Below are 72,089 nucleotides of genomic sequence, written 5' to 3'. Positions count from 1 at the left end.
AATGAGCATCTGTTTCCAAAATGTAGCACTGCCCTGTCATAAATACCTTAATATTTCTGGTCTAAAGAAATATATAATAAATCCCTAAATATTTCTGGTCTAAAGAAGTATATCTCCTTGGCTTTTGCCAGGTTTTCCAGTTATTGTTCCCTCCATATCCACTGATTCCATTCTCCTGAGGGCTATTTGTAACACTTTCTTGGCTCTGCACTAAGGCTCTATTGAAACATTTTTAATGGTGTTGGGGGTTATCTGAGGGGTGCTGTGTTTTGTAATGCAAAAATGCTATTTCACTGATGCAATGAGGCACTGAAGCACTGTTACTGTATTTTTTTAAAAAAAGAGGATAATACTTTTTGTTCTATTTGTGCTTTTAAGTTTTATATGTTTACTGCAATTTTATATTGTTTTAGCAAGATGTTTGCTGGTTTTACATTATTATTATAAAGTTTTAAACTAATTCTATCTGTGAGCCACCTTCAGGAGAAAAGCAGCATATAAATTAATAAATTTGTTAATAGTCCAGCACAACAAAAGCATTGGCTGAAAGCCTCCATCAAACATGTAGCCACGATGTTGTAGCTATGCTTCAGTATCCCATCCAACTCCTGAAACCTACTTTAAAAGCAAGCTGGCCATTCAGAGCAGTCCACTCAGCAGCAGATAGATCTCTGTCACTCCAGATGGTGGACTGGCTTTTGAGGTCCGTTTCAGTGTCACTTGCAGCCATAGCAATAGTGCCACAAACACCAATAAAAATATGAAGCAGTTACAATGTCCCATCTGATTTATAACTTCATAACAAATACCAGACATTTTTGAATGGAACCCCCCCCCCCCAAAAAAAAAAAAAAAAAAACCCTAAGAACTACAGTAACAAGTTTATCACAAGGGGGAAATCCCATGCAGAAACAGGGATTTAAATCGGAACAAAACCGCAAAAGCAATGTATTCCATTTTATTTAATTCAGGCTCATTTAAACTATAACCATTTGTTTGTTTGTTTTGTTGGTGCAATTATGACATAAATAAACCTTTATGCTTTGAAAGAAGAAAACCTACTTGTGTGGTTTTACTTACTACACTGCTATATTTTGAGTGAGATGGGAAGAAAACTCTTCTGTGTAATATTTCAGTCTAAAGAAAGCCTCTGAATGATAGGGCCTTATCACATGAGGGGTTTTGCAGCTCAGATCCAGAGTCACTGTGGGTCCAACCATGCGTATTCACGTTATAACGTGATGTATTATCAGACATGATTGCTTTCTATGGGGGGGGGGTTGTTCCGAGGCAGATCCACAGTCAGTTCGGAGTGACTCCTCATTTTTGTGAATTCGGTAACAAGCGAATTTACAAAAATGGTTTCCAAGCTCACTTTGATTTCACTTCGAATTGGTCTGGTGTGGAAGATCACCTAATCTCGCCCCCAGTGACCCCCTGTGACCTCTCCCACCATCCCCTGCGTGCTCTTTCAGCCTGACCTCGCCCCCAGTGACCCCCTGCAACCTGTCCCATCATCCCCTGCATCCTCCTTCACCCCGATGAAGGATGAGAACTAAGGAGGGTGCAGGGAAGGATGACAGCATCCAGAGCCGCACTGAGCATGCACAAGGGTGCCAATTTGAATCGTTGAATCCCTCTGGTGTGGTAATACAATGTGCACTCACTCCGCTTTGCCCAAGTAGAGACCACAATTTCGTTCCTCAGGTATGATAATACATCACGTGAATTGCCTTGAATCCGAAGTGACTCTGCTCCCCCCTTGTTTCGAATTGGAGCTCCTGTTTCACGTGTGATAAGACCCAACGTGAATATTGGCATGGAAGTAAGATAAGAAGGAGATTTTTCTTGTTAATATATAGCAACTTGCAATTTCAATTCACCTAGGAGACCAGAAGCTAAAAAGGATATGACGGAAGAGACTATAAGGGAGAATACCGCTTCCCTGCTTTGATACACACTGTTGAAATTTCAAGGATACTTAACTGGTATTATTGCTTGCCTATTTCAGGAGGCAGTGTTAAGCAGCATATGTTATCTGCAATCTCTCAGAAATCTGCAGACTCTCTGATTTCTAGGCACTTTGTAAAGGTAAATCAATTTAAAATGACCATTATTTAGCACATCATCTGTGACTCTGACAAGAATATATTGGAAATACTCTGATATAGGAATATCTGGTTGTTTGGCAGTCTACATGCAAAACTCTTTTCTGAAATCTAAACTTCTCTGAAGTCTAGAGGTATCTGCTTCAGACTGGTGCTGGTCCCAAAGCATTTGCTTTAGCGTCACATGATCAACCAAGATCCAGATTTGGATTTGAGACACACGCAGCAGATTTATCTAAACAGTTATTGGCATACAGCACTGACATGATGCTGAAATGTTTCTTATTTTCATTCCCCAGTACTAAGCGCTAATGCTTCAAAAACTTTGCAACAAGAGCTTCAGACTGTTAGTGTGCCAGCTACAGCCTGGAACTGCTATAGGTTAACAAAACATGAGTCTGATAATCCTCACACTGAATTTCAGCAGTGAAGTATGCCATGTCATAATTCCCAGTGCACATGAATAAGCCCCTTCTGGAAAGGTTAACACAAATAACAGTCTTTCCAGTGGTGTGGGTTCCATTTGCAGTCCTCCGGGAACATAATGGACCAGATAAAACAAAGAGAGGTACAGGAGGGCTGGGACTTGAAAGCTTCACTAATGAATTCTAGAAGCTCAAAAGGTAAATGAAGAATGGGGCATTTCATTTTCATGTGAAATATCTGTATGGCAGATAGTCTGCTAGGTACTTTTTAAGATTAGGAAGGACTGGCTCTTCCTTTGGTTTATGCTCCATCCTGTTTAAGGAGTAAAAACATATTATCCTGTTGTTTGAGAATAACGTGTTCTAAATTAGTTTTAAAATTGTCAAGCTTTTTATTCACATAAAAATAAAGCTGGTACCACATCTAGAGTTAAATAAAGGTAGGGATCAGCATTTACTGTATATCAGCCATTATTCATTTTAAACTCAAGAGGGAACTAAAGGTAAAACTGTTACACTTTTTCTTGGACTCCGGGAACTAAAATCAAAGAATGTAAATTAAATGTTTAGTTCTGATACATTTTCAAAAGATGGTGGATAGCTGAATAATTAGTTCAAAGATTAGATTTGATTTTAGATCCTGGAATCCAAGAGAAAATGTGACAATTTTACTAGAAAACTGGAAGAATGAAATATTGTTTTTGAACCTTTCTTCTGAAGTGTGACCAATAGGGCTGATAAACTGAGGAAGGTAGTGAGTTGTAATTCCAGAAACCATTCCACTTGTCCTAAGACACTGCAAATACCCACAGCAGTCCCTTGAGAATATGTTTATCCTGGGTGGGGCTCCCAAAGCAACTGCAGAGAAATTAATTATGGCACTTCCTTAGAAGGGATGAAAGGTTCACATCCATGCCAACAAATTCAGCTCTGTCATAGAGACATCAATCAAAATGACTTGTGGATTGCTGGGCTTGTAAAAGTTTTATTGCAAAGTGCTGTCCATAAAGTCTCATCTCACTTTTTTAAATGTTGATTTAAGAAATGGAATATCTTTAGATATGTGAGAACAAGTTAGGCTTTCTAGAGGAATACCGATAATCCCCATTACGTGTGGCAGGCTGGTTGTTTTTTCCATCACCCTTTTTAATTATTCATCTTGCTGAGCCCATAATAAGAGGGTACAAATCAGGCAAAGCATTTTTATAGGATTATTGTATTTGCAGGGGGTTGAAAGTACTTGGCCTTCAGCCCTATGTCTTATAACATGTCCAAGGCCTAACATAACAGTCCAGAAATACATTATCCATTGAGTAACTGTTTCATTAGAGTCATAGTTCATCTGTCTGCTTTCCAAAAATCTTTCAAATGGCTGCTTGCTGAATGGCAAAACCACAAAAAACACAGGTGTTGCTGAGCTGTAAAACAGTCAGAGTAAAAACAGTTTGAGGATGCCTGCAAGTGAAGAGTTTTTCCAAAAACCATAAGCACAACATTAGTAACAACAGTAATAGCAGTAATTATTTTTCCTCTAAGTGATTGAACAAGCAGAATCCCCTGGACTAAAATGTATACCGAGTATGTATAAAATGGGCATGGGCAACTGTTAGGACTAAAGGGGCCACAGTGAGCCTCTGCAGGGGTTTCAAAGCCCCCACTTAAAAAAAATCAAAATGGGGCTGGGGACTTCAAACGACCCATGAGGTGCACTTTGCCCAATAGCGAAAAGAAGTTATGATACTTAATAAAGAAAATCATGTTTAATATTTCACTTTGCTGCTTCATAAGCTGCTTCATACGCAGAAGAACTGAGGCATTATTTTACAGTTCACTATTAATTAATTTTAATAGAAAATGCTGCCCTAGACCCAGATTCTAAGTGATGGTTCTGGTGATGAATCACCTTCATTCAATGGAACAGATAAGCTTTTGGGAAATTTCCTGCCTACTGCAGTCCCTCCACCCTCACAGAAAACAGCTTGGAGGGATCCAGTTTTTGAGTGGCACAGAGGACTATAGCTGGACAGGGAGGGGAAGAAAGTTCTATTACAATGGAAGTTAAGCTAACAAAATGAAATTCAACACAGAGAAATGCAAGGTACTGCACTTAGGGCGAAAAATGAAATGCACAGATATAGGATGGGTGACACCTGGCTGAACAAGACTACATGTGAAAGGGATCTAGTCCAAGTAGACCACAAATTGAACATGAGTCAACAGTGCGATGCGGCAGCTAACAAGGCCAATGTGATTTTAGGCTGCATCAAGGAAAGTATAGTGTCTAGATCAAGGGAAGTAATAGTGCCACTCCATTCTGCTCTGGTCAGGCCCCACCTGGAATATTGTGTCCAGTTCTGGGCACCACAATTTAAAAAGGATGTTGAGAAACTGGAATGTGTCCAAAGGAGGGTGACTAAAATGGTGAAGGTTCTGGAAACCATGTCCTATGAAGAATGACTTAGGGAGCTGGGGAGGTTTAGCCTGGAGAAGAGAAGGTTAAGAGGTTATATGATAGCCCTGTTTAAATACTTGAAGGGATGTCATAATGAGGAGGGAGCAAGCTTTTTTTATGCTGCTCCAGAGACTAGGACCCGGAGCAATGGATGCAAGCTCCAGGAAAAGAGATTCCACCTCAACATTAGGAGGAACTTCCTGACAGTAAGGGCTGTTCGACAGTGGAACAAACTCCCTCTGAGTGTAGTGGCGTCTTCTTCCTTAGAGGTCTTTAAACAGAGGCTGGATGGCCTTCTGTCAGGGATGCTTTGATTTAGATTTCCTGCATGGCAGAGGGTTGGACTGGATGGCCCTTGCAGTCTCTTCCAACTCTATAATTCTATGATTCTAAGCACTAGCAATGTGATCGTTTTAGGCCCTAGTGAAAATATGAAAATATTCGTGTCTTAAAGGATCTTATTTATAGCCCCTCCAAATAATTAGTATAGACATGTATTATTGTACAGTATTATAAGAACAATGAGTCTACTGTTGGTTTCCCCTCAATATCTCCGCTTTACATCATCCAGTTACATGCCTCATTCTGTAATTTACAAATCATGAATATGGAAAGTGCTACCTCTTAATTTTCATGATAGAGACTCCATAGTTTGTTTATCTGATACAAACCTTTGTACATTCTTTCTTTAAAATCAAGGATGTGTTTTTAGATGTGGAGACAATATTATATTGTCTTGTCACATTGTAATGTGAATCCCATGAAATCCTAAGAAATCCAAGTCTATAAGTGGCATCTTTGGCAGAAAACAACGTAATGTATCACAGAAAGCATGTTTCCAATTCCTGATGTTTCCACTGGGCCATTTTTTTCCAGAAAGGCCAGTCTTTTGTTCATTTTTTATTGATGTGGCCATCATCATGCTACTTTCTCAATTTCTCTAGAATGAACAAAATCCAGTTTTGCAACCAAGAGTCTTCATTTAGCAGCTTTTAACACCACAGGTTGTAGAGATCCACTCCTTGTTTTAGAAACAGGTGTAGCCTTTCCGTTGAATGAGGCAAGTGCAACAAGTAAAGCCCCATGTGTCCACCAGCAATACTTGTTCCACTCTTTCATGATCCCTTCTGCTTTTCCCAGCCAATGTTTTCCATCCCCTGGTGCCACATGACTTGGACCAAAAATGGGAACAAATTGCAAAGCCTCAAGGTATAGTTCTCATGAACTGAATAAGCCAGCCTGAGGGGGATAAGGAAGATTTGTTCTTCTGGAGAACTGCCTTTTCAGCAGCAGGAGTAGGACAGCCCTTACAAGAGTAGTGCCATCCCTCTCACCCACTCCTCACTTTAGTACACTCCCATGGCTATACTTTAGGATGGGGCACCATGGAGCTACTGGACCTCTCCAGTCCTCTCCCTTGCTTCACAAGCTCTTAGCATCATCTTGTGGCATCTTCAGGCCCTCTCTGGTATCACGTCTCAAAGAACTTGGTTGCTTTCCCTAGCTCTCACCTCTAACATTTGCCTCTCCTTCACTCCTTCTCTAGTTACCTTCCTCCACAAAGTCTACCTCCATTTTTCTGCCTTTTACCAGACCTACTCTAGACTCATTTCCTCTAGCAAGCCCATCTTCATCTTCTGTTCTTCCAATATCTCTTGTCCTCTTGATCCACCCTCTCAGTTCTAGCTAAGCTATATCTCATGTTGGCCAGATGCAGAGATGTGATCTCATTTCCTATTTTGTTTTTGGCCAGGGGGTGGGTTAGGAAATCAGGAAGGATAGGGTTGCACAATCTTTGTATTTTCAGTAATTTGGGCCCCTTTGAGTATTTTGGGGCCAAAAAGCAGACCAAGAAAATTTTAAATGGTGTTTCTGGATGAACATCAAAGACTGCAAAATCAATGGAAATACGGGGGTCAAAAGCAACCCAAGGTCTGCCCTTCCCGAGGCTTGCTGTAAAAGAACAAATATAATGAGAGGAAACTTGTATCTACAGTGTCCAGCCCATGGGAACAGAACAGATATCGGGGCAACCAAGAAAGACTATTTGAAAAGCTGTAAAGAATCTAAGTTATCATTAATCCCTCTTGCAAGATGAACAGGAAACAAATTGATCTGTATAACAATACTTTTAATTTAAATTAACAGGGACACTTGCTGAACAGGACTTACTTATGACATAGCATTATAGGAAGATCTTATTCCTGAGTATGGGTTTTGTTTTATTTTTCATCTAGCTCTACATTAAAATGATGTATGGAGCTTCCATTTAAATATAGCATTGATATTGGAAGCAACATCTGCTGAACCTGACCAGATTTCTCCAATGATTCTCTGTATGAGTGTTCAGTTAAACATTTGTTTACACCTAATTTTGCAACATTTCCATAAGAGAGCCACTGTGATGTCAGGGAGAGGCTGAAATTCACTTGGTATCTACTGAGAGATCTCTTTGTAATCTGCAGTAGACTGGCAAGCAGTTCACATCCCCTATTATTTAACAATCCATCAACAAAAGGGGGATGTAACTACCCAATTTTAAAATATAACAATAGTTTAAAAGTTTGGGAGAAATCAGGAGTTTCTACGTAAAAAGGACTGTGAGGTCAGTTTTGATTTCTTACACCTTTTCATTTAATTCTTTTTTTATCATTTTGACCCTGAGTCCAGTGAGTGGACTTTGCAGTTCTACCAGAAATTGAAGTAGATCTGGCAAGTCAGAGATCTGTTGTCAGAGTGTTGAGCTTGGGCCAAGCAGCTAGGTAGACACTTCTGTTCAGGTATGAAGCTCATAGAATGACCTAGGGCTAGTCATATGCCCAACTTTACAAGGTTATTGTGATGATATTGGAAACCATGCCTTATGAGGTGCGACTTAGGGGGATGGGTATGCTTAGCCTGGAGAAGAGAAGGTTAAGAGGTGATATGATATCCCTGTTTAAATATTTGAAGGGGTGTCATATTGAGGATGGAGCAAGTTTGTTTTCCGCTGCTTCAGAAACTAGGACATGGAGCAATGGATGCAACCTTCAGGTTCCACGTCTACATTAGGAAGAACTTCTTGAAAGTAAAAGCTGTTCGACAGTGGAACATGCTCCCTTGGAGAGTGGTGGAGTCTTCTTCTTTGGAGGTTTTTAAACAGAGGCTGGAAGACCAACTGTTGGGGATGCTTTGATTGTGTATTCATGTGTGGTAGGGGGATGGGTTGGATGGCCTTTGTGGTCTCTTTCAACTCTGGGATTCTGTGGACCATTCCGGACGGGCATAAAGTAAGCGCTCCACGCGTACTAGGGTTAGGAAGGGGCGTCACTTCCTGACGCCCCTAGCCCTAGTACGCGCAGAACACGCACAAAATGGCGGCGCCCATTCCACACGGGGGGCGCCATGTTGACGTCGCGGATGCATAGTGTCCGGACGTTGCGTGGTGGAAGGAACATGCCTATGATAAACTGACACACTTAGGGGTAGAATCACAGAATTATATTTCCTGGAACTCTTTAGGAGAAAAGATGGTACCAACATGGTAAAATAATAACAATTTATTCTGCCCAGGCTTGTTTCTGATTCTTTTTTGTGCAAGTCAGAAGAAATAGCGAAATCTGTGCCAGTGTAAATCAGATTTATAGTGATACTAGGTAATGGCTTTAGAGAACTGCATTTCATACCCTCTATTCTTTCTTAGGCTCACTTTGCACTGGTCATACTATCCTTTGTGTTTATAACTGTTTGGCTGTTTTCCATGTTTGTGGACTGTACAATCAACTGCTGCACTTGTAATGCTTGGAGCAGCTTTTATTTATTCCGAGGGTATGATAAGTTAGGCCATCTGTCTTTTATGTCCACCCCCACCTCTCCCCTGCTGGCACGTTGTCGGCGCCGGGAGGCTGTCAGCTAAGGTCAAGGGCTCACACCAAGGTCTCCGTCTTTTTCTTTCTGTTGAGGAAAATAATGGCAGAGTCCTGAAGTTACCTCCTGAAATTTCCCTGGGTTGTTCTCATGTATCCAAAGAAGTGACAAATCACAAAAGAGCCCAGAGACTGGCCTCCGTCTGCATCTACCACAATGAAGACAACCTGATCACTACCTGTAACCAAATATTTAAATTGAAAGATTTCAAATATTTAAATTTAAAAATTTAAAACATTTAAAGAACTGCAGAGTTTTAACCTAAGAAGAACAAGGGAGGGGACAGGAGAATAGAAAGGACTAAAGTTTTATTTTGGCAATTACACAGGAGCTTAATTCAATTGTGATCTCCAAACAGCTGCAGTTTATGCTAGCTCATTTTATATGGGAACCCGCCAAAAGCATTTTGCCATTGTTTATTTTACCACACACAGGATCCACCTGTATCATCCCTAACTTTAGAACGGGAAAACTTTGAAGCTGCATATTGTTCACTTGGAGGGAGCTTCTGGTTGCCTGGAAGCTTCATGATGAAACGGATAGATTTGGGCTTGACTCATTCCCAGACCATTTGAAGCTGGAGCCATGGATTTTTTAGGCAGTCTGTGCAGTGTGTCCCAGTATTGTCAGAAGCCACTCATAGGAAAGCTTCCCCAGTGCTGCCCATTATATACTGAGCTGATCCTGGATCAGGGATTCACACATGAAAATATGTATATTTGGTGGCAGCTAAAAATCAAGAAGCATGTGTTTTTAAAAACAATTGGTTTTGTTAAATGTATAACATGTACAACAGAGTCCCCCCACCTGGGTGCATCTACACTGTGGAAATAATTTAGTTTGACACCCTTTTAAACACTGTAGCACCATCTGATGGAATCCTGGGATTTGTAGTTTTGCAAGGTCTTTACACTTCTCTGCCAAAGAGTGCTGATGCCTTGGAAAACTACAAATCCCTAAAGTGGGGTCAAACTGCATTACTTCCAGAGTGTAACTGCACACACACACACACACACCCCTTTCCTTCAAGTAAGTACACAGGACTCCAATCCAGGTCACGAAGCTTGTGCAGAGACAGGGGAGGTGTAAACCTTCCTCCTAGCAGCACATTTTCCTACTTTCCCAGCACATGTGCGGCATAAAAGAAAAAACCCCACACCCATTGAGTACTCTCTCAATGAGTAGAAAATGAGCTGTGGGCAGAAGCCGTATTAAAACTAGCACACATGGCAGATCAAATGTATATAAGAAAACAAAGTAGGTGGTGGTGCTCAAAGGTACCCTCAGAGATTCCCCTGAAAGTGTTTTTTTTCAAGGCTGCATATTACTGAATGACAAGGATTAGGCTTATTTCAGGGGATCTGTCATCATTCTAAGTGTAATTGAGTAATTTATATATATATGCCAAATATGTCACCAAAGAATATTTATATATCAAAATATATAATATAGACATGGATCTAGATCTAGATCTAGATCTAGATAGTACTTTCCCTGTCAGAAGCAGACAGAATTCTGTGTGAATTCTGCCTTTGGCAGGGAAAGTACTATATAGGTTTGAAGAGCAAAATACTGGAAATTATTACAAAACCATGGATTCAGACACCTGTACAGTTTCAACCATTGTACACAGCTGATAGCCAACTCTTTCCCTACAATTTGATGTAAGGAAGGTCCAAATTGTACTATTATTTACAAAAAGTGTTTCTATACTACCCAGTTGTAGTAATTTGATCACACAAGAGACCTGTAACAGAGAATGAGAGTTAAAGTGTATAGAATTTAGCGTCCTATAATTCTATATACATAACTATCATTCTCTGTTAGAGGTCTCTTGTCTACTCTCTTGAACTACAGCAGAAGAGCTTTCCAGCAGAGAATTCCAAGCACTTTGCCAAATGACAAGTTCCAGGATTCCATATGACAATAAAGTGTTATCAAACTATTTTAACTGTGTAATATTAAAAATGCTCTTTTATCATTTTAAAATTACAGTTCATTTTGGACTTCCTGTACATCAAATTGTAGGAAATGGATTGGCTACCAGATGTGTAATAATAGGCCCGAGAAACCTACTGGAATGGCTAAAACTGTACCTCTCTCTAATAGAAACCTCTAACTACTTCAACAAATTACAAATCCCAGGATTCACAAGAATGGAGCCATAGCAATTAAAACAGTATCAAACTGCTGTTACTGGGTAGTGTAGATACACTCAAAATGGTGATCCTGATGAGGAAGCATGGCAATAGTTCTTAATGGTAGACCAATCACAATATTATTTCTTATATACATTGATACCAGTTTTTTTAAAAGCAGACTTCTGCCAGAAGAATTGTACAAAGGCTGACAAAGAAGATGTGGATGGATGCTCTCTGTGAAAATGACCTTGAAGATACATTTTACTGTGCAGCATTAGTCAAGTTAATTTACTTTGAGAAAAACAATAATTGCTCTGAAAATAATAAACCGATGTAAGTGCACTTTGTCAATAACAAAAAAAGGAACTGTTATTGAAAATGAATAATAGTTGTCTTAGGCAAAGTACTGTAAGGGCTTGAATGAGCAAAATTTACCAATGACCAAAAGAGAGTTCAGCAAAAACATGAGTTTTGAGGACTGTACCATCTTAATCATTCTAACATTTTGTGTCATTTTCAGATTACGTTTTCTCCCTTAGAAAGTGGCAGCACATAGATAATGAAGGACAGTCGACAGAATTAGTCAAGTGTATATGTATATTCTCTATGTCTCAAACTGATGCAGTGTCTATGGATGGCATCTCTCCTCTAAATGCCTGTCTTGGAGTGGTAATGGACTGGATGAGGGAAAACCAACTCAAGCTGAATCCAGGTAAGACGGAGGTACTTGTTATAGGAAACCCAAGCCCAAGTATGGCATTATGTCAGCCAGTTCTGGATGGGGTCACACTTCCCCTGAAAGACTCTGTCCGCAGCTTGGGGGTGCTCCTTGACTCGTCGCTTCACCTGACAGCTCAGGTAGATGCAACAGTCAGGAGCACTTGTTATCAGCTTCGGCTGATACGCCAGCTGCGCCCCTTCCTGGAACCGGGAGACCCTGAAACAGTTGTACATGCGCTGGTCACCTCTCGATTGGACTTCTGTAATGCGCTCTACATGGGGCTACCCTTGTGCCAAGTTCAGAAACTTCAACTTGTACAAAATATGGAAGCCAGGTTAATTACAGGTACTAGTCGTACCGATCACATAACACCAGTTTTGAAATCCCTTCACTGGCTGCCAATTAGTTTCCGGGCAAGGTACAAGGTGTTGGTGATTACCTTCAAAGCGCTACATGGCTTGGGTCCAGAATACTTAAGAGATCGCCTACTTCCATACTGTCCGTCCCGCACTCTAAGGTCCTCGGGGAAGAATCTACTTCAGCCAATAAAATCTAGGCTAACTTCAGTCACCCAGAGGGCCTTTTCCATCGCAGCTCCAAAGCTATGGAATGACCTGCCAAAGGAGATCCGTGACATTTCTACTCTTACAGCCTTTAAGAAGGCTCTTAAGACGGATCTCTTCCAGCAGGCCTTCCCTACCTAGTTCTACTCCCCATTTACTGTGACTTATGTCACTCTGTCCACCAATTCTTCTCTTAAATTTAATGAGAAGAATTAAATTAAAATTAATTAAAATAAAATCCTTGCCTCAAGAAGAAGAGCCCTCCCTCCATGACATCATCATCAGACCTGGGAGGAAATTAAAAAGAGAGGCCCAACTTCCATCAGGCCTAACTGTGAATGTACTCACTTCGCTCTCTTTAATTTTATTGTATTTTATTTATTTATTGTATTTTATTTTATTATCTTTATTTTTACTGTTGTAACCCGCCTGGATTCCTTGTGATTCGGCGGGCTATAAATAAATTATTATTATTATTATTATTATTATTATTATTATTATTATATTTAATAATATGCAGACATTAATAGAGGAAAAGTCTATCAGGGGCCCAGATCTGTTATTAAGGTTATTAAAGGGGAGGGGGGAGGCTCAACATTGACAAGGGAGATCATTATTAGATTTGACTGCTTGCAGGTATATTTGTACAAAACAATGGAAGGACCAACTATGTTGTATTAAAACATGCATCATCACCATCATCATCTAGTTGAAGCTGGTAACAATCTGAGTGTTATTAAGTAATGCAAAAATAATGATCATTAGTGCACTTCTAGTGTAATTCCTGATTTTGATTATTATTTGGGAAGGGGGGTTCTCAGTCCTCTGAGTCTACGCCTCCCCCCCCCCCCCCCCCGTGTTCCAGGGAACTACATTATTAATCTTGTACATGCGCATATACTGGCATGCAATGCACCGTAACATGTAATGTGGCCCATTATGGAATCATGACTGGGACAAATTGCCAGGAGGTCTTTGTGGAAGTAAACAAACAAACAAAACACAAACACAAAGCAAAAACGTACAGATAGTTCTGTGCTTCCTTGTGAAGAGGACAACTCAGAGCTAATATAAATTTAGGGCAAAATTCAGGGGAATTACGAGTGACACCTGTCCCATTCTAGGAAGCAGCTATCATGATCAATGGGGTCTATTCATTGTGAGTTTTCTTCAGCATGATAGGTGGAAGCAGGACTCCTGTCACAATTCCCCCTTGTGTCTGAAATCACACACCTGGCAGCACGGGTGGGACCATTGGCCAGATGCTTTGATCAGTACTTGGGGATTGAGGGCCTTTCACAGTTTCCATGTATTCTGTAAACTAGGGGTTATGTAGGAATGAATATGAAAGAGTCACAAGTGCGTAACTCTAGGTGACACATTTATAACTACCCAAGAGGATTGTGGACAAGATTTCCTCATCTTCTCTTCTCGAGGTTATCTTTCTGTTTTATAGTCCTCTCCCCACTTCTTATTCTTTTCTTTAATTCCTCTTTTCCAAGTCTTACACTGGAGAGGTAGAATCATATACAAGCACACTTCAGTTAACAAAGCCTCTGATAGCAAAGCTCCTTTTTATGCCCAGCCAGCCCAACCTTTCCTCCTTCCTCTCTGTCTAGCTGCCTCTGAGTACCTGCCTCTGAATATTCCTTGCCTAAGAAAACCCCATGGAGTTTACGGGGTCACGATAAGTCAACAGGTGACTTGAAGGCACATACTACACTCTTTATGGCCCAGTACAGACGGTGCGAAAATGCTGTGCTGGGGCCAAAACTAGGGTTGGGGAGCGCGCAGCAACCGCACGCTTCCCAGCCCTAGTATGTATGGACGGTGCCATCTTGGCATGGCGCCATCCATACGAAACACATGACGATGGAGTCACGTGCACGCCGCATCCAAATGGACCAGCGCATCTGTGACGCCATCGTGCCACTACAGGGCGCTTAGGGCGCCCTATTTGCGGCACCGGAAGGAGCTCCGAAACGGAGCTCCTTCCTGGGGAGCACCTCGTTCCCTCAGCCACCAAACAGCTGTGGGAACAAAGCCAGGGGAAAGGGGCTGAGCAGCCCCTTTCCCTCCTGGCTGCAGCTCCCGGGCAGCTCCTGAGGTGTACTGGGGCATGAAGCCCCAAGGACACCCCTTTTCAGGACCAGGGAGGAGCAGCATTTTGCCACTCCGCCCTGGTCCCGAAAAGCACTGGATTGGGGCCTTTGGGCTGCTGCTGTGGCTGCCCTGGCCCCAATGCGTGCTTCAGTGGAGCAGCTTCAGGCCACCCCAAAGGGGCAGTGTGTATCCTGCCTATATTCTTGTTTATAAGACTCTGAGGTCTGAATCCAATTCTTAGCCATAAGTAGGGCAGACCCATTTTCTGAGTTGTAAGTCAAAGCCTAGTACAATCCATTGTTTAAATGGGTTCACTCTAATTGGAGACTAGCAACTGGGTTTAGATTGGAAAGATCTGCCAATGTCCTTTAAAAATTATTTGTGTGTTCAGGAGTGTGTTCTGCTCTGCATGAAATAACCTGTACAAGTGGGAAAGTTAGGTCACAATGCTTATTGATTACACCTAGGGATAGGGTTGGAACATGCATGGGTCTGGATCTGGGCATCAACCAACCCACCTGTGGATTGATGAGCCCAACCTACTGGCCTGATGCCAGAAACCTTGGGCTGACAAGAAAAAATCCACCTGGGCAGGTGCACCCACCTGGTTCCCCTGCCATCAGGGGTACAGGAAAGATGTCCATCCCTGAAACGGACAAGACCCATTCCACTCCACTCTCCTGAATCCCTTAAGGGGACCCCTGTACATTACGAATGACTGATACATAGTGGTATAAGATGTCTTGGACCAAGGACTTATGCCAACTGCTCCTGCAAAGTTGCAATGAAAGAATTGACGCAAACATAAATGGCAACACACTCATTTTGCTGCAATGTAAAAAACAAAACTGATAGAGGGTAGGAGAGTGGGTCAGTGCTTAGGAACAAACTGGTAACTGTGTGTGAGAGCAGGGGATAAATACCCGTTCCACCCAACCAGAGTGAAACTCCCATCTGGGTCACTCCAGCCAGTCCCACCAACCAAAGAATTCAAACCTAGGCTTAGACTCATTGGCTGGTGGTTCCTACTTCTCCTAAGGGCTGTGCCAAGGTGTGTGGGCCAGGAGCAGGGAGGAGGAAGAAGCCAGCTGGCCTCATTGCTGGAAGAGTGGTTGGCACCCCCCCTCCAAGCCTGCAAATCTTCTGCATGGTGAATCGCAGAGTGCGCTTATCATTATACTTTTTGTTTAAGTGTCTTCTCCACTAAGTACTGACAATCTATTTGTAATATGATTTCACAAACATTACAACATTTTCATCTTGTTGAGACATTGATCCTTTTCGCCGTCAGCTCTTCAGAAAGGATAACTGCCACATTAAAAGAAGGATTATTTAGCTTTGACCTTGCCTATGAGATGCTTGCAAGGCACACAAATGGCAATTTCCTGCAAATTATGGTTGGATATTTTTTGTTCTTAACCCAGTAGATTACAAGTCATGAGCTTCTGCCAATACACTGATCTGTGAGAGAGGTGGTCTTATGTACTTTCCATCGTGTTAAATGATACGACTCTGGGTAGTTTCATTTTCTGCAAGTTATTAACACCAACTGGCAAAGTATGGCTTACAAAAACAGAGCTGTGATTTCATTTTTGTTTAAATAATGGAGAAGTGGTGGATTCCTAATTACTTACAGTGTCCGATTCCTAATTACTTAACAGCATCCAAATCCTCTGAATCCCATGACAGAAATATTGCCAGGTGGTTTGTTTTAGAAAACGCACTTGTTTCTGAGAGGAAAGAGAAAGACACTTTTGCCTGCAGCTTTTAAAAAGAGTTTGCTTGCTGGTTTGTTTGTTTTTTAAAAAGAGTGTTTATCCCATTGCTCATTAATGTTCAATGGCAAAAATGTCTTAACTCTGGATGGCCAAATCATTTTACGTACTAGCTGTTTTTTTTTTCCAGGCAAGTTCACCAACTGTGAAAGATATACCTTATCTGCACTGTTTCTGCATTGCTTATGTCCAAAAGAGAGTCAGCGTAGTATATGGTTAGATTGTTGGACTAGGACTCTGGAGACCAGGGTTCAAAATACTTTTCAGCCATAGAAACCCATTGGATGATCTTGGGCAAGTCACATACAAACAGCTTCATTTATATACCACTTCATACTGAACTAACAGTGTCTAAGCGGTTTACAACTGTAAGCTAATTGCCCCCAACAATCTGGGTCCTCATTTTAGCGACCTCCTCGGAAGGATGCAAGCCTGAGTCAAGCTTGAGCCCTTTTGCTGGTATTGAACTTGCAACCTTATGGTTTTGAGTGAGTGGCTGAAGTACAGGCATTTAACCACTGTGCCACCAGAGCCCCAGAGGAAAGCAATGACAAATCCTCTCTGAACAAATCTTGCCAAGAAACCCCAAGACAGGTTCACCTTAGGGTCATCATAAGTTGGAACACCAACATTAAATAATACTGTAAATCATTTGACCAAAGTAAAAAGGAATGGGAGATGGTACTTCCAATATAGGAGAAAATCTGAGGGAACAACATACTTATTAATTTTAGCAAATAAGTTTATAAGATTGCAAACAAATCATTAAAGGTTAATTCTGTACAAAAGGTTAGTTTCGCTAGAAGAAGTGGTTAGAAAGAAAGGAAGAAGAAAGGATTTTATGCATATAGAAAAAGGGCAAGAGGAAGATAGAGAGCAATATGAAAGCATGAAGGATGGTGAATGTGTTAAGAAGGGAAAGGAAGGGGTTGAGTGGATAGAAAAAGGAGGAAAAAGAAGGAGACGGTATGTGAAGGTACTAGGAAAGCAATAGAAGGTGAGGATAAGAAATGAAAGCTATATATAAAAATGTTTAGAAGGTATGGACAAGTAAAAAGAAGGTAGAAGAAGATGTTGAAAGGATCGAGAAGCTAGGTAGGTAGGTAGATGGGAAAACATGTGAAGATGACAAGGAAGATAAAGAAGTTGAGAGGACAGGTAAAACTAGGAAGCCATAGGAAAGTGTAGAAGGTAAGAGAAAGTAAAAAGGTATGTTGTGTATGGAGAGGATGTGTAGATATGGAGAGGTATGGAGACAATAGATGAAAGTTAAGGAACAGCTAGGAAACAGTGGGGCTTGATAGACTGCTCTGAAAGGGCGGGCTGGATCCACCTGTTTTTACTCCTGACGGAGGCTGAAGCAACCAAATAGTTCTATCTCTGTCAGGAGTAAAAAGAACAGTAAAAAAGCAGGGGGTTTTTTTGCGCATGCCAGGTACCATGACTGTGCCATTGGTTCACTGGCGCATGTCAATGATGCAAGTGCGGGGCTGCAATATGCAGATGCTGCACCATGCTTGTATCATGATGGTGGCCCCGTGTGGATGGAAGGCCGTCATTATAGTGCCACTCTTACAGACTAGGGTTCGGGAGTGTGCAGACGCTGCGCGCTCCCGAAGAGTAGACTTGGCGCCAGGCCGTCACTTTTTGCCTGTTTGTATCGGGCCAGTAGTAAGTAAGAATGAGGGAAATGAAGAGGGATAAGGAACGAATAAGGATGAAGGATAGGCTATAAGAAGAGGGTAGAGAAATTAAATATAAAACAAAAAAATGAAATATGGAAAAAGAAAGTAAGAGATATTGAAATAGTTGTGAATAAGTATTTAAAAAGGTGAATCTTCACTCCTCTATTCCTTCATAATATTCTATGTCACTAAACCTTAATAGACAATACTGTGAATTCTCCCACTACTAAAAGTGAATGGCGATGTCAGAAAAGTGTGGCATACAAGCTGTGAAAGTATCAAGAGTACTATAGTACTCAAGAAAATCAGAACAGAAAGCTGTAAATTGCTTGGTTTTAATGTGATCGCTGATTTAACTGTTCTTTAAAAAAAACCTTCAAAAATTACCTATGGTTAGTTTTTATCTGAATTTTGTTTTAATTCATTTTGGTTCTGTACCTTACATTTTAAATAAAATAAAATGGGAGGCTATAAAATAAAATAAAATCTAGGCATACTTATTTGTGAAAGTCCAACTGAGCTGAATGAGGCTTACATGAAGGACTGTAGCCTTTATCACTTTACATCCCAAATATTCAGTCTTATTTCTGGAGAAGCTTGGTTGTATTACAAACAGCGTGAAGGGGCAGAAAAGAATCCTTGCAATGACTGCATTGTTGGCTTGGAATCCTAGCCTTCTGCTGTGGCGTTTCTGGCACTTTTTCTCACAACAAAAGACTTTGTAAACTGGTGGATGGTCTGAAATATTTCAGACAGCAGTAGGCGCTCAAAGTGACATTTTTTCCCTTTCCTAGAACATGAGTAGTTTTGATCTGATGCCAACTGGTACAGACTTCCAACTTGCCATAGTGCTAAACATGCACCAGAGCCGACAGATTTTAGAAAGAAGTGATCTAAATCATTCAGTGCTATATGCCACCTCTTCAGAACCATACAGCAGCTTCTGTGGTCCCAATCCAACTACTAGTTCCAATTAGTGGAGGCCCATTGAATAGAGTTGGATTTTTCTAAGTGTTGACTTGCTATTCAGCAATCAGTTCATTGGGTCTATACCAGTGGGAACTAACAACTAGATTTAGGTCTGAGTTCAACACATGGATTTTTTTTTTTTTTTTTTTTTTTTTTTGCACATAAGCTCAAAACACAAGTGAAAATCTGAATTCACAGATAAAATTGCTTATATATATATATATATATATTTGGAAATTTTGGGCCATTTTTCTACATAAGCCGTTAACTTGAAAGGTACTGTATGTTTTTTCTGGCATTTTAATCATGAGTATGGAAGATCCTTGAAGATCACCATACATAGCTTTACACCTTCAGACAAGATTCTCCATGTAAGAGCCCACATGCGGTGGTCATTACAGATTAGCTTTTGCTGTTCATTCCACAGTATGCAGTAAAGAGACTAAATATTTGTTTCACACTGCAAGTGCTTATGTGTGTGTATGTTTCTGTGCATTCAAGTCACCTGTCAACTTATGAATTTCATATTCAGAGGTGATTTTTGTCAGTTTCTTCCTCTGAAAAATAGCCTACAGCATCTGGTATTCCTTGGCAGTCTCCCATCCAAGTACTAACCAAGGCTGACCTTTTTTAGCTTTCAATGTCAGACAGGATCTGGCACCTTCAGGATATTTAGGCCAGATGCAAGTGCTTGTACGGTTTAAGAAATTGTCAAGTAAAGCCACAAAGTTCAAGCAAATGGATTAAAGTCATAGCATGTACAAATAATATTATCTCCAGAAGTTCGTCCTGTGTTTAATCTATGTTTGTGAACTGGAGTCTCTTCACAGCACAGTTATAGCACTATGATTTCACTTTAACTGCCTTGGAAACATCATATGGTCTAATGGTTTTAAGTTACAGGAGGGTACATTTGGATTGAACATTAAAATAAACTTCTTGACAGTGAATACAGTTAGACAGTAGAACAAAATGCCTAGAAATTCTCTATCTCCAGATGTCTTCAAAAGGAGTCTGGACAGCTACGTGCTGGAAATGCTTCGTGATCCTGCATTGAGCAAGGATTTGGATCTAATGGCCATGAAACGCCTTTCAGCTCTATGATTCTATGAATCCTGAGTTTCCAGAGGCATTAGATCCTTCTGATTGAAAAATCTCTAAATAACTCTCCATCAGCAGCAATGCCAGTTGCAAATGCCATGGCAGTTAAAGTGGAATATAGCACTGTATTTGTGTAGTATGAATGGCAAATGCAGTGGCAGTTAAAGTGGAATGTAGCACTATATTTGTGTAGTATGAATGCTTGTTGTGTAGTATGAAAGCATAAATGCCATTTATGCTTGTTGAGCTCTAATTGATCTGGTAGTCAACGTGTTGTTGAAAGTTATGATCTCTAGGATACCTGCTGTGCAAGGGAAGTTTAAAACACACACTCTCTCTGCACCTTTTCTTGACCTCATTCTTTCTGTGATTTTAAGCCTGGATAAAACTCACCGAAACTGGCTGAAAGGAAATGCTAAAAAGTGAATAACTAAAACACATGCATAAACTTTGTCACTTGAAATTATCATTTCAAGTTGACATTTCCAAAAAATTTTTAAAATCCTATAATTTAATATTCAAATTCTGATTACTTAATAAATCTATTTTGGATAAGCTGCATTCATGTACTTTTGAATATTATACAGCACTTTATACTGAAAGGATTTATTCTGTTTACTAACTGCACAAAGGTATTGAAGTGCTTTATGAATCACGTCATTAATTTTACACAGTGATGCATTACTCCTGCTCCTGGGGTATCTTGATAAATCTAGAGGGATAGACAGTCATTTAGAAACGACTGAATTTAAATAACTATCCAGATTTTATAAGTTTCTAAGAACAGAGCCATCTTTCTCACTATTTAGTTTTATAATTTAGATCATTTCCCCTTTTGTTCCAAATGTATTGGACTACAATTCAAAACATCCCCAGCCAGCACAACCAAGACGGCTAGTGACAACAAATTATATCCAAACAAACGTCAAGTTGCCAGGCTGGGGAAAGCTAATTTACTTCCCAAAATGAATCAAGGTTATAAAGATGGTCCACAATGAGGCTTTTTGCACTTTCAAGTTTATTAGAAGAATTTAACCCCTTTCTTATCCTTTTCCAGATCATATACATTTAATTATTTAATCTAGTAATGTATTACAACACAGAAATGTCAAAGCAAGTTGTGAAAAAACTAAACTTAACTGGATTCCCAGTGATTGGGCGGCATATAAATAAATCCTATTATTATTATTATTATTATTATTATTATTATTATTAAATGTGATGGGTCCAATCTGGTCATTTTTGGATTTACCCCATTGAAAGTTTGTATCACCTGAAATTTTGCAGACCTGTGCTATTTCATATATTCTTTAAATTATTTATTAGTAAGTTATTTAGATGTTAAAAGTACAAACATAGCAAGTGCAAAGAGAGTAAAAATGTTTATGTATAAAAACATCAGCATAGATCTTGAATCCTCTGCTAGAATGCCTAATGGCTACTTTCCTCCTCTGGAGAGAACAAACTGAGACTCAGCAGTTAGTCTAATCACATACTAATGACAACTATGTCTGGCCAAACTTTTGGACTTTTTGTTTTTCTTCATCTCCTAATTCTTTGGTATCATCTAAGAAGGAAAAGTGGAGCCCATGGAATCATGCTCCCACAGCAATTTTTGAGACCTCAAGGCCCAGCCTTCCCTCCAACTGGGATTTTTTTTTAATTGTAGTATTTTAGAAACTGAAAATGCCCCCCAATTCCTTCTGAGGTTTCGTGAGTGGCATGTATGTGGTACTTGGCACTGGGAAACTTGCCTGCCCAATTTGACATGATGAAACTTTCTGAAACATTTTAAAATGTGCACTTTGGGGATATCTGGGGCATGTTATAAGGCATTTCCCCAATTGTGATTTTTGGTTTTACTGATGGAGAAGTTGGTTACTTTTGCTTTCTAAGACAAACATAGAAAGTGGTTTGTTCCTTCTTTATTTTAAGACATGAAATTATAATTTGTATTTTTATGTATGTGATGTTCAGCATTTCATATATGGGTGCCATTCTGAACATAAAGTTAATCAAAGCTGGATAAATATCTACTAACTAAAATAAATAAATATTTTCAAAGGCTCACCCAAACACAACCACACACTTACAGCTACTTGGAATTTCTACATACTTCTGCAGCTGTAATAGACAGATTCTGCATGGTGATGTTTCCTGAGCTAAAACGATCACACGTCTATAAAGTGAGGAACAGTTGGGCGTCTCTATGTCTCAAGTATCGTGGCTTGCTTTCCAGTTCATTCCATCGTGGTTTCCACAAGGGCAGGTTTTATTTCCTATTAGCATATATTAACATTAGTATATATTACAAGCATAAAGTGGGAAAATATTCATTAAAAGGAGGTAAAAGGAATGTGGCAATGTTTGGAATGAACAAAACAGATAATGACCAGTGCTTGAAATGTAATTTGAAACAGCTGTGACAAGCTTCCAGTAGCACTGAAAATTGATGCTCTCCCACTGTGCTTACAAGCAGGCTGGCTAAAAGCAACTGCTTGCTTCAAGAAACATAAACTACTTCACACTTTGCCCATTAGTCTAAGGAAGAATGGAACCTGAAGGAAACCACACTTTGAAGTTACATGTTGTTATTTGACTTATATGAAACAGCTGCCTATCGTTTAAAGGAAAACAGGTTTGGAATGTGCTGGGTTAGAGACACCATCTGGTGGCTGCATAAATGTGCAACAAGGCTAAAATGAGTATCAATAAATATGAAGTGCAGGCTGAATGATCCATGCTTCTTGCTTAAACGTAGGCATGTAAAAAAATTGAACACATTTTAATTTACATTTTGAGTTTCCAGTCTTAAGCTCAATGTTCAAAATGTAAACATTTTAGTCTGTTAGGCACTTCTTGATTATTTTGATGTTGGCAGACTTCAATTATGAAATCTCATAAACTGTCATCATCGATTCTATTTACCATTTCATGTTACTCTTCAAATGGTTACTCTCCTCTCCCCCCCCCCCCCCATGTTAGTTATCAGATGCTATTTAATTATAAAGTACCACTTGCAAGGTGCTTTATTTCTGGACACAAAGGCTGGGATCCTGGTATGAATTACCCTGGTATAAGTCTAATTCATGTTATCATAATTCAGTTCTGTGGTTGTTCTGTAGTCTAGAGATCTCTTCCAAATATCACAACCTGAAGTAATCCCCAACCTACCTTAGAAATAAAAAAACCACACACACCTAACATGGGCATTTCTGTATTGCCAGGGAACAGGAGATTGAGCAGAAATACCTCCAGCTTTTGTCCTATAGCTGGACACAATGCAACAGACGTCTGAAGGGGGAAAGAGCTGGAAAATTGCTGAATGTGTCCATGTTCATCTCCAGCTCACAGGCAACACAGAAATGGCTGCACCAATGGGATGGCTGCACAGTTAAAAGCTATAGCATTAGATATAGCTTCATCTAGAAAGTTATAGATATAGCTACTTCTCACAATATAAGATCTTGGTCAGAGACTCCATGCTTCAAATAGCATCCTACCGATAACTGTGAAGGCTCCTAGTTGCTTTTGTTGTGCAAGAAAAGTACTCTGGCAGTATTGGCCTTATCATTAAGTAAATTGAGGCAAGTGCCTCACAATTGGCTTGGAACTTCACAGAGGTGGCTATTTGTACTGTTGTATTGTTGTTGAACTGGATAAGATCCTAAAGTGTAAAGTCTGAACAATAAAGGCTCATCCAAGCCATCTTATTCGTCATCACCATGTACAGATGTAAAAGCTGGACAGTGAAGAAAGGTAATTGCAGGAAAATAAAACCCATTTGAGATGTGGGGCTAGAGAAGAGTGCTGAGGATACCATGGACAGCCAAGAAGACAAACAAATGAATTCTATAACAGATCAAGCTAGAACTCTCCCTGAAAGCCAGGATAACTAAACTGAGGCTGGTGTACGTTGTCCGCATCATGAGAAGTCATGAATCATTGGAAAAGGCTATGATGCTAGGAAAGGTAGAGGGCAGTAGAAAGAGAGGAAGACCACATGCCAGGTGGTTAGACTCAATTAGAGGCCATAGGCCTGAGCAGAGCAATGGAGGGCAGGGGGTCTTGGAGAAGTCTCAGCCATAGGGTCACCATGAGTCAAGGGCGATTCTAAGGCAGCTAACAACAACAATGCTCTTTAGGAAGACTTTATTATCTACCAAAATATTTTGGTTCATCCTGTTCAGGCAGCCTTGTACTTTCCACCCATGTTCTAATAGACCATAACAGCTACCAAAGGATACCACACACTGACAACAAACCAAACATAACACTAAGACAACATAGAGTTTATAACATTCATAGTAATTTCAACAATGCCTAGCCAAAAAGCAAAACACTTGATCAGCTCCTTAAAAACTGCCCCTTCTATGGCAGAGGAAAATAAATCTATACATATATATTTTAAAACACACTGAAATAGTATGAGATTTGTTTACTAGAACAACACTAAATGAAGACTTGGCTTGTTTCCCTGGCCTGGCATTTCAAGGAGTTTTATCTTACAATGGCACCAGCTGCTACTTTGGTCCTGCCAATAGTGGAGAATATATTCTGGACTGTCCATTTGCATCTAGACAGACACAACCATGAAAAATAATCTTACAAAGTTTGGCTCGCAGTTCCAAATTACTAACAGGGGTGGGATCCAGTAAGAAACTAGACACTCTCCCCCTTTTAATGTCAATACATCTAAGTATCTATATCTGAAGGGAAAGTTGTATCCAGTCATTAGTTGGATAAAGATAAATCCCCACAAAATAATTTTTGCTCCTAAAATGTCCTGCTATTCATGTCTGCAATGAAATGATGTGGGACAGATGTAAGTCTGTGTCTCATTATACATGGCTATGCTGAGAACCTGAAAGAAGCTGGCATATTTTATACTCTCCACAAATATTAATGTCTCATGATTTTCATTTTAGGCATGATTTGTGAGAAAACAGGTTAAGATTAAAAAAATATATGCAAGAAGTTACTCAGAAACTCCCAAATACGAGCCTTACAGAAATGCTTTGGGAGTGAATAGATGTTAAATTATCATAAACATTAGAAATGGTTTTGTATTAAAATTTGGCAAGCTAAAGTTTTGCTGAAGAGTACTGGAGATAGCAAAATTAACTGAACGAAGCACAATTAAAGTGGCATTATGTAGCAAGGCTGTAAATACACTTAAAGGGGCATCAGTCTAAGTTCAGAGGATTCCAGTTTGATATCTAAGACTGCAATTTTGATAGCCTTCTCATTACGTATACATTTACTGAAATGTGCTTCTGTGTGAAGTGTCCCATAACAGCAACAGGGAATGGTACGTTAGTACTTACCTGAGATACGTCCCTTTCCAGCAGAGAAGGTCTGAGCATCCTGATGTTGGGTAGCTCCGCCTGCAAAGGCTCCTGTAGGCAGGACACAAATTTAAAACAGAGGCCAGGGGCCCGACCCCGCCCCCATAGGTGGAGCAACCCCCAAAAACCTCAGTCAGTGACCAGCCTAGCGACTGGTTAATTTTGAAAACTCTTTGCTGACCAGACTTAGCGCCTCGAGAGTCAGTGGCTTGAAGCTCAGATAAAAAGAAAGAAAAGAAAAGAACCTGTGTCTCCCAACCCTGCCCCTTAGGCGTCTGCAGGTAGACAGGGTGGGAAGGATGCTCGGACCTTCTCTGCTGGAAAGGGACGTATCTCAGGTAAGTACTAATGTACCATTTCCCAGCAGAGAAGGGGGCCGAGCATCCTGATGTTGGGATTTACAAAAGCTCTGCCCCAACTAGGGGGGGCCTGCTGACGCTTGGGTCGAGTCAGGGACTATTTGTTGGAGAACCCTGCGGCCAAAGGCCACCTCAGCTGACTGAAAAATGTCGAGCTTGTAGTGTCTGACAAAAGTGGAAGGGGACTTCCACGTGGCAGCTCTGCAGATCTCAGCAAGGGGTGCGTTAGTGGAAAAAGCAGCCGAGGTGGATGCACTTCTGGTGGAGTGTGCCAAAATGCCATCTGGTGGGGATAAATTTAAGGCTTTGTAGCATGTGATGATGCAAAGTCTGATCCATCTTGAGCATCGACGTTGATACCTTTTTGCCCTTGGATCTCGGGTGGAACGAGACGAAGAGGGCTTCTGACTTTCTGAAGACCGCTGTCCTCTTGAGGTAGATCTTTATGGCTCTGAGCACGTCCAAGGTGTGCCAGGCCTTGTCTAGCTCTCGGGTCGGTCGAGGGCAGAAAGAGGGCAAGACGATGTCCTGAGAAGAGTGAAAAACCGAATTCACCTTGGGAATGAAGGTCGGATCTGGCCTCATCAAGACGGAGTCCGGTCTGATGATACAGAGCTCTTTCCTCACCAACAGTGCCCCGATCTCAGAAACTCTGCGGGCTGACATTAGCGCTGTAAGGAGGAGCGTCTTAAAGGTGAGGAACTTGAGGGACGCCTCCCTCAGCGGTTCGAATGGTTGTATAGTCAGGGCCGTAAGAATCTTGTGAAGGTCCCAAGATGGGAATCGGTGTCTTGTCGGGGGTGCCCTATTGGAGACTCCTTTTGAGTAGCCTCCTAATGCGAGGGTGGTGTGATATCTTAGCGGCTTGGTCGTGCGGCAGTATTGAAGTGATTGCCGCCACCTGTCTCTTTATTGTGTTGGGTCGGAGACCCTGGCCGAAGCCGTCTTGAAGGAACTGAAGAAGCGTAGCAACAGTGACTTGAATGAAGTCTTTCTTTTTCCGCTTACACCATCTCTTAAACGACCTGAACGTGTATTCATAGATCTTCATGGTGGAAGGGTTCAAGCCAGGCCAAGTCTGGGGAGCCAAGTAGGGTTTTTTTTAGGATCCAAAGTGAGATGCATCCTACCAGGAGCTAAGGCAGGAAGAAGACTGAGGTTTCTGAGGGTCGCTCCGCCTATGGGGGCGGGGGCGGGCCCCTGGCCTCTGTTTTAAATTTGTGTCCTGCCTACAGGAGCCTTTGCAGGCAGAGCTACCCAACATCAGGATGCTCGGCCCCCTCTCTGCTGGGAAACATGTGGTCCTCTAGATGTTACTACATTGCAACTCTTGTCCCTCACAATTGGCTATACTTGCTATTGGGAGTTTGCAGTCTAACAACATCTGGATCCCTCCCCACTCTAAAGTAAGCATTACAACAAAAATTGACTTGAGAGGTTTTCCTATACTGTACAGAAATGGTGGGAAACCTGAAACTTAACAGTAACCATCCAGCACGATCACGAGTTCCCAGCATGATGGGAGTCCAACATCAAAAGGGCCAGATGTTTCCCATGCCTGCCTTACAACCACTTGTTGAATCTCATCTGCTACCTGGAATTAACTTTCTGTTGTCATTTCTTTTTTCAGGAATGACAGCTCTGGAAAAGTTATTTCAATAACCACCAGCAACCCTAGTCAGCATAGCCAATGGGTAGGAATACCAAAAAAGGATACTGAGAAATTCTTAACACACCTCAAGATTATCTTTACTGACATTAGGCAATCCAGTACCACCTGTAAAAGCTACACACAGGGAAATTAGTTCTCAAAAGCTTTCATGTAGAATAAATGTGCTTTCAATAGGTTTTCCTATTTTTCCTTCTCAGACAAGGCAAGGGGTACTCAACTTGAGGATAATGGAGCAGAGGACAGAATAGGGGAATTTCAGCACAGAATAAGTAAAGAGATAGTACAGGAATACCTGGTTAATCATCTTCATCTTCTTCCCTGCTCTTCAGCCAAGCTAAACGAATATAAGTCTCCAGGACCAGACGAACTACATCCAAGGGTATGAAAAAGAACTGGCAAATGTAGTATCGGAGCCATTGGCAATAATCTTTGTGAACTCCTGGAGAACAGGAGAAATCCCAGCAGACTGGAGGAGGGCAAACATTGTCCCCATCTTCAAAAAGGGGAAAAAAAGGATCCAAACAAAGTGATTAGTGGGGTTCCACAGGGTTCTGTCCTGGGCCCAGTGCTATTCAACATCTTTATCGATGACTTGGATGACAGAATTGGGGGCATAGTTATCAAATTTGCAAATGACACCAAATTAGGAGGAGTAGCTAATACCCCTGAGGACAGGATCAAAATTCAAAATGACCTTAATAGATTAGAAAGCTGGGCTAAAGCTAACAATATGATTTTCAACACGTAGAAATGTAAGGTACTGCACTTAGGGCGGAAAAACGAAATGTATAGGATGGGTGACACCTGGCTGAATGAAACTACGTGTGAAAGGGATCTAGGAGTCCAAGTAGACCACAAATTGAACATGAGTCAACAGTGCGATGCAGCAGCTAACAAGGCCAATGCAAGTTTAGGCTGCATCAACAGAAGTAGTGTCTAGATCAAAGGAAGTAATAGTGCCACTCTATTCTGCTCTGGTCAGGCCCCACCTGGAATACTTTTTCCAGTTCTAGGCACCATAATTCAAAAAGGATGTGGAGAAACTCGAATGTCCAAAGGAAGGCGACCAAAATGGTGAAGGGTCTGGAACCATGCCCTATGAGGAACGACTTAGGGAGCTGGGGATGTTTAGCCTGGAGAAGGTTAAGAGGTGATATGATAGCCCTGTTTAAATACTTGAAGGAATGTCATACTGAGGAGGGAGCAAGCCTGTTTTCTGCTGCTTCAGAGACTAGGACCTGGAGCAGTGGATGCAAGCTACAGGAAAAGAGATTCCACCTCAACGTTAGGAGGAACTTCCTGACAGTAAGGGCTGTTTGACAGTGGAACAAACTCCCTCGGAGTATAGTGGAGTCTCCTTCCTCAGAGGTCTTTAAATGGAGGCTGGATGGCCATCTGTTGGAGATGCTTTGAGATTTCCTGCATGGCAGGGGGTTGGACTGGATGGCCCTTGCGGTCTCTTCCAACTCTATGATTCCTAAATTGAGCTTTTGAAGAATCAGAATGGGGGGGGGGGGCAATGCAGGGACAGTTTTAAGTTATGGGCAGTATTACAGTGGGTAAATGGTATACGTGAGTAAACCTCACAGAATGTTTTTTATTGAAAAGGAAAAATAAAATTAAGTTCTCTTTCTTATATTTAAAAATCTGTTCTTGTTTTTTCCTCTTAGAGCTATATTCTACACAGTACAGTATTGTCACAGCTTTGAAAATTATGGTATCTCATGTATTTCTTGCATTTTGTGTTTTTATCGAGATATTTGCTCTAGAATTTTATAAAATAACTTTTAGATTTAAAATAGTATTTCCTTATGATGTCTAAATATTCTGAGATCCTCACAAAACAGAATTCAGAAAACTGGGCTCAAGTAACTGCTCAAAAATTTGAGTGAATATCACAGGTGGGAACCAGATGTTACTGGACTGCAAATCCCAGCAACCCTAGTCATCATAGTGAATGGGTAAGAATATCACAAAATCTGGGGTGACACATGATCTCCTTCTCTGTTATGGTCTGTTATGGTCACTCAACTGCCTCTCTGCTAATAATCCCATCTTACATTTGCTTAATAAAAAATATCTTCAGATTTGGTACAAAATAGGCATAGACCAAACATTCACACCTCAGTTACACTGGGCATTAATTTAGAATCATAATGTATCATTCCTGTCTCAGGCTTTCTGGGAATCAAAAGGTTGGTGAATGAGAAACATTGTTCGCTGGAACAGATTCTGTGCACATAACTATCTTGGATAAAGGAAGAGTCAGGAAACAGGCAGAATACAGTACGATTTTCAGAGTAGAATGACTTCTTAGATCAGGGGTTCCCAACCTTTTTGACTCACAGAGGCCCCATACAGACAGGCCAAAATAAAGCTGTTTCGAATCACTTTGGAGGTATGCTGTTTAAATGATGCATGCATACTAAGAGTCTGAAAGCTGTGCCAAACTTGCACTCCAGTCCTCAGGACTGGAGCATGGCTTTGGCATGGCTTCTGGCGTCTTAGGATGCATGCATCATTTAAACAGCATACCTCCAAAGTAATTCAAAGCAGCTTTATTTTGGCCTGTCTGTATGGGGCCAGAGTCCTTTTTAGAATCAATTTCTATGAAGGAACCCCTAAGAGGCCTATCCTAGGTCTTACAATTTAATGGTGTTAAGGAGTAGTGTTACTTTTTGTTTCTTATTCTTAATTTCATTCAAATTTCATTCTTTCATTTTCCTGGAGCGGCCACTGAGCACCTGGGAAGTGCACAAGGAGCCCTAAGGGCTCCCCAGAGCACAGCCTTAGGTTATTATGGAAAGAGTACAGATGACTACATGGAAATCAGCTTCTGTGAGCAGATGCAGCACATGAATCAACATCACATGCATAAATTCAGATTTGTAAGCAAAACCCTCTTGATAACCAAGAAGCAAAGGAAATAAAGCCAGAAACTTAAATTCATCTACAACTGCTACTGCCAAGTACTGATCTGTAGGAAAAACTCCTCCCCCTGCCCAGTCTTCCATATACATAATCAAACTGCATTCATAGATGAAGTGATGGTAGATACCCAGGCAATATACATAAATTACAGCATTGAAACAGATTATTTTATTGAAACTATTTTTTAAAAAAAAAACAGGTGAGGCAGTATAAATGATAATGGGTTTATACAGGAAGGAAGAACTGACATCTAAAATTTTTTCAACAAAAACACTTTACAAAAAATTCAAAGACAATACATTTTGATACTAGAAGTTGTATGAAGGTAAAACTAACACATGTTTTATAAAAGAACACAACATCACACACAAAATGGGTTCCAAGATCAATGGAAAAACATAGTCTTAACAATAGTCTATTAGCTCTGTTAAAGTAGCTTGAACAATGACTATATAGAGTTCAAATTTATACAGCTGCCTGTAGGCAGAAATATGTTACACATTACACATTTTCCCAACAGACTGACAGGTTTTCTCCTCTCATCCATGAGTAGTATCATCCTCCACAAAGTCTTTGGCCATCTCTGCAGTGATCACATCAATATGACTGACCTAAATCAGCAAGAAAAATACAATATTGTAATTAATGGAGATTTCAGATGGCAGTACAGCTCTTTAGTGACAGTAGATATCTAAACCAAGTTCCTAGCCACATGAATTTGCTATGAATGCCCCAGAAAATGCCACTTGAGAGTCCTTCAGAATTCTGAGATCCAATTTAATGTCTTAGCTTTCATTTCTAAAACGTATGCTTGCAAAACTGTGCTCAGAAGTGGCTAGACAATGCCTAGACCAGTCCAGAAGGTAGAATGGTATCTGAATAAGATTTCTATTGGACCAGGCTTTAGTGTCTATCTTACGTGATCTCATGAAAAGTACCAGTAGGAAAAAAAACAAATGTATCATGCAAACTGAACAGTGCTGTATAATTTATTTGTCATTTCCAGTTTATGGTGACCTTAAGGAGAACCTATCACAGGGTTTTTTGGACTGAGAGTGTGTGAGTTGCCCAAAGGCATCCAGTAGGCTTTCATAGTGGAGCAGGGAATCCAACACTCAAACCACTACACCATGCTGGCTCTCTGTATGATTTATACAACTAACAAAAGTATCTCATTGTGGGATTTTTTAAAAAAAGCAGTAGTCCCCAAACTGTGCCCTTTAAGAGATTTTGAACTTCAGCTCCCAGAAGCCTCAGCCATGTTGGCCAACAATCTGGGATTCTGGGAGATGAAGTCCAAAATCCTTTAAAGAGCATAGTTTGGGGACCACTGCTTTAAAGAATGGCATACATATTGTCTTGTTTTTAAAAAGGAGAGACAGCTTGCAAAGTATTTACTGTGTTGTAAAATTCTCTAGGACACCTAATAAATTCCCAGGTCATCAAAGACACTGAAGCCAAGCTGAAATCTAAGCAAGCATTAGCTCTTCAAGTCACCAGAAACCATTAACCTTTAACATGCACTGTATCTGTTGAAATCACAATCCTATATCTTAAATAAAGTTACTTGTAGCCAAGTGCTACTGATTTTAGTTATTTTTAATGCTGTATTCATGCTTCACAGTATTTCAGCCACAGAAGATAATAGTATTTCAGTTTCACGTATTTTAAATGGCATACCTTATTTCTGAATTTTACACCATAAAATTTATCAGCAGATTCAAGCAGTTCAGGCCTGAAAGTTGTGGTGATGAACTGAGCATGTTCTGCCAATTCCATGATCATATCTGTGGGAAACAATTTGCCAATGGGTGACAGGTAAAACACAGCAGCTTCCCTAACATATTAAACATAAAACCACTATATTAAAATGGAGGTAAGACACCATCAAAGAATTAAATAGGCATGAGATGGCAATTTTTGTTGTGATAAGAGCTTGTTTGAAAGGAATGAAGCAGCTCACTTCTCCATGCCTGGTGAAGGAGATCGAAAAGTTACAAATATACTACATTAAACTAGCTATATAAAGGCAGAAACAATTAATGTGCTTTACTATAAGATGTTTGCTTTGCATCTCAGCTTAGACAGTAATATATAATATCTATGTTGATTTTTTAAAAAACTCTACCTGAAACAGCCTTCCTATGTTGAGCATCCAAGGCTTGATCAATTTCATCAAAAAGGTAAAAGGGAGCTGGGTCACATTTCTGGATTGCAAAAATCAAGGCTAAGGCCACTAGAGACTTCTGTCCACCAGAAAGCTGCTGCATTTCTCTCATTTCACCTTGTTTACCAGTAAATGAAACCTAAAGAAAGAAACAGAGAAACCTAGTTATCACTACTTAGGAAGCATTACTATAGCACAGTGGTTATAATGAAGACAATTAGCTGCTCTTAAAAGGCAAAATAGGGTAATGCTCCTTTACCCTGATCCCAACTCCAGTGAACTGGTCTACAGATAGAACAGTGCTCTGAGATCCTGATCCTTTTTCACTCTCAGCACTGCCTTCACCTTCATCTTGAGATTGACTCCCTTCCACATCACCCTTCTTCATCACAAGGGTAGCTTTCCCCCCAGGTACCAGCTTCTGAAAGACCTCACTGAAGTTCTTTGACACCTTGATTAAAAAAAGAAAGAAGGAGGGGCAGGAGGGAGGGAGGGATCAAATAGTTTAAATAGTTTATTTTTGGTAAAACACTGCCTCAAGAATTCATTCCAGTATCTATTAAATCAACTTATGAAATATGAACACTATCAACTGCTGTTGCAATACTATCAACATGCAATTACAACAGTGACACACACACAAATGCCAGGATGGTATTCTCCCTTGCTTTCTTGAGTTTACATAATTCTTTAGGAAAATTTATAATCCTGTCTGATCATATTCTGAGAAAATGTAAGATTTCTTATAAAAACAAGGTAAATTTGAATTGTAAGTGTATAAAGCTGTATAAAGCTGAAATAAATACACATTCAAACCTTACAGCAACAACCACTTTCCATATGCAGTTGAAATCAGAAAAAAATCGATTCATTTTCAGTTTGAAAATCTTCAAACATACAATTTTAAGTACAGTATTCCAAAATGCTATCATATATCTCCACTTCTTTCCAAATTTAGTCTTGCAATCGAATGCATTTCTAAAGCTTACATAATTTTACATGTTGCAATATGACTGTCTTCAGTATCAGGGAGGAAATAAAAAGCTTTGTTACAAAGTTTGCAAATAATACCTGTTTGAAAGTTAGCTGGATAGCTTCATATTTTCTCAGTTCAAGGACATTCATCAACTCCATGATAGATTTATATCCCCTGTCCAACTCTTCCTGACGTTTTATCAGTTTTTCTTTCTGTTCTGAAAAGTTCACAAATTGATCCAGAGCTTTTTTATTGACATGACTGTATTTTTTCAGCTCCGTGTTGCACTGTTCCAGTTTCCTAAACAGCTAATAAAAATGTTAAGGCAAACTGTTAGGGTACTGTATGAACAAGCAACTATTATCTCAAGAAAGCTGAAAACTTTGTTACCTGCTTCAGGCTCAATGTCTGGTATTTTTCAAAAGCTTCCTGGGGAAGTGAACCCAACTCTCTTATTTTTTTCATACACTCTTCCTTCTTCTTCAGAAGCATTCCTTGCCGATTAGTCATCTTCTCAAGCTCTTTTGTGTCATGGTTAATAGCATCCATGTGCTCTTTCTCCATGTTCTTCCAGCGTTCCATACTTTTCTGGAGTTCTTTTATTCCAGCTTCAGTTTTATCAATTGAGCTGTCAAGATCTACCATACAACATTTAAGTACAGAGGAAGGTAAGTACTAGGAAAGGTATAAAGAGGTGATTCTCATAAAATGATAAATAATGAAATGTAAATTATTAACAAGCACACTGAAGGAATAAGACCAAAACTCATCCCAGTTATGAAGATGAAATTAGTACAAAGAGCAAAAAAGATGTTGCCTATGTCCTCTACAGCAAGACAGACAAACCTAGCAGGGGTCTGGGGATAAAAGCAAAGGAAATCAGCTGTAATAAGGCAGTCCAGTAAGAGCTTCATGCTGCTAAAATGCTAGTGTGTCCAGACACTTGCCAGTAGTTCTACCTGTACAGTGGACTTTTTGAAAACAGTTTTAAATTGCCTCAGATTTTTTAATCTGTTCTTTAGCATATTTTTAAAAAACAAATAGGTCCTAGTCTTCTCTTGATTAAAGAAACAAAATACAATTACCAACCCTCTGATCGTGCCAGTGTATCCTTCACTCGTTTGTTGATTGCCTCAAGCTCAGATGTTGTAGCTGTAAGAACTGTGCAACCTTCAGTCTCTCTTAGCTCATTCAGCTCCTAGAAGATAATGACATATAGGTTTGTTGAAGCAAATCACAATGTAAACTATCGCAGAAAACCAGCGCTGAATTTCTGTTTTCAGTACAGTATACTCCTACTGAAAATACATGTAGGCTGAACATGTTACCTTATTCCTGCAAAGTAGGAATTCATCAATATCTTGAAAGCAATACATGTTAAATAATGGTCCTGAGGAATAACAACTTACTTGTTCAACTTGGTCTAAGCGTTTCCTCAAATTTTCATTGAGATAGGTTTCAACTCGTGTAATGATGCCTTCAAGCTTGATCCTCTCATTTAACAGCTGTCTATTTTCCTATAAAACAAGAACAGGTTATTTTTATATTATGTGGACTACTTCAAACTTTTAAGAATATGAATATGATATACCTCATATTCTAAAATGTGAAGGAAGAGGAATTAATAGCTGATCAAAAATGTTATGACCACTAATCTACATGTCCATATTTCATGTACACTTTTCAGACAGAAGTTTCTATTTTATGATGGTGGGGAAATATGCTACATTGAATCTAAAAGCAATGAGCAAGTTAATTATTTGTTCATTAAATTGTTGTTTTATATATTCTTGCCTAGTGCCATATATAATACAGAAAAGGCAACTCCGTGTATACAAACCATCACTTCAACATAGGAGTTAATGCGACAGTTCCAAAATTGGTTTCTTGTGTCTATAGTACTGACAGCATAATTCTGTTACATTTCATCCAGGCATTACTTTAAAAAACACTATTTATTTTCAAATGAAAAAGCAAGCAAGCAAAGCAAGCAATTAAACAATCAACAAAAATCTGGTTTAAATTTTTGCTATTTCCAATTAAGCAGGGAAAGAAAAAGAATAGTAGTCAGTGGTATACAGTATTTGTGAACTAAGCTGAGTATTTTTGTAAATAATTCTCAAATACATGTAATGCTTCAATTTTAAAATGTATGTACTTGTTGTAGTTGTCGGATTTCATCGTTAAGTGCATCCACACGCTTCTGGTCCTCTAAACTGAGTTGAGACAACAGATCTGTTCCCAGTTCAGCTTTTAATGACTCTCGTGTTGATTCCATGGCATGTAAGCTTGCTTCCAAACTTTGCAAGCTCCGTTGCTAAAGTGAGATTAAATTAAATGTAAGCATGCATTTATAATAGAGGAATTCTACTTTATCTAACTCTGTAAAATGTAGCTGTCAGCAAATGCTAACGAAAAAGCTTAACAGCTGTAAACAACAGTGATTTCTTCATCTATTTAATATACTCTTGCATGATAACATAGGTATACAGTACAGTGGATCCTTGTTATACGCTGCGGTTTGGTTCCAAGATCCCCCGTGTATAACAAAATCCGTGTATGCTCAAGTCCCATTAAGTATAATGACATAGCAAAATGGTGTCCCTAATAAAAAATGGAACATCAAGGTAAATTTATACTTTTTTGGAACATTTTCAAACCGTGTATGCTTAAATCCGTGTATAAAAAATCCGCGTATAAGAAGGGCCGACTGTATAATGCTATGCACATATATGCAAAAGTACTCCTCAACTTGGATATAAGACAGAGTATAAAAATAGTTTATGAAGCATTCAATTAATGTTCTAATTTTCCCAATGGCCTTTTAAAAAAACCTAGTTCACCTGCTAGATATAACTCTATCTTATGACATTATGTTCTACGCTGAAGTATTTGCCGGATGAATTATGTACCCTGAATAGTCAGTAAAATGAAACTAGAGCAAATGCCTACTAAGTTGAAATGTTCTCTGATCCCATACCTTAGGCATAAATGTTTTCTCTGACTGCTGTCTCTTTTCTTTCAGCATTTTCATCTCTGACAGAATGCTATCTCTTGAAGCCTTGAATTTTCTTTGTTGAGTTTCAATCTGCTGCATTTGATTCATAAGCTGATCAATTTCATTATTAATTCATGCAACGTGCTAAGGAAAAATTCCATTTGGCCTTAAAATTATGGATCACAGGGCTTATAAGTATCAGAATCCCCTATGTATTAAAAAGTTTATTTATTATAACATCTTAAAACAGACAAGAATGCTATAGGCTAGAATTTGCTATCAGCAAAAGCAGAAGCAACAGTGTGGTTTAAAATTATATACATGCTGAAAAATACACAACAACCAAATCATATACTGGACTTGACCAAATAGTAACCAATTATATAGATATTGCTAAAAATATCAATGCAATGTTAATAGGATAAAACCTTAAATAGTAGTGTAAATGGTGAATAAATAATAAAGTATTTCTTCCCAGAAAAAAAAACAACTAGATATGGTTTTAGATGCTGTCAATATTTTACTAAGAACCAATACAAGCCTAAATCCAACAAAACATTAGTGACCAAGAAAGTGTGAGCAAAACTAATACCACCAACAACACCTCGCAATGTATAAGAGATAGTATACTTATTCCTCTTGTCCTAAGGTAAACAACTGTTTATGAAAATGCTTAAGAAACTTGCAACTGTGTTGCATTTCTACCTTGTACGGATAATTGCGAATTGGGAGTCCATGAGTGCAAAATTATTTGCATTAACAGAATGGTACCACTGAATTCTGATCTTAGGGCACAATCTATTTACAGAGCAAGCTCAGTGCTAAATGAGTACACAAATCACTCAGCTTGTATCCTATTTACCTGTTCTTGCACACAATAATCACAGAGGTAGTATTTTAGAGATAATTCCAACAGCACATCCACCACTATCCATCCATATACACAAACACTCTGTGAAGGATATTTTCAATGTTTCTGCGTAAATTCTCATTGAGTTTTGCTTCAAGTTCTCCTAATTCTTCTTCTGCTTTTCTAACATCTTTCTGGAGTTCAAGTCGAGACTTTCTTGTGTCATAATAACCTCCAGTCAAAGCACCACGGTGGCTCACTTGATCACCTAGAACAATTTTGTTGTTAAGAATGAGAACTAACTTACATAATGTACATCTTCAAGTTATTTGCTCAAAGATAAAACAGTATTAGCACACTAATGTGAAGAACAAAAAAATCTATGCAGAATTAACCATTTAAGCTCTGTTTATAACCTCCTATCTCAAAAACAGGCAATTAAAAAAAAGGTTTACAACACTGATTTTTATGGACTAGCTTTTCATACAAAGTGACCAAATGTAGCAAAATAGTACAGAATTCATCCAGCTTATCAAACACACCTGTCATGTTTGTACATGCATAAGCTTAAATGAGTCTAAAGCTTGTTTTTTTTATTCCCAGACAAGTAGATCTTATGAAACTCGGCTTGACGTTACAAGTGAAGTGAGGATCTCAGTCAGTTTACACTGATTATGCTCTGCTTAAGTGAGCCATCTTCTTAACCCATGATGCTAGTGATGGCTTCTTTTAAAAATCAACAAGAGTTATTAATAAAACACAAACCATCAATTGAAATAAAACAATAAGCTATGCTTGTGGGAAACTGAAACATTCAGTATTCTCACAGATGCTGGCAAAAGTCAGGAATGAACTCTTCTAGAACATGGCCGCATAGCCCGAATCACCCACAAAAAAATATAGATGCCAGCCATGAAAGCCTTTGACTTCACACTGAATGTAAACAGTTCTGAAGTCTTCCTCCTGGCTGCATGGAAGAAGGTGAAGAGAGAGCAGTAATACTCAAGGCTTATTCTAGGTTTTGTATAGAAAAGTAACACTGGTGTGCCATGCTGAACTGCCATTAGATTACATTCAGTTTGTTGGATAGCTGTCAGAGTACCAAAGAAAAATGGAAATTCCAACATAAATTATATTATACCCAAACGATACCTTCCAAAGTAATGCAATCCATAGTAAAAGCTCTGGCCAACTGTGTAGACACTTCCATACTACGACAAATTAGGGTTTTTCCGAAAACATGTTTGAAAGCTTTATCGAATCTATGATTATATCTGAGTTTACTGATCATAGGAATAGCATCCTGTAAGAAAAAAAGGGTAAATATTTGCATTTCAAATAGTTAAAAAGAACTGCATCAATATTGTAGTGATTTTCAGTTACAATGCACAGATTAAAAAGAGAACATGATCCAGCTCTGTACAGTGGGCCCTTCTTATCTGGGGGATTCCGTTCTGGACACCACCACTCTGCGGATGGCAAAAACCAAGGGACCTCAAGTCCTGTGGTATTCAATGGTGATGCACACAGCCGCTCTGTCACGACCGTGTGCACACACTGCCATTGAACTCAATTGGGCTTGCTGTCTGCGGATGCTCAAATCTGCAGATGGAAAGCCTACAGCTGCACTGGGCACACTGTAGTACCAAAATTATAACCAATTGAGATGTAGAATACCAATAATTCTGAATTACTGAATTAGAAACAAGTCAGAGACATCTAGTATCACAACACAGAGAGATAGACAACATATGCCCTTCCATTTGTTCCCATTCTTTTTATCTGAAGCTAGCAGAGCACTTAAACTATCATCATTCTGTATTCCTGACAGATCAGCCAACTATTTTTAAAGGAAAAAGAAACTCACATTGGTTTCAGGATATGCAGTATCTCTAACATCCAGTTTGTTCAGAGGCAGAAAAGTTACTTCTCCAGGTAGATTCATTTTGTTGAACTCCATTAATATTTTAGTGCTAACTTCATCAGAATCTACAATATGATAAAAGAGCCTAGCATAAAAAAGAGAAAGAGTTAAACAATGCTTTTATCATAATTAAGACAGCGCAGTATATAAGGCCAGCTTTTGAACTTCCATAAAACTCAACCAGGAAAATAGAAAACTATGCAAGGGACGTTTTATACATAAACATACTCAGAAAACAAGAGACATTCCTCAATTTAAATGACATCAGGTAATTTATATTGGTTATATGGCAAGAACAAATATTTCTAGCAGAAAAAAAGACAAATTCTCATACCGGTTTCCAGCTGTAACTTCAACACAAGTGTAGAAAGCAGGTTCACACTCAAAGTTATTCATTACTATTCCATGATAGCCATTCAGAACATGTTGGTTAATGCCTTTGCGACGAAAATGCTCCAAAACTTTGTTTATACTATCAATGCCATTTAGAATAGCCTGCAAAATCAAATAGAATTACTTATGCTTCTTACCAGTTCAGGAAAAAAAAATAATCCTCTCAATACTCCTCAATTCAATTTTAAACAGACAGGAGTAAAAGATTTCTGATCTGCTACAAGTGTAACACAGATACAACATTGTCAATAATGATCACAATACATATTAAACAGGTTAATTTACAATGCCACTGAATCCTAAGCACAGGGCACTCACGTGCATTTAAATATATAAGATAATTAATTAAAAATCCAGATTGTATTTTTATTTTCAAATGTTTGTAAGCCCCAAATAAAATTTAGCTTCAAAAGAGAATTCATCTCTGTTTACAAGATTTAACACACGATTTTTAGGAAGAAGAAATGAAGAGGTCTTAAGAATAAGCGCTATTACATTCAAAATATTAGATGGTGGGAGGAATCTCTAATAGAAACAGTATTTTAGGATACCCACCTTTCCTGTTGCTGCTCTTAAAAGCTGTTGCTTCTTTTCCAAGTCCTCCCGTTTTGCTGCAAGAGCTTGTTGTTCTGCATTCTCTTCCCGCCATAAGTAACTGAAAAAGAGTTAACTTTTATGTTACCAAAGGTATCTTCAAGTAGAGACAGCTAAGCAACACACTACATAAATGACTAGACTGGGGTGCCTGTATTCAAGTTTTCTAATGTCCAACAATCCTGTTATAGTTTAAAGCAGCGCTCCAAACTGGTGCCCTTCAGATGTGTTGAATTTTAATGACCATAACCCCATCCAACAGGTTATTGGCCATAGTGGTTGTAGCCCAACCTATCTGAAGGGATCAGATCAAAACAATCTCATCTAAAACTATTACAAGATAGGTTTTGTAAACTATTAGCATTTTATACTCTTAAACAGTCTCCAGCACCCTCAACTGATTGAGAATTTTAAAACAATTTGCAGTAAAGAAATAAAAACTACAGCACAAACCTTTGTGGCACTTGTTCAAATATTACAAGAATACCTGTTTTATGACTGGTAAATAAGAAAAGGGGCACAGAATACATCATATCAAAACATTCTAATTCTGTGAATTATGCAATACTTTACATTGATTTATAGCAAAGTATTTTTGAAATAACTGAGGTACTAATGGCATAGACAGCAAAGAGTAGACAATAAAGCCATGGGTAGGAAATTGGACTTGTGCAGACACTGAAACAATACACTATTAGAATCCTTTTGAAAAAACAATGCTTAAACATTAATTGCATTTAGCTCATCAAATCTGTTTGAAAAGCCAAATTATGAACAAATTTTGTGCACTTGTATACAACTACTTTGATCTTTTAATGTAGGTGGGAAATGAACCAGAAATCCAGTTAATCAGTACTTCCTTTATATATGAACTGGGATACTATGGTTAATAGCTTGCAAACCATGTTGGATATGATGCCAACTTTAAACCATGACTTACTGGCTTATCTGAAAGCCATCAACCATAATTAACTGTAGCTTTCTAGTTTGTCATTTACTCATGCAAATAGAGGAGAAAAGCAGGATGATCATTCCTATCTTGGATTAAATAAACATTTGCCATATATACTCGACTATATGTCGACCTCATGTTTAAGTCGAGAGCATGTTTTGGGGCTTGTGGACTTTGATATGACCCATGGATAAATTGATGACAAAACTTAAGGGCATGTAACAAAGGAAGTAAAGACTGGAGCAAAGGAAAACAGTGTCAAAGAACTTACAAAATTCCAGCAGGCATGATTGTGCTCACCCTAAAGACTGGATGGATGAGAGAGTAGATGGAGCTCAGTGCTTTCAATAGGGGATGGTTCCTTTTTAAATAAGAGGTAATCTACAGTACTTACATTGACCCATGGATAAGTCAACTCAGGTTTTTGGGGTCAATTTTTTGGCTAAAATTTCTAGATGTATACATGAGTATATAACTAATTATCCAAATCAGCTACTCTCAAGCAGTCGTTCATTTTCATGGAAAAGTGAAAGTTCGTATCCTCAGGAGGCCAATTTCATCCCGTAACTCGTCGACTTGCCAATAAAGACTTGCAAACTGGGATCACATAATAAAGACTAGCAGTGTCTGCGATAGTCAAGGGGGGAAATTACACAGCAAACAGAATAACCTAATTTCAAGCCAGAGACTGCTATAATATTCTCACTTTTCCATTCTACATTCTCTTGTGTATTTATAATACCTATCAACAGTAAAATCACTTCAGTTGAATTGTTATTCCCAACCAGAGTAGACCCAATGAATAAATGGAACTTGTATTTTATTCTGCATGGGACTAACAATTCGATTTAGGCTCATATTTACAAACGCTTGTGTAACCCATGATGTTGGGAATCTTTCTGAGAAATACTTTAAAAACAGAAAAAAATGCATACATTTTAAACTGTATTATTATTCACATGAGATAATAAAAGTAGTAAAGTTCAATAAAATTACTAACTTTCTTTCACTCTGTAGTTCATCTTTTTTGTTTTTCACTTCATAGTATTTTCTGTCTAGTTCTTCCACACGAGCTTTCACTTCATTAAGATCCTGATCCAGTTTCTAATGCATGAAAGGAGAAATGTTTTAAAACTCAACATTTCAAAATTTTGACTTCATGTACTGGTTATCTCCAAGCAGCATAAAGCGCTGTGAAAATGTTAATAATTAAATGAAAAAAACTGGCATCTGCAGCTTTTAGATAGCAAAAAAGCACTTTAGATGTTTGACTGTTTTCACTGCAGGTTAAGAATGTAAATATTTAATGTACTGTACTAAATTATAGTAATATTTGACAATTGCTTTGAAGCTTTTTTCTTTGTACCTCAAGACTATGAGGACATTATCTATCTGTTGTGAAGCACTTAGACTGTACTACATCATGGCCCACTCTGCCTTGCATTCACTTGACACCTATATATGTTGGGCAGGGTCCTACAGACAGGGCCCCAATTCCCAGTGCCCCATGTCTTTCCCAAAGGGTTCTCAAATTTCAGGAAAAGCTGTTAAGTCCAAGGATGCAGGGAACTTGAGAAGCACTGTGTTGATGAACTATTAAACTATACCATACCTACTTTAAACAGAAGACCAAAACCTAGTTACATATTTAGAGCTAAGCCTGATTCAAAAATTTCCAACAACCACCAAACTCAAATCCTTACACTGTACTGCTCCAAATTCTTCTCTTTGTTAGCTTCAGTGTCTTCTAAATCTTTGTGTATAGCAGCAATTTGTCGTTTCTTGTCATTGATAGCCTGATCAAGGGATTTGAGTTCTTTTTTAATCCATTTATCTCTCTCTTCTTTGGAGGTGAACTGACTTCCTCTACCTTGCTTTGCATAAAGATCTGTTCTTTCCTGGGTAGCCTGTGCCAACCTGTTTCACGAGAAAAATGTTATCAAAATTATTTCAATTTAAGCATAATATCAGCAATCCAAGGTGAATTAATTTCTATAAACTGCATAACTGTTTCAGTGAACTAAAGGGAAAAATATGTCTCACTTTGGTTTTCTTTTAAAGTTAGATCCCCCCCCCCAGCAATCTGCAAATATTTCTGTACTCATAAAATTACAAGGACTATAAATCATATGTTGAAAAGCATTGAAAGCTATTTTTCCTGACACTACGATATCCTCTACAAATTTGGTGCCCTTCAGGTGAGTTGGTCTATAGCTACCATCATCCCTCCAGCCAGCACAGATGCCATGATGCTTGGGGATGTTGGCAGCTGAAGTGTAAGATATCTGAGGGACATGAGCTTGAGTAACACTACATTCAAGACACAATTTCTATACTGTGCTGTGCTTTCCTGCACATGAGATGTCTTTTATTTCTGATTTTTATCCTACTGCCTTTCTTAAGATGCAGGACTAAGTCTGACTGAAATGAGTGAGATTTACCTCTGACTAGGCTTACATAGGATTGTACTGTTTGGCTCATATTAAGTAGCACTTACATTAAAAACATCAACTTGTATTCATGCCTCTGCCACTGATTCTTTCATTAGACACTCCAACCCATCCAATCAGTTTGCATCACATTTTTCCTGAAGGCAAATTGTAGGTGACACAGATCCATTCCTGAATATCCTCACACACTGATCACATAAGTCAATATCAGTGACTAGTAGGGCTGGAAATCAAATTTTTGTCTCCAGTATTCACTGGTAACTGTACAATACTTAAAAATGACAAACCTATTTTAAAAACTCAAATAAACTGAAACTAGAAGTGATTAAATGTGATTTTCTGGGTTTAGGGTAGAGTTTGCCTACAATCCTACACTACTTACAACAATTTTTTGCAAGGGGAGGGTTTCCAGCTGTGGGCATTTGGTGTGGAAGAGGCTCTGGACACTCACATGCAATCCTTCAAGGCACAGTGGCTCCCTTTCATAGCACAAATCAGTGAGTGCTAGAAGCTAATATACAGACCTGGCAATTCCTCTTTCTTCTTTTTCTTTTACACTGTTAAACTTAGGTTCTGTTTCTGCCAGCTCCTTCTGTTTTTCTTCAATCTTCTCCATAAGTTTCTGCCTTTCTTTCAAGAGTCTTTTCTGAAAATCAAGATAACCAACTCAACAATATTAGGTAAGCCTATTCACCAGCTCTTTCTGAAAAAAAATAGAAGTTATACAAGTACTAAAAATTATATTTCCTAAAAATAATTTGGGCCCCTGTCCAAAGCAGAATCCATACATCTCTTTAAAAGTGCTATTCTATAATAAGTGATAGTAGATACTGTTCTTGAACAATCACAGTAATATGGGGGAAAGCTGTCACTACATTACATGAACTAAACAAACTTAATATGTGGTGAAAGGGAAATTTGCGTGCTGGACATTTAATTCTCTCTCTATATATACATAAAATTTATTTGAACCAAGATCGACTTTTCCACTAAGGGACTTTAGATAAACTGATAACATAGCTTACATTATATCCCATTTTTTAAAATAAACTCTGTACTGATGATTTTATGCTCAGTGAATCACAAAATACATGTGCTTGAGACATAATCCAGTTCCAGTTCAAGGCCCTTACCCGTTGCTCACTGTTTCCAGCCATTTCATCTTGCAAGTCTTTTGCTTTCAGTTCTAGTTTGGTCCTTTGTTTTATCTGTTCCTGTCTTTCAGCACTGAGCTGCTCCTTCTCCTCCTTCATAGCAGAAATCTTGGTTTTTAGTTCACGAACTTGCCGTTCAATTTCCTACTCAGTAATATAATACACCAGGAAATAACTTGAGAAATACAATAGGCTGTGCATATTTCAAAATTAAAGCAATTCCTATTCTCATGATCTAATAACAGATGAATGTGTTAGGGAAATTCTCAAAGGGGTCATGCAGACTGGCAGCTTGAAGTGACTTCTGGCTGCTCCAGCCATGGACAGAGCCCGACTGATGCAGGACACTGTGGTCCCAAAGCCAGCTTCTGCTGTGGCCCTGGACAGACTACCGGCAAGGAGCAGCTTTCTGTCGCTCTTTTTTCAGCCAGCTTTTCCTGGCTGGGCATGCTCTCTACATGGTTTCCAGACGCTTTGGGGCCATGCATCGTCTGCACACTCCACCCCAGAGTGGCCAGAAGCTGCTCTTTCCTGCCCATCTGTTTCAGACCACAGACGATTAGCACACTGTCCAGTATCACCTCTATACACACTATGCCATGCAGATGGAAATGGGAAACCCATCTTTTTGGTGTGTCCTCTGTTCTCTTTGAGGCTACTAGTCATAACACCTTGCTGCATGCAACTAACCGTACACTGAGAACACAATATTTATTTATTTGCAACATAAGCAGTTAAGATCAAATGCATTCAAGTTACGAGAGCCTTACCTCCATTTTATCGCGAGCATCCTGCTGTGCATCTCTTAATTGCCTTGATTTTTCTCCACTGGTTTCTCGTTTGGCTGAAAGCTACAAACATATAATGTAATCAGCTGCTTTAAAACAGATCACAGTTTTAATTAAAATGCACATAATAACTGGTCTGATAATTTAAATAAGCAGTTCCAAAAATGACTTACTTCATCGAGTTTAGCACGAGTCTCATTAAGTTCCTGGTTATAAATAGTGTATTCTAGTGCTCTCCGCATCTTGTCCCACTTTTGATACTGGGCCAGTTCTTCTTTCTCTTCTTCCAGAGTATGTAACCGCTCTTCTATGTATTTCAGCAACTCATTTATTTTCTCTCGTTTTCCCTCTTTAAAAATTATTTCAAAAACAGTTAAATGACAAAATCACTACAATTAAACAAGAGTCAAAATTAATTTCTTTTTATACATACGATCTCTCATTACTTGGGGCAAAAAAACAACAACCCAAAAACACAAACAAAAACACGTTAACAGAAATGGTTTTCCAAGCAATGTGTCACAATAAAGGAAACCACTATGTTTTCAAGTGATGTGTGTGTGTATATATATACATCTTTAAATCGCCTGTCAACTTATGATAATGCCATAAATTTCATAGAGTTTTCTTATACTCAGGAATGGTTTTGCCAGTTCCTTTCTCTGAAATATAGCCTGCAACACCTGATATTCATTGTTTGTCTACTATGCAAGTTCTAACCAGGGATGACCCTACTTAGCTTCCAAGATAAGATGGGATCTGGTGCCTTTATGTTATAAAATCAGATTAAAACTGAATATAGTATGATTATTTAAAATCAAGTCCCAAAATCAACAGGCAATTTCTTCTCTGTTTCAAAATAACCAAGAAATAATTGGAAACTTAATACTGTTCAGTGTGATTAAGCTGTGGTTTTTCAGGGTTGAAAATGCTGCTGGTCTGTTACTCTGTGCTTGGCCTCTGAGATATAAGATGTTTCAGGAATCTATCTCTCTTACACTTTTGTTTCAAACTGTGGAGGAAATCATCCAGAGATGTGGGCTAATAAAGTACCGAGAAGCAAATAACATCTCACTGCTTATCCCATGGAGGTTGACTATGTTTGGACAAGAGTTTGAGATGGATGGCATTAATCAAGTTGATGCTTAATTTACACTAACGGGAAAAAGAGACCACATTATTTCTTTTCCAACAGCTAGCTGCATTTCCATATTTGCTGAGAAGGAAAACAAGTCTCTTTTCTCAGCACTGACACAAAGTGAGCTGCCTAAGTCAGACCACAATGATTGTTATGTCCTTGCTTTGGCAGCTCAAAAACCTTGTGTGTGTGTATATGAAAGAAAGAGAGACAGACATACAGAGGTTACCTTAAGAAAAGCAGTTTGTAGTGGCTTTGGTATTATGTGTTTTTATTTAATTTTAGAGCTTACTACCAGCATTTATACATATAACGGAAATTTATGTCTGAGGAAACATGGCCTTTGATGGAAAAAAGGCAAACTCTAACCAAGGGGTTGTCTGCATGGGCCAGAAAGTTTATGTTCCCCCCGGCTCCAAGTCATCCCGTTTGGTTGATGCAGTCCAAAATCCCAGGGCCAGGATCAGACCTGATCGTGACAGACCCAATATGGATCTGTTACTGCATCTGGCCCGATGTTGGTGTAAAAAAGGACAGACCCAACGCCTTCGGGCCTGAAGAGGAAGAGCCCTCCCCCCTCCTTCCAACTGTCATCTTCTGGCCTTAGAGGGAGTGAAAGGACAGGCCCAACACCATTGGGCCTGGCCTCGATTAAGAAAAAGAGCCCTCCCTCCAGTCCATCTGCCTTGGTCCAGGCCTCAGAGGGAGAGAAGAATGCTGGACCTGATCACCTCCACCCCCACCATTCCCTTCTCCTTTTGTGTTGTGTCTTTTCAGATTGTAAGCCTGAGGGCAGGGAACCGTCTAATTATTATCCCCTCTGTTGTAAGCTGCCCAGATTCCCAGTGATTGGGCGGCATATAAATAAATCCTATTATTATTATTATTATTATTATTATTATTATTATTAAATGGCCCTGAACATGAGTCACTTTGATCCCTGCTTTACTGCAGAACTTTCCAGAACCCTGCTTGTTTAGATGCCCTGTACACGCCTTACTTTCCCCGTGTCTCCACAAGTGAACAGATCCCCATTGCCACATCTGACACAAAAATAGGTTGCATGGCCAGGTGCATGTAGCCAGGCGCTGGTCTTGTCACTAGTGGAGATGTAGGGGGAAGGTAAGGAGCGTGCAACTGTAGCAGGTCCCCAGACTGGTGTGGGAACAGGAGTGTAAACACCTGCTTATTCCTGCTGCACCGGCCCAGGAACCAACCCAGGTTAGTACCCAGGCCAGTAAACAATAGGCCAATCACATGTGTTTCTGGCCTGTCTGTTCAGTGCCCTAAATGGCTCAGGATTGAGTTATTTGAAGGAACACTTCCATTAGTATTAATATTACCCATGCCCTAATATCCACATTTGAGGCCCTGCTTGGTGATAGGCACTAGAGACAAGGTTTTCTCAGTGGTGCTGCTATCTATGAAACTACAACCGCTAGTTCAGTCCTATCATACAAAAAAGAACATTGCAACTGGTTTTTAATTGAGAAGATATAATTATATTACAGGTGTTCAAAATTTCTGACTTTAAGATTGGCTTTGATCTTTGTTTATTGGCTTAATTACTGATTTCAAAGTAATTTTAGGTGGCTGTGTATTTATTTCTATTACTTCTGACTTGTAGTTTAAAAAATTAGATGGTTTAATTATTTTGATATTTATAATCTGTGGCTTTATCTTTTGTCTCATACTGAATTCTAATTTTATGGTGTAATTATAGGAATAAAAAACCCACCTTTGGCCTAATTTAAAAGCTTTCTGAAATTATTGCTTTGGGCCTCTGCAAGACCAATGTTTCTGCTTTGACAATCTGATGGTTGTAAAGAAAGAGGGATAACAAAATGGGTGTCACAGAAAAAGACCCCCCCCCCAAAAAAAGATGAGCTCATCTACTTTTGGACGTAGTTCCATCTACCACTGGCTTTAGCCCTGCCCACTACTGGCATGCAGTAATGACAGATTATCCCTGAAGGAATGTGATCCTGAAGGGGAAACAGATGTCTAAGAAAGTAACTTTTGGGCCCCACCCCTTTTTTAAAAAGTAATAAAATTCAAGGCAAGACAGTGAGGAAATTTCCACATCATATGAACTGAAACCACTTAACTGCTTGCTCGGTGTAGCACCTCAGTATGATCTAGTATGCAGCCCAATCAGATTATTAGCAACGGTGAAATAGTAGAGGTCACCACTACTTTGAAAGCAGATCAACACTACAGATTGATAACTGTGTAAATCTGGTTGATCAAACTGCAACTTTCAACATAACAATGCATTCATATAGACTATTTCCCAGTAACATAAGACAGTGTCCAAACATTAGCTTGTTGTTCCATATTTTCTATATAGATCTATCTCCTCAAAAGCTGGCAAGTGAAAAATACATGAAATATACAGTCAATATTGCATAAGATGAAAAGAATTTAAAATGCAAATGAACAAAAACTACTTTTACCTGTTTCTTTCATCAAGGAGATACTTTCCTCTTTTCGTTCATCATATACTCTAGTGCCAGCTACTTCTCTTAACAGTTTTAGTCTCTGAGAGTCAGGCGCTGTGGCCATCTGATTGATCTAAAATGAAGCAGGAAAATATAACATGTTTGCTATCCTTTTGTTAATACACAGCAACCAAATAAATAACATAATAAAGACAAGACACTGTCAATCTGATGTCAGTTACTGGAAACCTGTGGGCTTTTAGATGTTGTTGGGACTACAACCCCCATCATTCTTGCTGAATGGAATTAGTGGGAATTCAAATCCCCCCCTCCTCAAAAAAAAAAAAATCTGGGAAAGTATTTTGTAACTACTCTGTTAAGAGAAACTTTTCAGTTAACCTTTGATCTCAACTACATACATCCACTCTGTAAGGATATAGCAGCTGCAGCCAGCTATACTAAACAGATATCACTGTCAACAATTTAATATGAGATATTTATGTGCTAGTTCATAGCACACAGAAACGAAGAGGACACAATAATCATGCGTCATGAGAATGTTTCAGTTATGAACACACACAACAATTAAGGTGTCAATTAAAGTGTAATGTAAACTACAATAACTTATTATTTCTTTGGAAAGATTTAAGTTACCAACACTTTCTTTATGTAAATAATAACTATTCTTCATACCTTTCCTTGCTTAACAATATAGTAGGGATTGCTGCGAGAAAATCCAGCACTTTCAAGGAGATTCATCACGTCATTTTTCCTAAAATAAAATTTTCAAATTGTAAATTCTCCAACACAGCCATTTATGAACAAACTTTTAAAAAATCCTTCAAATATGTGTATTTAAATATTTTCTCCCCGTTCTAGGATTATACAGGAGAAACTGGGCAGGGGGGGGGAGGCGAGTTCTGGATGCAGCAAATCCATATTCTGTCCTAGTATGTCTCCTTTTCCCCCTTTCCCACCACCAAAATGGCAAGGCCTTTTACAGAAGTAGTCAAAAAATATCTATTAACATAAGAAAAACTGCCAAGGAGCAGACAAATTTTACTTTCTGTTTTACAGTATTAACTGCAAATTCTGAACCGTTATCCTGACTGCCTCCCCCCCCCCCAGCCTTTTTCGATTTAGGTCCAAATGTTCTCCAATATTTAAAGTACAAATTGTAGAAACTGAGAATATGATCAATTTTATTTTGTTTTTTCTAATCTAAATGAATTCTATAATCCAGTTTTGTTTTTTTAAAAATAAAATCTACACTTACGTCACCATTTTCTTGTCTAAGAAATACTGGTCCTTTTTTGCTCCAATGACTCTACGAAGAGAAACTTCTTCCTTATCAATCTTGAGAAAAGATATGAGCAGAGAATTAGTGGCCTGACCGGAATTAAGCACAAAAATACATGCTAATGAAATTAAATGTACTTCACTTACTGGTAATCGGTTATCTGAGTTGTCAAAAATGATTTCCACAAAAGCAGAAATAACACGAGGACCTGTGCCTTCCTAAGAAAGATAATAAACTTTATTATTACAATCCATTTAAATTTACATTTTGTAAAACAGTAACTCCATGCCTGTCTTGTAAATAATTTTAACACCAAATATTCAAAACCTTACTTAAACTCTATTTTCTTTCTACAAACACTAAATTTTTTTGTATCCTTGTGAACAAAGAAGATAACCAATCTAATACTGAATATCTACATCAATAGTGGACAAATTATAAAATGGGACTTCCCAATCAATCTCTGGGTTGTTTGCAATAGCGAGACAGGAGGTTCTTATTTACAGAAGCTAAATTTAAAGAGTGTTCTGCTTTTCTTTTCTAAGGCTGTATGTGCACTGCAAAAATTAACACTATAACTGCCATGGCTCAATAATTTGAAATTCTGAAAATTGTAGTTATGTGAGACATTTGACTTTCTGTCAGAGAGCTCTGGTGCCACAATAAACTACAATTCCCAGAATTCCATAGCATTGAGCCATGGAAGTTAAAATGGTCTCAAACTGGATTATTTCTGCATTTCACATGCAGCCTAAATCATCTTAATCTAACTAAGAAAAAATGGGTAGCACCAGAACTGAATTTTTAGAAGACTAGATAGTGAAGCCATTTCAGTTTCTAAAACCAACATGTCCATTAACCCAACCAAGGGTCTCCCCATCCAGCTGTTGTCTTCTTCCTCATTAGCCCTGCTGCATGTAGCAATTAGGCTTTTAAAGAAGGTTCCCCTGGTGCCAAGAAGCTTTTTAGAAATCAAACTGTCACACACACAGGAGATGGGAGGGGGAATCATGAGTGGGAAGAAGAGAACTAGCACTTTCCCTTCACTACAGTTCCTACCCTGAAAATATCACACATGTACAGGCACAGTAATTAGATTTTTTAAAAGACTTTTATTTTTGTGTGGGAGGTATGAGTAAGGAAAAGAATCAGAGGGGGAGTGAAGGCAGTATGTGTGTGTTTGGGGGGGAAGGTGCAATGGAGAATGGAGGACTAGGAATGTGAATAGGTCTGTTTGTGTGGGAAGAGGAATGTGTACGGGAGAGAGGGAGCAAGAATTAATGTGAAGTAGTTCTGGCTCCCAACAGCAGATGGAATGCAGTCATGGGATTGGGGGTTCCCAAGCCTGTTCTCAGTGCACATCTGCTTTTCTGAGCCACTATTTTGCATCTGATTTGTTGGTGGATCAAAAACATTTAGCAAAAAAACCCAAGGCAAATTCCACAAGTGTGAACTGTATTCAGCGATCACTTACAGCTTTGGAATAGGTAAGTGGATGAATAACCTAACCAATCTACTTCACATAGGTACCCAGCTGACATCAAGATAAAAACATAAGAAAAAACATATCACAAAATATATTTTGCATGATTTTGATAAATTTGACTAAGAGACAGCTTTATTTCAGTTATTTATCTTACAACAGCATGTTTTTACAACACATCTGTTAACTTCACTTACATGCAACAAAGCCAACCTTTGCTCAGGACGAAGATGGCTGAATTCATCACTGAGAACAAACTGAATTGCTGTAATGAAGAAAAGACAACAAGATTAGCTGTTAATTTATAGGATTCAATTCAAACACACAGGCACGAAACACACAGGCCAATAAACTGGCTTTCAGCTGCTGTGCGGGCGTGGTGTTCAACCAATGCACAGCCCCAAAGCAGCTGGAAGCCACTCCATTGCCACGATCTGGTCCTCTGGACCAGATCAAAAAGGAGCGGAAATAAGTTAGCTCCTGGTAGCAGCCCGCTTTGGGAGTGGTTGGAGGCCACTCTTTATCGGCCCTGTGCCTTGTCCCATAATATGTCAATATAGATTTTTATAGAACCCTTATAAAAATAGTAACATAGATTATAGCTGAGCTTGTCATTCTTTAAAAGTTCTAACACTGCAAAATTTTAACTAAAGGAATGATTTCTCATGGAATATCAAATTATTTCAGCATTCACTTATGGGCCAAATGGCCCCCACCAACAGATTCCCCACATTAATGGAGAGTGATTTGAAAACCTCTGACAGCATGGAGTGTGATCTGAACCCTGTTTACCTCTCCTATACCATACTGTTGATTTTCCCCCAGCTCAGTAAACTAGAGGCAAACACAGGAATGCAGTGAACATACTGCAGTCTTTACAAGAACAGAACCGTCTAACACTTTAACCTTAAATTGTCGCATGCTTACCAAAAAAGTAGGCTACCAGAGTGTAAGAATAATTACTGTGCCTCAGAGGAGCCCACTCTTTTGCATTTCTGTTCAACCTATTACTCTGAGCTTGCCTCCACTGAAGATGATTCTATTCTAATTCTGCAGTGACAGAGACAGAATGATCCAATCATATCTGATGCAGAAAGGCTGCAGATTTACTCAAACAGCATAGGGAAAGGGAGGAAGGAAGTTTAGAACCTTGAATCATGTAGAGAAATCATACAGAGAGCAGCCCCCTCTGTTATTGAGTAATCTGAATTTACTGGGTAATTACAATTGTTAATTAAATGTTTCTGTTGTGGAACAGTAGCAGTTTCCATGGCACACAATTCAGGAATTACTGCTTTGTTTGTCACTGGACTGACAAGCTATACATTAAAAACTAAAAAAGTTGAAAAGGAAACTATACTCTGAAAGTAAGAAACCAGTGATTTTATATTAATGATTGGGGAGAGGGGCTTACTACAGCTTCAAGAATTAAATCTATTCATTTTTTCTCCCGGACATTCAATGCAGATTAATTTTCCCTACTGCAACCGAACTACACAATTAAGATTGTAAAATACAATGCTTAAAGATTTACTTTTCATTACTTTTCAATTCCTGACAGTAAGGGCTGTTTGACAGTGGAACAAACTCCCTTGGAGTGTAGTGGAGTCTCCTTCCTTGGAGGTCTTCAAACTGAGGCTGGATGGCCATCTGTCGGGGATGCTTTGATTTGGATTTCCTGCATGGCAGTGGGCTGGGCTGGATGGCCCTTGTGGTCTCTTCCAATTCTATGATTCTATGATTCATTATACTAATCAAACAGAAATTTGGATCCAATAACAGAAACAATGGCAGGATACAGACCGCCCCTTTGGGGCAGCCTGCACCTGCCCCTTTCTGCGATGGATCGGGGCCTGAGAGGCCACAGCAGCAACCCCAGAGGCCCCGATCCGCCACTTTTCCAGGCCTCCGGGGCTGCTGCTGTGGCCGCAAAATGCCACTTCCCCGCTGCCTGGAAAGGACACCCCGACAGCGGCGGGAAGACAGAGAAAGGGGCCGCTCCCCTTTCTCTTCAGTATCGCTGGCATGGCCATGTAAAGGCTGCGCCAGCAACACATGACGCAAAAGGAGTCCGTTTTGGAGCTCCTTTCAGCACCGCTGAAAGGGTGCCACAGGTGCCCTGCAGCAGCACCAGGACGTAATGGCTGCGTGCACCATTTGGATGTACTGAGTACGTTCTAGGGTTAGGGAGTGTCTGAAAAGGACGGCCCGTTTAATGGCCTGTTTGTACAGAGCCAATATTTTCAAATAACTATCCTATTTCAATACTCTTTGTAGCTTTATACTTACCGTAGAAAAAGTTGCTTTTTCCAGAACCATTTCTACCCACTGAAAATAAACAGCAGAATAGTTATGTTAAGTTACTTTATTTTCACAAATGAAATGTTTTTTGTGTTTTAGTTGAAGCATACAGAAACAAACTGACGCAAAAAATGACACAGCAAAGGAAATATATTGTTAGACTGGCCTAATTATCACCTAATGAACTCCATTAGAATTCAGCATCATGGACCATCAACTGTGCAGCTCAGCAGAGGGAGAACCACAAGAGCAAAGTGACATACACAGACATGACTGGCTGAAGCACAAGACAACCCTTCACCTGCAGCAACAGTGGGCCATTCTACATTGGAGAACATCTATAAAGATATTAATCCAGTGCTACATATTTTACATTATAGTCTTTGCATTAAAGGAACTTACCAATGACATTATGCTTTGAACTGAAGGGATCTACTATAGTCTGATCTCTGTAGCTACGAAATCCTTGGATGATCACCTGAAATAAACAAATTTATGTTACAGAAACCTTCACCAAAACAATTTACTATGCAGGTTTCAAAAGTACAATGTTTCAAAAAGGATAAGCAATATTTTCTAAAGTTGCTACATTTATTCCCATAATCTCAGGAAATTTGATTACTGTCAAGTAGCATATTGTGATGGTAATCTGCTTCCTCCATTTTTACCATGCAGCCTTCAATGACAGCCGAAGCAAGGGCAATAAGCAAGAGGTTGGCGTATGTCTTTCAGCCTAAAGGCCAAATTCAATTTCAGAGTTCTTGGGGGTGAGACTAGAGGGTTGGATATGACAAATGATTTTAGAATAAAACTTTTATGACCTTTAACTAAGTCTTCAGAGAGGCACTTCATCCTTTTAGACAGGGAAAGCACAGTACAAAAGTTAGGAAGACATCAAATAATATTGTCATAAGGAATGAAACGCAACTATCTGAAAAAACCTGAAGATTTGCATTGGGAATCCAAGGATGCTGGATTTGAATGCAGGGTCTGAGGTTCCCTACTTTGATCTAGAGCCTTGGAAGCACACACTTTCCCATCATTATACCTAGCTGAGCCTCCATCAATCACCCCTGCCTTGCAAAATCTTTATTATGTACTTTTCTTAATAATTCATGACTAGATTTATGTTCTTCCTGCTCTGGACTCATCTATGTTAAATAATAAATAAATAAATAAATAATTTATTTATATACCGCCCTTCTTAGAATCAGGGCGGTGTACAACAAATATATAACAATACAACAATGCAATTATACAAAATTAGTTAAAACAATTCAATAAAGATAATAAAATTCAAATTCATGCCGGCAAAACAATGCTGACCAAAGGGGGGGGGGGGAGGAAAGTATTCTGGGGCAGAGATCAGGGGTAAGCCTGCTCGAATAAGTAGGTTTTTAGCCCCTTCTTAAATTGGGCTAGGGAGGTGGCTGAGCGGAGCTCGAAGGGCAGCGAGTTCCAGAGGTTGGGGGCCGAGATGGAGAAGGCCCTCCTAGAAGTGGAAATATATTTCCCCTCTGGAACTCTTAACAATTGCTGCCCTGATGATCTGAGTGTGCGGGACGGATTGTACGGAGAGAGGCGGTCCTCCAGATACCCTGGGCCCAAGCCATTTAGGGCTTTATAGGTAATAACCAACACCTTGTATTGTGCCCAGAAGCGAATAGGCAGCCAATGTAGGTCTTTAAGGACAGGTGTTATATGACTGGCCCTGGCAGTGCCAGTGACCAGTCGGGCTGCCATATTCTGCACAAGTTGCAGCTTCCGGGTATGGTACAAGGGTTGCCCCATGTAGAGTGCATTGCAGAAATCCAAACGAGAGGTTACCAGGGCATGTACAACAGTTTCAAGGTCCCTCCGGTCAAGGTAGGGTCGCAGCTGGCGTATCAGCCAAAGCTGATAACAGGTGCTCCTGACCGTCGCGTCCACCTGAGATGTAAGGTGGAGCGACGAGTCCAGGAGCACCCCCAGACTGCGTACAGAGTCCTTCACGGAGAGTGTGATTCCGTTCAGGACGGGTGGAACCACCGCCAACCCGGAACCGGGAGAACCTATCACGAGTACTTCCGTCTTCTCTGGATTCAGGCTGAGTCTGTTTTCCCTCATCCAGCCCATTACCGACTCCAGACAGGCCACGAGAGGAGAGACGCCAACCCCGGTCACTGCATCAGTCGGAGACATAGAGAAGACTATTTGGGTGTCATCAGCGTACTAATAACCCCGCGCCCCATGTCTCTGGATGATCTCTCCCAGCGGTTTCATGTAAATGTTAAAAAGCATGGGAGACAGAATGGCTCCTTGAGGGACCCCAGATATAAGGGCCCTCTTGTCGGAGCACACGTCTCCCAGCTGCACCATCTGGAACCTCCCGGAGAGGTAAGAGCGGAACCACTGGAGCGCAGTGCCCCCGATTCCCACCTCCGCCAGGCGTCCCAGAAGGATACCATGGTCTATGGTATCAAAAGCCGCTGAGATGTCTAAGAGCACTAACAGGGACACGCTACCCCTGTCCATGCCCAGACAGAGATCATCGACCAAGGCGACCATGGCAGTCTCAACCCCGTAACCCGCCCGAAAGCCGGTTTGAAATGTTTAGATCTAAAGGCTAGTACTACATCACTCCCCCCCCATCTTTGTACAATGACAAGGGGGAGGACACTAAAAGAAAGTATCCGAATATGCCTATTAAATCATATTTGGTTTGTTGTACTAGGAGTTCAAGTTCATCTTGCTTATTTCCCATGCTGTGTGCATTAGTGTAGAGATATCGAAGCCCATGTGCTATATAAAACAACAGATATACTAATTTATCAGGAAAAAACTACTTAATAGTTCAGGCTCTAAATAATTTAGGCTGATTTTCACCAGATGCAGTTTCATATTTACTTGAACTAAATGATACTATTTTAAAGTGACTAACTCCCTAATAAGCATAGCATACACCTACCTAGATGTAATGCCTAGTGAATGCAACTGGGTTTCTTTCTAAGTACCCTTGAACATGATCACTGTTTAACACCTCTTTATGATTAAATAATTTTATATGAGGGGTTTTGCCTCTGCGATCTTGCGGCTGAAGGAGTGTGAATTGCCTAATGTCACCCAATGGGTTTCTATGACCACGCTGGGATTCAAACCCTGCCCTTCAGAGTCACAGCCCAATGTTAAAACCACTACATCATGCTGGCTCTTGGTCATAATTGATACAACCAAAAATTAATACAAAACTGCTAGTACTAACATATCACTATCATGTGAATCATCCCAATAACCCATTAATTAATGTTCCTTCTACTAAATCCTTCCTTGCTTCCTACTCCCTTGGGAACAAGGTTGTCATTCATTCAAATTCCCTTTCCTTTGATGTAGAGAACCATATTAATTGTATTTTTAATATAATTTGGTACTCCTATTCTCTAACTATTTTTATTAGGATTTCCCTTATTAGCCTTCTCTGCCAGAGCACAGGCGCCTCACAAAACTACAAATCCCAGGTTTTTGTAGGATGTAGCTGTGAAAGTTAAGAGTACTGTCAAAGTTCATTATTTTTAATGACAAGGTTAGCATCAGCTCTCCTGCTACTAGGTGCTTCTTCTCTGGCAGGCTTTGTGTATTTGGGGCTCTTCTTGTGGAAGCAGCTGCCATATACAATTGCCCTAATTCCTGACAGCTTAATTAGAGTTCCTATGGAGGCCATCCATCTCCTTACAAGAAATCAAATATTGTATTATTATGATTGTTGTTATTATTAATATTCTGCTTTCCCACAAAATTAGGACACAAAGCAACTTACAAATTAAAACAGTACAATTAAAAAATGCAAATGTGCACATTAAAATAGCAAACTAGTACAATATTAAAACATCACGGATTAAAAGAATAAAATTATTATTAATAGTAGTAAGCCTTCTCTGAAAGGAAATAAAATCACATTAGGTGCATCTACACTGTAGAAATAATTCAGTTTGACACCCTTTTAAAGCACTGTTGCTCCATCTTATGGGGATCTTGGGATTTGTAGTCATACAAATCACATTAGATGCCTGTACAGGGCAGAAATAAAGCAGTTTTGTTGAGAAATGTATGAATTACATTCTCCTTTCCCTCATCATATAGATAGGGTCCCCCTCTCTCGTTCTATCTATCATGTGTCACTCAATCTTGGAGGCAGTTTAACAACTCTCTCCCAAGATTCTAAACTGCTAGTAACAGCGGCCAGTAAGCAGTAGCTGGCCCAATCTTTCCTTGGGAACCCCCTATAATTCCCTCTGGGCATGTATTCCCCATGATTAAGTATTCTCCAATGGCTCCCTATCGAAGTCAGTCAGGCCCAACACACACTGCAGAAACACTCCATCTTGAGACCCGCTTTAGCCGCCCTGTCGCAGTGCGAGGGAACCCTGGGAGCTGTAGTTCTGTGAGACATTCAGCCTCCTCTGTCAGAGAGAACTCTGGTGCACCAACAAACTACAATTCCCATGATGCACCGCGCCAGGGCAGTTAAAGCAGCCTAACATGGATTGTTTCTGCAGTGAGGGCCTGGGCTTTCCTTCCATCCTTCTCCCCTCTGCACCGACCCCCTTTTCCCTCGAAGGGCTTCCCTCCGACCCCAGCCCTTCCTCTCCCGGAAAAAACATAGCCGCCCCTTCCTCGCAACCGGAGAGCCCCGTCCCAGCCCCGTCTACCTGCTTGATATACATGGCGCCAGCAGAGGAGGCCTCCCTCTTCTCTGGACCGCGCACAAAATGGCCGCCAAGCCTCCCTTTGGCGCGTACCACTCCTGTAAGGAAAAATGGGGGGGGCGAGATGGGAAAAACCGAAGAAAAACCTGGCAAGAACGCAGAGGGACAAGCTCAGATTTTACCACAACCTGTTTTTATCATTTTATAGTTGTTACCCAACATTCAAAGTCCGCCCGAGGTTATAGGAGTAAATTTTGTTTTTTTACCTCCCCCCCTCCGTTGGGATTTTGGTTCAGCCCGATGAGGGTAAAATCATAGGGCGCCAAAGCAAAAGGCAGCCAATAGGAAGAAATAAGTTGCAGGGAGCGCAGCGACCGGAAGGGGGCGTGCGCGGGCGGCACTATTCTGCCAATAGAAGGCTGAGGGGAAGGAAAATAATACTCTACGGTTGCAGGGAGCGCAGAGACCAGAAGGGGGCGTGCCAATGTGGATTTTTTTTCCTGCACCTGAAATGGCAGCCTTGATTCACCCTTCTGCAGTCTGTTGTTGTTATTATTATTATGAACCCTGGTGACGCAGTGGTTAAATGCCTGTACTGCAACCACTCACTAAACCACAAGGTTGCCAGTTCAAGACCAGCCCAGGGGACATCAGGCTTACACACTTCTGAGGTTGCTAAAATAATAATAATAATAATAATAATAATAATAATAGTACCCAGCTTAATGGGGGCAATTAGCTTATAGTTATAAACCGGTTAGAGTGGTATGAAGCAGTATATAAATAAAGCTGTTTGTCGTGTGGCTTCCAGTTATTTCCAACTTGTGGCTTCTGCAGATGGCGACCCTAAGAGTCTCAGACTCTAGGGAACCAGGATTCAGTTCCCAGCTCAGCTGTAGAAACTCATTGGGTGACACTGGGCAAGTCACACTCTCTCAGCCTCAGGGGGAAACGATGGCAAACCTCCTCTGAACAAATCTTGCCAACAAAATCTCATGATATTAATAATAATAATAATAATAATAACAATTTTTATTTATACCTGTCTCTTCCAGTCGGCTCGAGGTGGCTTACAATCATGGTAAAATAAAGTATTACACAATATAACAATGGTAAAATCCAAATACAACAATACAAAATATAACAAAAGATAAAATTCATCATCCCTCTCACCAACACAACAATTTAAAATTTCCTTCTAGCAATAAAATGCATCTCATTTTTAATATAATCACACAGCAACAAAGAGATGGGTATCCAGGAACATTTTGTATGGGGATCCAATTCAACATGCAACCGACTATAAACTATTCAGGGAAGGCCTAAGTTTCGCCTTAGGGTTGCCATAAGTCAGAAAGGACTTGAAGGCGAACAACAACAATAACAACAAGGCAAAACCTATGATAGGAGTTCATCACACGAAAGAAATCGGAAGTTCATCCCGTCAATATTCTGGGAAAATCACGTAATTAGGCGAAACGATTTCACACGCCACTGCACAAAACCTACCTTTAAAATGGTGACAAGCATTAACGTGCATCTTTTTACTTTCGGGATTTCAACGACAATGCATTTCTGATATCACTTTATTTGTGCAATTGCGTGTGATAATCAGCACAATCACTCGCCATTTTCGCTTTATTTGCGGGATGCTTTAAATGCACTTTAATCTCTCTCTAATGCCAAAATTAGCCCCGGTGTGGTAAACTCCCTAGGGTTTTCTTAGCAAGTTTTTACAGAGGGGTTTACATGTCTGAGTCTGAATTTGAACCCTGGTCTACAAAGTCATAATCGAATGCTCAACCCACGGTTTACAGAAGTACAAAGGATCTGTGACAAAAGGGATGGGACACACACGGACACACACACAAAAAAAAACCCAGACCGGAGCAGAAAGCCAGTGTGGTATAATGCTTTGACTCTTGTACCATGACTCTGTAAACCAAGGCTTGGGAAGTGACACTCTCTCATCCTCAGAGGACGGCATTGGCAACCCCACCTTAGGGTCACTGTAAGTGGGAGACGACTTGAAGGCACACAACAACATGGTTGATGGCCCCTTAATGCTGGATGATGGGAGTTGGCGTGGATTTTGAGCCATACGTGAAAATTTTTACGCTGCAACATTTTGCAAAAGGCCCATTTCATCTTCATACACAAGTTGAGTCTCCCTTACCTGAAGTACTTGGGTCCAGAAGTGTTCTGGATTTTAGAATATTTGCATTTATGTAATGGGATACCTTCTAGACTGGACCCAAGTCTAAACCTGGAAATTCATTTGTGTTTTGCATATGCTTCATGCACATAGCCTACTGAAGGCAATTTTATACATAATATTATTAATAACTTTGTGCATGAAACAAAGGTAGTGCACACTGAACCATCACAAAGCAAAAGTGTGGACAATTTTGGATTTTGAAGTACAGTGGGCCCTCCACATTTGCTGGAGTTAGGGGCACAGGACCCCTATGCAAGTGGGAAAACCGCAAATAAAAAAGCAATATTTTTACCTGAGAGAATACCTCTCTAGGAATCTCTAGGTCCTCCAGGGCAATTCTGTGGTCTAGATCTGCCAGAAGTTGAACCATGAAATCGCCTACAAATGTCTAGAGGTGTTCTCTCTAGGAATCTCTAGGGCTTCCAGGGTGACTTTTGGCAGAAGTTGGAGCAAGAGTGATGCTGAAGGATAAATTCCTAGAGGGAACATATTAATCATATCCTTGAATAATCAAAGCTGCAAAAGTCAAAGCCACAAATGTAGCTTGCCAAATATATTTTGGATTTCAGAATTCCAGATAAGGGATACTCAACCCGTAATGCTATTTATGTTGTGACTCTGAATTTATTTTATTTTCTCCAAATAATAATAATAATAATAATAAGTTGTATTTACGGTATATCCTGTGTGATCCTGTGTGACACAAGTGATCATTTTTGTTATATTGGGGAAGGAGGAAAACTAGGTGTCCACTGTTAAAATTTTAGAATGTAGGAAGGTTGTCCTCCCATCTAATCCCAGCTTTTCAGTTGTGCTTCTATGTGGGAGTGTGACATCTAAAGCAAAGTATTTTGTGGAGTGTTGAAGCAGAAGATAAGGGTGAGGCAGAAATTGTATTAAGAGCATGTTAAAGGAGAAATCCCGGTTCCTTTGGATCTTGGCTCCAATGCCTACAAGTTTTTAAAAAACATTAAAACATTTGAAAGCATGTATCACTTTCACACTGTATTCCTTACAGATTAATTTTCAAATTGTGTCACTTAGCCAGAAATAAATGCCAGAGCCAATAAGCTTTGTAGTACAACACCAGTTCCATTATAGTGCGCAGGCTTTCAAGTTCTCCAAAACTCATAAGAATAGGTAGTTAAAACTTGAGATGGGCAGAGGACTAGAAAAGTCCATAAACATGACTAGAGATTTGGAGCCATGAAGTCTGAGATGAAACCTAGTCCGGAAATGGAGAGTTTAGGGTTTGAAGATCACAGGTTTTAGTCTTTGCCATGGGAGTGCAGTCGGAGATCTTCTATGGATTTCAGTTCAGAGTTTAAAGCAGTACTACTAAAAGTGATGTTGCCTGGATCAGTGTTGGTCCACAAGCCATTGGCTACCAGTCTGCGGCAAATTTCCAGGAAAGAAGGTAAGACATTGAAGCCATCAGGCACAAATATATTGGTCCCTGGCACTTTGGGGAGGAAATTGCTGGTCTTTGCATCAGATAGCTTAAAGTTCAGAGCACTAAACCCTATCCCCTTAACAGTTTCAGGGCCTTGGAAGTTTGGGCAAAATCTAGAGAAGAGTCACCACCCAACTAACATGAAAGCCATCGGTTGCCATTTGTCACTGATATGTGTTCTGTTATCATGTGAATCTAGCAATGCCTGCTGGGTTAATACAAAATGCAGGCCTGTATTACATTCTAAACTAAACATTACCATATTACCTTCAGAAAGATCCATCACCCTCAGGAGCAAAACTGGGGACAGGAGGCAACAGAAGGAGAAGGGTAAATTACTGAAAACTACATTTCCTCCATTTCATTCGTAGATGCCTTCCATGCAAGGAGTGACACAAATTTCATACCACCCATTGCTCAAAACAGCAGCAAGAGCAACCATAATACAGGTAGGAAAAAGACTACCTAAAAAAGTAAGAAGTCATCTAAGATACTGTATAATTATTATAATCCATAAAAAGGACGAATCATTCTGTCTTTATTTCTAGTTTGCCTTTCTGCTCAGTCTCATTCTTTCTCAACTACTTCTGCTCCAAGAGCCCTGGTGGTGCAGTGGTTAAATGCCTATACTGCAGCCACGCACTCAAAACCATAAGGTTGTGAGTTCAAGACCAGCAAAAGGGCTCAAGCTTGACTCAGGCTTGCATCCTTCCGAGGTCGCTAAAATGAGTACCCAGATTGTTGGGGGCAAATTAGCTTACAGTTGTAAACCGCTTAGACCCTGTTTAGGCAGTATGAAGCGGTATATAAATGAAGCTTGTTTGTTTGTTTTGTTCAATTAGTGCTTGAGGTGATTTACTGTAAACCATTTAAAAACTTCAATGGTTAAACAAGGCGATCTTATAAAACACTGTTATGCACAAGATAGAAAATCCAGACGGGGCTGATGTGGTGTAGTGGGTTGAGTACTGGACTAAGGGGCTCAACAGACTGTCCCTTTGGAGTGGTCTGTAGCTGCCCCTTTCCTCACGGAATTGTGGCCATGGCAACTACACGCTGTGGCCCCAAACTAGCCTTTCCATGGTGCAAAAAGTAGTTGCAAAAAGTGGCTCCTTTTTGTGCCGCAGAAAGGGCACCCTAGCTGCCATGGCTTTTTGCTGCTTGTTTGGCGCAGCACCTGTAAATGCTGTGCTGGAGACGTGGCGTGACACCTCCCACCATCTGGTCAGGTGGGCGGTGTGGGAGCAGAGTCGGGGTGGCCAGCATGAGATCGCCACACCCCCACTCTGCCCTGAGGCTGGCATTTAGTGCCAGTCTATTGAGGCTGTTGGACCGCGGAGACCAGATTTGAATCCCTAGTCACCCATGGAAACCCACTGGGAGTCCTTAGGCAAGTTACAAAGAGTCTCAGAGGAAAGCAATGGCAAACTCCTCTGAACAAATCTTGCCAAGAAAACCCTATGATAGGGTCATCATGAGTAGGAAGCAACAACAATCAAGAATGTCCAGTTGTCTCCTTTTCACAGGCACCTCTCCCCCTTATATCAAACACACTGCCTGCCTATAACTTGACACTGTCAAAGTGTGATGTAAAGCAGCAGAAGCTGGACAGTAGTGTAGGCCACTGATGTTATAGCCCATGGGTGGGACTGCTATATTCTTGGTCAGGGCCAATTCAACCATTTGGCAGAGTGAAGCAGACACTTTGTTGCTGTTATTACTGTGTGTGCCCTCATTGTTTCAACTTATGGTGATCCTAAGGCAAATAGAACCTATTATAGGGTTTTCTTGGCAGGTTTCTTCAGAGGTGGTTTGTCATTGCCATCCTCTGAGGCTGAAAAAATGTGACTTGGCCAAGGTTAGCTAATGGGTTTACATGGCGAAGCCAGGATTTAAATTTTGGTCTCCAGAGTCATTATCAACACTTAAACCAGTACACCATAATGGCTTTAGGCAACAGATATGGAGTGTCCAGAAAGGGGAGCAAATGATACAGATATCTATTACACTTACAAGCACAGGGTATTTCCAGATGAGGTCTTTCTTGCATATTTGTTCTGCTTTATCCATGGAATTGTATGGGGGATTCTCCCTCCTGTGCTTTCCCATCTTTTCTTTCTTCTTCCTTTCCTGAGAAAATCTGTTAAGGAGGAACACATGGAACAGCTAAAAATTATATTTTTATCTGTAGCAGTTGGAGCCCTTTGTCTAGAATTTCCTTTACTATGTGTGTGTGTGTATGTTCCTTCATGTTGCTTGTCTTTTCTTATGCAAGGTAGTTTTGCCAGTTCTTTTCTCTGAAATATAGCCTACAGCATTTGTTATTACTTACTGTAGTCTTCAGTACATGATTTAGCTCTCAATTTAATATGTAGATTTATATGCTTTATTTAAAATCCACAGAAACTCAAGGGTGAAAAAAAGGGAAACCCCAGCAGGAAATCCAGGATGTATTATTTGAAAGCAAAGGTCAGATTTTTTTGCATCCTGACGCCAAAGCATTAAATGGTCAAGTCAAGGTACATGGTATGTAAAGTCAACCAATTTTGCTATAAAAGGCAAAAATGTCACTTTCCGCATCTCTGGCTGTGAAAATACAGCAACAACATCAAAGGAAGTAGACATAAATCTATGAAAGGTTATGCCACAAAGTCTTTTGCACAGTTAGTCTCAAAGGTAGTTTTTTTGTGGTTTTTTTGGGCTATGTGGCCATGTTCTAGAAGAGTTTATTTCTAACGTTTCACCAGCATCTGTGGCTGGCATCTTCAGAGAATGCTCAAAGTCTCAGGTGTGTTACAAGTAGGGATGCCATAACCCGGCGGCCCCTGGGACAATCCCGCTTTTGAGGGAACCGGGCCCGCCCTGCCCCGGTTCGCCTCAAATCCTGGCTTTGGTCCCGGCCTCCGGGTCGGGTGCGCTCACGCGACCATTGCCGCGGCCGCTAACACGGCTGGCCGGCCCCCCACCTCCTCCTCCTCCATGCCCACGCCACTCTCCTCCTCCTTCACTCCTCCCCCACCTCCCCCAGCGCAGCTGCTGTGCCACCCACGGCACTTGCCTGGGCCGCGGCCGGCAGCAGCGCGCGCTCGCCCCTCTTGCGCGCCTGCACGCGGAGCTTAAAGGGCAGCGCTCATCCCCTAAGCCTTCTGGCCAATGGCAGAAGAGCAGGGGCTGGCCTGTTTCCAGCCCCAGTCTGCCATTGGCCAGTGTCAGGAGCTTTGGAGGAGGAGGAGGAGGATAGGCCTCTGGGCCAGGGGGAGGGAAAAGCGCCATTTCCTGGTGCGAAATTCAACCATTGATGACAAGAAGGAGGAGGAGGAGGCAGGGAGGTGAGTGGCCAGTTCAGGTCTGTCTTGGGTTTTTTAAATTATTTATTAATTATTTTTATTTATTTATGGTATTTATACCCCACCCTTAAGCCAAAAAGGCTATCAGAGTGGCTAATAGTCTCAGTCCATATTATTTTATTAAAAATATACAACCCAGCCTTGGTTTTTTTATTTTATTTTATATTATTTTTATTTTTAAATATATACAACCCAGCCTTGGGGTTTTTTATTTTATTTTATTTTATTTTATTTTATTTAAATATACAACCCAGCCTTGGTTTTTTATTTTATTTTATTTTTGTTATTAAATATATACAACCCAGCCTTCTGGTGGTGATATTGATATTGATTGTGATATTGATATCAATCAGCTTCTGAGGCATGCGCTCACTCTTTCTGAAGCCGAGATGGTGTGAGTATCCAAAATGCATTTGGGTGCTTTGAATGCTAACAAGTCTGGCTTGCTTGGACAGTGATAGTGATGATGAGGAGGATGGTGATATTGATATCAATCAGCTTCTGAGGCATGCGCTCACTCTTTCTGAAGGTGAGACAGTGTCACCTTCCAAAGTGTGTTTTTGGTGTATTTTTTGTGCTTTCTCTTTACCAAGTAGACACTTCTGAGAAGTACAGTTGGTGGAAGAAACCTGAAATGGCAAATCCACTTCTTGTGAAACCACCTTGACATGTTCAATATGCATAGCCATGTTAAACCATGCTAAGTGTTAAACCCAAGGGGTTTGGTTATGGAATAAGCCTCTGAACTATGCAAGAGGCCATGTTAAGTAAAGCCATGTGAAATGCCCAAATGTACTGTCGTGTGTGTTTTGGAATGGAGGGGGGTGGTTTGGCCAGAAAGGGAAGTACATTTCTGCCATCTGCCTAGGAATAATGCCCAAATGTCCTCCATTTTGATCATGCCTAAGAAACATGCATTTATATTAACATTTTTTAAAAAAATCATCAATTTTTTTGCGTGTTCTCCATTCTAAAAAAAATGTGTCCTACATTTGAAAATTTTGTCCTACATTTGTCCTACATTTGTCCCGGTTTGGAGGTCCTGACTTATGGCAACTTTAGTTACAAGATCCCTTTGCATACTGATATTTAATAAATGCACCCCTCTAGATGGAGTTAGAGTTCCACTCTCATCAGTCCTTGCCAGCATAGATAATGGCCAGGCATGATGGATGTTGTATTTTAATAGCACCCCAACTCTCTTGCTTTATTCTCCCTGATGGTAATGTTGTCCCTGATTTGAAACCTTCTTAGCTGGAGTGTGAACATTTCAGCTGTACATTTTTGGAATGAACCCAACTGAGCTAGTATGCTTGCATGGAATACTCATTCCTTGTGAAGCAAAGGGCCCAGAGAAAGAAAAGGGTGTAGGATGTTGCTTGGAAGATAACGCTAGACCCATAGAAGTTGCACTAGCCCATTTCTAAGCAGTTATTAGATTGGCTGTAAGAATTTGTCCGTGATGTATTTGGGGACAGCTGTGCATGGATGTGAAACAAGAAGTATAATAACATACCTCTGATTTTTCACAGGATTCCATTTATCTTTTGTGATTAATAGATGGAAAACTGAAGCTGAGTACCACCTCCCAAAACTCCCCCAGAAAAAAAACCACTCCCACGCTGGCTGTGTGCTATAAAAGTTAAAAAAAAATCTGCAGAGATGAAGGAAAAATTATTATTTCTAACGCCTGTAATTATAGCAATTTTAAGCACAACATGTAACAGCAGTGGGAACAAAATTTACAAGGGCAAATGGGACCTTCACTTTGACAGCATCTCATCTTAGAAATGTAATTATGATCACAAATCAATTTGTATGAATAACAGAATTTTTGCAACTGCCCCTTTTCCTATTAATACAAGTGTATTCAGAATGTAATTGCCTGGTTCCTGTCAACTGCGAACAGTAGATATTGGTCCAATTATTTCTCTTTACAATCAGCATTCCTACATCACAAAGCAACCATAACACTTGTTTAATAGCAATAGTAATTAAAACACCTGAAGCAAGAGTTTAAGCTAAGAACACTGTTGATAAATACGTTTATTTATATATTAATTCCATTCATTTCCAAAAGCTCAGTGTGGATAAAAACACTTCAAGCGCATACACAACAGCCAATTGAAACCAGCAAGTCCATAAAAACTCTTTAATTACATTAAGCACTATTAAGCCATATGTACCTGACCTTTTGTTGGAAAATTTGCTGTTGGCAGGGATCTGAGAGTTCTGCAGGTTTCTGTGACTTTAGCAATTGCATGACAAGCAGGAAAGTGACTGAAGTCTGCCCCTTCCTGTCATTTCATGGGTGGGACAGAAATGTGCTAAATTTGTTTTAAAGGCAGCAGAATTCCTGCTAAAGAAAGGAGGGAGGAATATGGCACCCCCACTCCTGGTTAAGAATCTTTTCTAATAGCTAATTAAATGATATTACTCTGTGTTGAAGACACACAACACACAATACAGAATTACTACTTTGTGTTTTCTATATGGCAGTTTTGCACTTATAAATAAATATTAGTACACTTCCATCTCATTATGTACAGTTCCACTCAAAGTGGTGTTCCATACACCAGTGTCAGTCCATAAACCAATCCCTGGCAAGTTTCCAGGAAAGAGAGAAACTAACCAATTGACACAAATATGATACCAGTACTTGGTACATGGCAATAAATAAATAAATAAATAAATAAATAACTGACTTGCTGAAATGGACAAATTGACAAAGTTGATCATAGACAAATCCTTGAATAACTTTAAGGAAGATTGGGAATTGTTATTACGTATTCGTAGTTACATTGGGGATATGAATCAGCTGTAGGTTTTGTAAATAAACAGAGCGTATGAATTGTGGAAGCACAAATATAATATTATATAATGGAAGCATAGCTAATAGTGGTATACAGTATATTCATCAGTTAGGCAGGGGAAGTTAGTATTAGTTTTAGTTTAGTACTTCAATTGTATTATAAGTGTATTGGTTTCTTTTCGTTATATATAAAAATAGATTTTTTAATCAAAAAAATTTTAAATGAAAAAAATGCTGGTCCCTCACATCATTTAGCATAAAGAAAAAAAAATCTTTCCAGTCAAGGTGTGCAACAGGGTGTGAAAACTGTGGCCCTCTGAATGTAGTTAGCCTTCTGCTCCCATCAGTCCTAACCAGTATAGCATCTGAAGTAGAGGAAGGAACAAGAGGATCAGCAAGCCTCGATTTGATCCTAATCAATAGGGAGGAGTTGGTCCCTGGAATCAAAGCCTTCATTATTTTGTGTGCAAGTGACTGTGTAGTGCTAAAATTCATTAGTGTGGGATAGCCCAAAGAAGAATACAGTCTAGCACAGACCTTGAATTTCAAAACTGATTTTACCAAGCTCAGGGAAATAATGGGGGAATCATAGAGTTGGAAGAGTTGGACTGCTAAAATGACAAATAAATGTGTTGTAGAGCAAAACAAGCCTGAATTCTCCCTAAAAGGCAAGATGACTAAACTGAGACTGTCATACTCTGAAAATATAACGAGAAGACTTGACTCACCAGAAAAGACAATAATGTTTGGCAAAGTGAAAGGCAGTAGGAAAAGAGGAAGGCCACATTACAGATCGATATACTCAGTCAAGGAAGCCACAGCCTTGAGTCTGCAAGACCTGAGCAGGACTGTTGATCATAGAGTGACTCAGGTCTCTCATTCATGGGGGTTGCCATAACTTGAAGTTGTCTTGATGACAATTAACAACAAGACTTGTATAGCACTGTATTGGATCCATTTGCTAAAGATGTGATTCAGTGCCAGCAACTCTGTTCAGTTATTTTAAAAAATCCATACAGTGGTACCCCGGGATACGAATTGATCGCGTTACGAAATTTCCGGGGTACAAAAAAGTTAGATTGGAAAAAACTGTTCCGGGTAACGAAAGATTTTTCGGGTTACGAAATTCATTTCGGCGCGTTTCGGCGCGAAATTCAAATGCGAAGCGCGGCTAGCGGCTTTCCAGCGCTAACGGAAAGCCTTTTCGGGTTGCGAAATGTATCGGGTTACGAACGGCGCCGCGGAACGAATTAATTTCGTAACCCGAGGTAGCACTGTATTCCCTCATTGAATCAGGCAAAAGTTAATTGAGTCTGACATTAGAAACTCAGAAGAATGCTGTATGATTATGAACATGCTGTGCTGTTTGCCCCCAGCCATTGGGACTATATTCGCAATATACTGTTATCCCTTCTTATTCACGGATTTTTTATCTATGGATTCAAGCATCCATGGCTTGAAAAAAGCCAAAAAATTATACATTCCAAATAGCAAACCCTGACTTTCTATTTGATAATAAGGGACATCATTTTATTATGCCATTATATTTGATGGAACTTGAGCATCCATGAATTTTGTTATCCATGGGGAGTCCTGGAACCAAACCCCAGCAGATAACAAGGACCCACTGTAATATAACTTCTGATTCTACTGTCAAGAATTTTAAGTGTGTGTGTGTGTGTGTTTTCAAGTCACCGGTCAACTTATAGCATCCTCGTGAATTTCATAGGGTTTTCTTAGGCAAGGAATATTCAGAGGTGGTTTTGCCAGTTCTTTCCACTGCACCTGGTATTTATTGACAATCTCCCATTGAAGTACTAACCAGGGCTGACCCTGCTTACTTTCCAAGATCAGACAGGATCCTGTGCCTTCTTTTAACTGCTTCAACTATTTTAGCTCCCATCACCTCATGGAAGATATGTGAAATAATAATTAGGTGTAGAATAATAACATTAGGAATAGAGGGAAGACAGAAAAGATTAAATGTGCAAAAGTTTTCCCCTGCCTCTAGATGGCAGAATATAGTATTAAAAGTCATAGAGATTACACATAATAAACTATTTTAAAATACAGACAAAGCCTTAATACTTTCCCTTCACCTAGAAATAGAACTGTAACCCAACCACCCACGACCAGGTGTCTAATACAAATTCAGGTGCAATGGTGTGAACTTTTTATACAAAACAAAAATGCATACCCTCTGGGACACATGTGGCTAAACAATATCAGGGCATGGTCAAAATGCTAAATATTGTGAATAAGAAAGGACACAAAAACTAGGAAACTGTAGCTGTTTGCTTTTTCCTGAGCCTACTTGGAAAGGCAAGATTTGTCTCCCTATTCTCTTGTCCCTCCTGCTGAGTTAATTGTGCGCAAACTCTTCTTGCATTTTGAACTCAGTTTGCAGCAACAGAAGAAAGCTGAGGACAAAGGGTAAAGGAGGATGTGGAGGAGAAAGAAGCAGAGACATTTTTAAAACAGATGACAAAGTGGGATAACAAAGAATTAATCGGAAGTGTTCCTGCCAAATCTGAAAGTTGGATGGTATGAAATTAATATAGAAAAAAAGTCTGTTTTGATACAAGGTGTAGTACAGCCATGGTGCTCGGATGCTGCGGGAGAGGGAGGCAGGAGTAATGCAAAGTCCAGCTATTTTTTTTTAAATGCCTCATGAAGCAGAGACTCTGTGAGAGGGGAGAATGGGAAAACAGGTTATTTCCCCCCATCATCCTCCCCACAGTTGCTTGGCTTCTAAAGGCATTACATAGAAAAAGCCAGGCCCCATGTGTTTCCCCAGCCTCCTTCCCTGATGGCAGTGTGGAACTGGTACTGCCAGTTCTGATTTCAGAGCTTATCCCATGAACAAATAAACCAGTTTACCTCTTTCAGCTTGAATTCAGGATCTGTGATGCCCCCAGATGTTATCATACCTAAACTGCTACCTATCTAGCTGGGATAACACCACCCGGATGCATCCCAGGTCGAAGCCTTGCTCAGCTGGTGAATTTCTGAAGTCGTATGCTCCCTGACTTCGAAAAAGTGCTGACTGAGCGAGGCTTCAACCTGGGATGCATCTGGGCAGCGGCATCCCAGCCAGATAGGTGACGATTTAAGTATCATAACATCCGGGAGGGATCCCAGATCCTGAATTCAAGCTGGAAGAAATAAGCCGGTTTATTTGTTTATAGGATAAACTCCATCCTCACACCCACCTATCCATCTGAGATAACTTTACTTGCTCACAGGAGGGCAGCAAGCACTCAAGAACAGCCATAATAGTTGGTGAAAAGGAGAGCGGGGGGGGGGGGGGGGCTGGATGGGGAGGAGGATTTCTACTTCTAGTCCCTAAACTGTGCCAATACTTGTTCTACATGTACAGACATAATTATATATTATTTTACAATTATAT

At 39.9% G+C, this 72,089-nt stretch overlaps 1 protein-coding gene across 1 annotated transcript; it reads right to left on the bottom strand.

Annotated features, from left to right (window-relative positions):
- Positions 1-30,404: 30,404 nt before the first annotated feature.
- Positions 30,405-58,909, bottom strand: SMC3 (structural maintenance of chromosomes 3). The gene is made up of 29 exons (XM_089509869.1): positions 58,854-58,909; positions 54,571-54,646; positions 54,157-54,195; positions 52,065-52,132; positions 50,531-50,602; positions 50,361-50,440; positions 49,778-49,856; positions 49,100-49,217; positions 45,679-45,854; positions 45,488-45,568; positions 44,697-44,861; positions 44,088-44,209; positions 42,817-43,030; positions 42,114-42,217; positions 40,123-40,222; positions 39,509-39,669; positions 39,118-39,259; positions 38,403-38,553; positions 37,366-37,518; positions 36,383-36,534; positions 35,561-35,719; positions 34,812-34,919; positions 34,492-34,600; positions 33,793-34,040; positions 33,498-33,710; positions 32,686-32,877; positions 32,388-32,565; positions 31,940-32,046; positions 30,405-30,870 (listed from the first exon to the last, which is right to left on the bottom strand). The coding sequence occupies exons 1-29, from the start codon at positions 58,866-58,868 to the stop codon at positions 30,799-30,801; spliced, it is 3,654 nt and encodes a 1,217-aa protein (XP_089365995.1). The 5' UTR covers positions 58,869-58,909; the 3' UTR covers positions 30,405-30,798.
- Between the last annotated feature and the right edge of the window lie 13,180 nt (positions 58,910-72,089).

Source organism: Sceloporus occidentalis, unplaced genomic scaffold (genome assembly GCF_023333645.1).
Source record: "Sceloporus occidentalis isolate IW3139 unplaced genomic scaffold, rSceOcc1.0.p SCAF_2, whole genome shotgun sequence".
NCBI classification, from domain to species: Eukaryota; Metazoa; Chordata; class Lepidosauria; order Squamata; family Phrynosomatidae; genus Sceloporus; species Sceloporus occidentalis.
This window is presented reverse-complemented; position numbering and strand designations above follow the sequence as displayed.

Excerpts from the sequence above, each read along its gene's own strand:
- SMC3 (XM_089509869.1), bottom strand. Across the intron at positions 52,133-54,156 it reads AAAAAGCAACTTTTTCTACG|CAATTCAGTTTGTTCTCAGT; the intron begins GTAAGTATAAAG and ends TCTTCATTACAG. Across the intron at positions 36,535-37,365 it reads TTTACGCAGAAACATTGAAA|GAATTAATAATGAAATTGAT; the intron begins ATATCCTTCACA and ends AGCACGTTGCAT.